The sequence below is a fragment of the Thunnus albacares genome, chromosome 22 (assembly GCF_914725855.1).
Source record: "Thunnus albacares chromosome 22, fThuAlb1.1, whole genome shotgun sequence".
NCBI classification, from domain to species: domain Eukaryota; kingdom Metazoa; phylum Chordata; class Actinopteri; order Scombriformes; family Scombridae; genus Thunnus; species Thunnus albacares.
Genome location: NC_058127.1, coordinates 2,225,166 through 2,286,441, shown reverse-complemented (window position 1 = coordinate 2,286,441; position 61,276 = coordinate 2,225,166). Strand labels below are relative to the sequence as shown.

Below are 61,276 nucleotides of genomic sequence, written 5' to 3'. Positions count from 1 at the left end.
CACTGTGGATTTTCGCCTCCATCACTTACATTGAAAGCACATTTGAAGGATCTTTTAATATCCAGTATGAACAGGAGGAATGATTACAGCGAGGAAAAACCTCTTTCAGTATTCATATGGACACCTGACTGCTGTTTTGACTCCTTTAAATCGCCTGTTTTTTTTTTTGCTGGTTGTATTGGTTTTAAAATCGGTCAAAGCAGATGGCGTCCACCTAGAGTCGGGTTCTGCTTGAGGTTTTTTCTTACTGCTGTCATCAAGTGCTGCTCATGGGAGGGATGTTTGGTCTCTGTGTATTAAAGAGTACAGTCTAGACCTGCTCTATGTGAAAAGTGCCCCGAAATGACTTTTGTTGTGATTTGGCGCTATATGAATAAAACTGAATTGAAAAATATTACTTAGTGTCCAATAAAATGCCAATAAAGCATGTTTTCCTGTTTGTATGGCTAATAAAATAATGATATTTGTTCATATAGCTTGAATATTACATAAGCTGCTAATCTGTTTCTACAGCTACCATGTTTTCATTAGGTAACAAAAAGACTTAATATAAAGTTATGTGTACATGTGCAAGATTCATTATGTCAAATATTTTTAATGTTTTTTTCAGGAGGACAAAAGAAAGGGTTTTGATGTATGAATACTTTAATATTTTGACATTTACTTGACAGATATCCATAGAAAGCAGAAAAAATTATGCAGGGGGATGCAGAAAGATTTTTTTTTTTCCACTGGGTCTTTGATGAAACAGAAACCAACATTTTTCAGAAACACTGCATACAAAAATTATATTTTATGTCACATAAAAAAAGAAAATTAGGTAAAATGTCAGTTGGCTCTTTGAGGCATCTGATCCACCGGCTGCTGCAGCTGAATGGCACTCCTCAACGTCCTGAGATTACTCTCCACCTGAACACACAAACACACAGAGTTATAATCATTATTATGATTTCTGCATTTTATTTACGTCAGATGCGAGTTTCAGATTATCTGTGAAAGTTTGATGAGCTTTGCTGCTTGTGACATGAGGACACACAAACACATGCACCTGTTTATAAAAGATTTCCACTGTAGAGCTAAAAACATCAGATCTGTGTGGAGTGATGATGATGAGGAGACTGTAACCTTCCTCAAATGAAACGTCATATTTCCATCATGTTTTCCATCGTTAGAGTTTTGACCGCCACTCTTTAAATAATGTCATCTCGTTTCCTCTTCTTCTGCAACGGTTTAATGACACTGACCGGAGAATTAGCGCCACCTGCTGTTTATCTGCTAATATTCACACAACAGCAGTGGATGGAAACAAACATTCATCTGCATTTTCTTTTTCTTTTCTTTTTCTACAAATTTCCCAGAAAAATAAGTAATTCGCAGATATTTAACAATTAAATTCTAGGATATTTGACAGAGCAGGTGGTGCAATTTTGGTAAAAAAAATAATAAGAAACAACTTTAAAAAGTGTTAAATTGGTTTATTTGGTAATTTTACTTTAAATGACAGAAAATACTTAGTTTTCAATGTACATATTAGCATATTGGGTTGTTTCTTAAAAATTCTATAAAGAGCACATTTCCTGTATAATACCAAAGTACAAAACGCTTTAAAAGAAATGTCGGAAGAATGAGCAGTTACACAGCAGCTGCTTTAAGGAAATTATTGAATACACCTAAAATGCTGATCTTGGGTTAAGCAAACAAAACTACACACTGAAAACTAAATATTACACAACACAGAATTGTCAAGAGTCTAATTTATTAAAACATTTTACAAAACATCTATGTATGAAACGTCAAATAGTCTATAATGACCAATCAAACCAACTTAATCCTTTTGTCGGTTTTTTCTTATAATTTATACCAAATTGCACCACTCTCTTTGTAAAACGTCCTAAAAATTAATCATTAAATATGTGCAAATTACTACAAATATTTCCAGGAAAATCAGCATAAAATTTGGGGACCTATTATTGAAATTCTGTTTGGATGGAAACAAACATTCATTTTTAATTTTTTCTTTTTAGAAACTCAGTTAGAATTTGCACTAAATCAATGATGTCATGGCTTGAACATCGCATCGCTACATCACAAAAATAGTAAGTCAAAAGCAACAGTATGTATTTTTGTTGTTGTTGTAAAAAGTCACATTATGTGCTATGTTTAAGAGGGGAGTTTGACATTTTGGGTAATATGATTATTCAGTTTCTTCTTTAGAGTCTGATGTTCAGATTGATTCCTCTCTCATGTCCATGTACACTTCATATTAAGCTAAAACCAGCAGCCAGTTAGCTTAGCTTAGCATAAAGACTGGAAACAGGGGGAAACAGCTAGCCTGGCTCTAACAAACAAACAAACAATAACCAACATCATTAAAGCTCACTAATGAACACGTTCTATCTCCTTAGTTGAATCTGTACAGAAACACAATGTAAAAGCATCAAACTTCTTACTCTTAAATTTTATTATAAAGACATTCATGCCCCTTTTCTTCTTCTGCCCTTTAAAGCACTTTGGTAACTTGCTTTTTTTGTACAATACTTAATAAACAAAAATATGTTTCCTATTTCATTTTTCTTTGATTCTACATCCTTAAACATACTTCAAGAACATAATATGTGCGTGTGTGTGTGTGTGTGTGTGTTAGGGATGTACCCAAATACAAATACGTTATTTGGCAAAGCACAAATAGTGGGGTTTTTACAATTATTTGTTTTCAGGAAAAAAAACAAAAACATGTTAAATACCAGCGCACAGGTCGGTTACATCGCTATCTCAGTGTCTCTCCTCTGCTCCGCTGTTACGTCTATCAGCAGGTCTCAATGAGGGGAGTCACATCCACCTGCTACATGACGCACATTTCCTAATTTGGACATCACTCCCGCAGTTGAGAGTGTTCCCCAGAGATAAAGCTGAACTACTGACACAAATGAAGCGCTCCCAAGGGAACACTTCATGAACACTTATTGTAACTTTAATTTTCTAGGATTTTTAAGCCTCTTTCCACTTTTATTCAAATACAAATACAAATAATTTTGCTGCCTCAACAAATACAGATACAAATACTGGGCTCTCTGCACATCCCTAGTTTGTGTGTGTGTGTGTGTGTGTGTTCATCACCTCTGCCAGCTCGTCTTTCAGCTGGTTGTATTTTTGAACATCAAATTTGTGATGAGATGCTTTCTGGTGGAAGAAGTTGAGGAACTGACGATCTCTCACATCTGGGCAGATGAAATCCTGAAAACACACGCACACACACACACATACACACACACACACACACAGCATCACAGTACAGAAAGACACATTTGTGTATCAGTACTTGTGAGGAATACTAACTGAAGACAGAAAAGTGTAAAATATGTTTGTTTTTTACCTGTTTGGTGAGGACGTAGTAGGCGAAGAAGAGCATGCTGGTGCTGTAGGTGATGAAGTAGGTGACGGGTTCCATCACATCCCAGGCAAACACATACCTGTTACACACACACACACACACACACACCAAAACATGTCATGTGACGGAGAGCTACCTGACTGATCCAGCTGTAGTAAATGTGTGTGTGAGTGTGTTCATCATCACCAGGTGAGGTAAGCCAGGAATCCTCCCTGCAGTGACAGGTAAGCGAGCCCCACCCACCCCAGTAATGATGCTCTAGACTCCGCCTCCTTCGCCATCTGGACTCTCACCTGTACACACACACACACACACACACACACACACACACACAGAGGTAGGTGTAGTAGTAGTAGTATATAGAGTGTAGTAGTCAGTGTGTATAACAGCAGTAATATTAGCAGTTTTTGTAGTAGTACTGCATGTTTAGTACCGTCTCCAGTGGCTGCAGCTGCTGTTTGAGTTCGTCCTGTCTGATCATCAGCTCGGTGTGTTTGAGGTGCTGCTGCTGAGGAAGAGTCAGAGCCGAGTGAAGCAGGTGGACCACGTACTTCATATCATCCAGACCCAACACGTGTTCATGAGACGAGCCTGACAGACACACAGACACAGCTGTAAAAATACTTCCTGGAACACATATCAGTAATCCTGGGAGAAGACCTGAAGGCATCAATGCATGTACAGCACATGTATGTCCTCATTTTACATACATTTAACTAACAGAACTGAGTTAATCTCCAACCATTAAATGTATAAACATAATTTTCTGTATTTATTTATCTCCATGAAAATGTCTAGAATGTTTTTGTGAAAGCAAACCAATGAAATATGAATTATAAATTGCTTCAAATTTGACATTTTCTGGTTCACACACTTTTTGTCCTCCAGTGCATCACATTTCAGGTTGTTTAACAAGCCAATTTATGGTCCTGTGAAGCACTTTGTGAATTTCATTTCCGTGAAAGTTGCTATACTAAATAAACTTATTATTATTATTATTATTATTATTATTATTATTATTATTATTATTATTATTATTATAGTAACAATTTGATGTGCCAAACCTACCCTAAACCTCTCCAAAATGGCTAAAATGTGCTTTCAATAATATTATTAATATCAATAAATAATGTTTTTACGTGCTACTACTGCTAATGGTCTTCTCCTACCACAAGCATAACACAGATACAGACACACAGGTTTTACCTGGTCCAGGTGAGCGAACGTTGTATGTGATGTCATTGATCATGAGCTGGAAATCTTTATTTAAAACAGTTTCCATACAGGTGCATGAAGAGATTCTCTGTCCATCTGAGGAGAAGAAAGGAAAAGGAAAAAAGTGACATTTTTAGAGAGTGGAGACTCTTTTTTTCCTCTTCTCACTTCCTCAAAGGCCTGTTTAAGGGTTAAAACTTGGCTTTAAGGTTAAAGTAAGAGTTACAAACTGAGGAATGTGGATGTAGTGGACGTGTGTTTGGTGTGTTTTGTACCTCCATTGAGCAGGGCGGTGGCATGCACCCCGGGGTCTTTGGCTGTGATGTCACGCAGCAGGTCGCCCACCGTGGTCAGCATCGGTGTCAGAATGAAGCGACACTCCCGACCTGCAGGGAGTCGCAGAGACAGGACGGGGCGACCGAAGCTGTAACGAACAGAGGCATCTGAGATAGAGAGAGAGAGATTTACATAGCAGTTAGTTCATTCATTAAACTACACAGATTAAACAAGTGAGATATCTTGTGTTAATTAGTGAGTTTTAGAGGAGCTGGTAGGTGTATTTTTGAACTTTAGACAGAACCAGGCTGGCTGTTTCCCCCCTGATTCCAGTGTTTATGCTAAGCTAAGCTAACCACCTCCTTATCTGTACTGAAAACACTGACATGAATTTTGAAAGATGAGATTTTACCTTTGGATGGAGACTGGCTGCTGAAACTGGAGACAACACAGGCAGACCAGACCGGACTGGACTGAGAGACAAACAGAAATCATTATATTCACGACTCTGACTTTTATTTACACAAGAGTCACATTGACATGATTATGATATGACTGGAGAGTATTGTTCTTGCAACTGCATTTATAGCCTTTTTTTGACTCAATAATAGCTTAACCATGTCATGTGACGCTACTTCAGTACACTTAATACATTTAATATCCAGGAATTCACATTACAGACATGACCGCTGACTATCCCCTCACACACTGATTATATACTGTAAGATTTAAAGAAAAAGTTTAAGGAGGAAAGAGAAACACAGAGAAGCAGCACAGGCATCAGGTGACAGAGAGACATGAACACATTTAAAGCAGGAGGCAGAAAAATGTGGTAAGATCAGACTCACTGCTGTAACTAGATGAATTACTGTTCTGTAAATATTTTAAAGGCACAATCTGTCGTTCAAATGTAAACTAAAGGACATCCTAAAAAACAAAAGTCAAAGCACAAGATTAAAACCTGCTATAAAAGGACTAACAGATCTTTAATACAGGCATTAACACTACACAACAACTCTATTAACATGATTATTTTTTCAGCTGTTTGAAAGTCATTGACCTCAGTAACTGTTGTAAACACAAAACTAAACTGACAGTTTCTGTTATGAAACAGAAAATGTTGATTTGTGAACTGTGTGTAATTTGTTTGTTCACAGTTCATTTGCACCTTTATCTTTATGCAAGTGTCATTAAGCATCATAAATAAAACTTAAGTCATGTGATTTGAGAAATGGTTTTGCACTTTTATCTTGATCTTCTAGTGTCATTTTATACTTATTTTATATCTATTCTTGTCCATAAATGTATAATTTATTCAAAACATTGAGTTTTAAAAAAGTCATTTTATTGGTTGATTATTTATAATTATAAGTTTTTCAGGTGTAAAAATAGTATTTGGTCTCATTTATATGCATATGGAATATGATGCAGATTTGGTGTGCATTCATGAATGCTTGAAATAGGTTAGGGGGGCCCCCAAACAAGATTTTGCAAAGGCCCCCCAAAAAGCTAGAAACGGCCCTGGTGAGCAGGAACATTGTGTTCAAACACAGAGCTGACTGAGGAGAGTCAGTCTGTCGGAAACGAGACGACACCAAAATGTCTTTCTATAGATACATTTTCACCAAAACACTAAAACTGGGTCAAAATCACTTTTTGTATAAAGTTTTTTTGTCATATTAATGAGTTTACAAAGTAAATTGGTATTTAATGGGTTATAGAAGCAGAGGAAAAACAAAAAAACAAAAACATGTTTGTTGCAGCTGCACATCATAACAGCTCAGACAAACGTGTCTCTGTCATGTCCTGTCCTGTTGTTGTGACTCAGTGCTTAGAGAATGTGCTGCACTAGTACCAGCAGCAAAACTGATGTAAAAGTTTTAGTGGTAAAAGTGCTGCTGCTAGTTGTAGGATACAGGAGTAATAGTGGTAACTGTTACAATACAAGTGGTAGTAACAGTAGAAGTTGTAGTACTAATAGTAAATATTATTAGTATAGAGTAAGCGGTAGTTGTGTATCTAACACAGTTGTAGAAATGCTCCATTATTTTTGTCAAGATTTCAATTTATAATCTCACATTTTAAGGAACATGTTTGAGAAATGTGGACATTTGTGTAAAATTCCCAGAATATTTCCATTTCATGCTAATTTATGCTTCTAATCCACTAAATTTTCAGGGGGAAATACTGTACTTTCTACTCATCAGAACTTTGTTTTTTCTTCTTTCCTCTCCCATTAATCATCTCATGACCCCTCAGATTTATCTGCTGACCCTTTGGAGGGGCCCGACCCCTAGGTTGGGAACCACTGGACTAAACTAGCTAACTGTATATAAAGTAGTTGAAACTAGCTCCGCCTCCAGCAGCTACAACAGTAACATGCTGCTCTAACCCTTCAGTATTAATCTACATCAAGCTCATAATACTTATGTACTTTTTTTTAAGTAGGATGTGAGTACTACTCTGCTTGGTTTTAATTCAATCAATAAACATGGATGCAAACTGTAATAAAAGCAGCTCTCTGTTGATCTTTACACACACACCTCCCCAGACTGTGAGTTCATACATTTAGGAAGTGCCTGATTCCTGTTACTTCTGTTTCTTTCTGATAGGTTTAACTCACCGTGTAGATCCGGAGTCTTGCAGGTCGAGAGCAGCTGAAACTAAATCTGCAGAGAAATCTGGACACAAACATGATCAATGTAGTAGTCCAGACAAAGAAATCCTGAAGATCTGAAGCCTCTCTTCAGTGTCGTAAACCAGCTGACACGCCAAGGCTGGGGGTTTGAAATATGTGTTGGGCAAGTGGAAACAGGTTTCATGACATTCTGAAAAGCAGGAAGAGGAACAGGGAAGTTAACCCTCTCCTGACTGGTCCAGTGAGATGTTTAAAGCTGCTGAGTTCAATTGCAGCTGAAACTGACAGATCCAAACAAATAGTGGTGGTAGAAGTACTCAGATCCTTTACTGAAGTAAAAGTACCAATACAGCAATGTAAAAATACTCCATTACAAATAAAAACCCCTCATGAAAAATTCTACTACAGTAAAAGTACATAAGTATTATGAGCTTGATGTAGTTAAAGTATTGCAGTAAAAGTACATAAGTATTATGAGCTTGATGTAGTTAAAGTATTGCAGTAAAAGTACATAAGTATTATGAGCTTGATGTAGTTAAAGTATTGCAGTAAAAGTGCATAAGTATTATGAGCTTGATGTAGTTAAAGTATTGCAGTAAAAGTACATAAGTATTATGAGCTTGATGTAGTTAAAGTATTGCAGTAAAAGTACATAAGTATTATGAGCTTGATGTAGTTAAAGTATTGCAGTAAAAGTACATAAGTATTATGAGCTTGATGTAGTTCAAGTATTGCAGTAAAAGTACATAATTATTATGAGCTTGATGTAGTTAAAGTATTGCAGTAAAAGTACATAAGTATTATGAGCTTGATGTAGTTAAAGTATTGCAGTAAAAGTAGTGGTTTGGTCCCTCTGACTGATATATTATTATATATGACATCATTAGATTATTAATAGTGAAGCATCAGTGTTAGAGCAGCATGTTACTGTTGTAGCTGCTGGAGGTGGAGCTAGTTTACACTACTTTATATACAGTTAGCTAGTTTAGTCCAGAGGTTCCCAACCTAGGGGTCGGGCCCCCCCAAAGGGTCAGCAGATAAATCTGAGGGGTCGTGAGATGATTAAAGGGAGAGGAAAGAAGAAAAAACAAAGTTCTGATACACAAATCTGTTTTCAGTTTTTGGACTTTTTCTCTAATCTTTGATTTTTGCTGAATTTGAACATTTATTGAAATGAAAGCATGTGAGAAGTTTAGAGGGAAAAATCACTATTTGGTGGAGCTGTTAACAACTCATAGACATGTGAAATGTGACCCCGACTACACACTGCTTTTTATAAGACGTCAAGAGCCAAAAAGGTTGGAAACCACTGGTTTCATCTTTAACAATGTGTTGTATTTTAAAAGCTTGTTATATTATCCATTGTGTCAAATCTTCATCTGAAAAGTAGCTAAAGCTGTCAAATAAATGTAGTGGAGTAGAAAGTACAATATTTCCCTCTGAAATGTAGTGGAGTGGAAGTATAAAGTAGCATCACATGGAAATACTAAAGTAGAAGTACCTCAAAACTGTACTTAAGTACAGTACTTGAGTAAACTTTCCACCACAGCAAACAAGTCAAATCTAGAACTGTCTTCTAAACATAATTATTTCCTACTTCATTCCCAGAAAAATCCCAGAAAATACTAGCAGAGAGAGAAGGAGCATTGATCACATTATTTATTGAATATTGACCAGATTCTGTAAAAAAAACAACTTTGAAATGGTACTAAAGTATGCTCGACCCAAATTCAAAATGTTCAGTGCAAATTACTTTATTACCCTTCAATTGAACATTACTTTAGACTCACCTGAAGATAGAAAACTAGGAGGAAAAATTAAAACAAAAATAGAAATAAAGTTACAATTCCTGTTTATTTGATGTCATTCTTCACACTCAACTCTTGTGTGCTGAATACTACATTAGTTAGTATTTTAAATTCATTATTGCAAGAGTGCACAAGTTAAACAAGAGAGGCAAAAGTCTTAAAGACATTCTTGTCGCTTCAGATTTGAGAGGCAGCCCTGCAGTCCATGATAACCTGAATTCTCCTGAACACAATGTGCACTAAAGAGTTCAGGCTTCCCCCCTCAGGACAAAATTCAAAATTCAGATTTCAGAACACAAAAGCACTATTAGGAGACAGGATCTAACTTCTCCTGCAGAAAAACATTTTCTACAATACAGACCACAATGTCTCACGCTGAAAGTGAACTGCAATAAGCGAGGTGGCTTCTGGATCTGTTGCTTTTAAAACATGAAGCGTTTTGGAAACATAAATTAAACACACTATCAATGAATGAAGAGCTGGACTTGAGGTGTTTCCTTATAGGCTCAGTTTAACTGTTATTATTTAGCTTTGATACAAGTTGTTGGAAATTATACTGGAATTTGATTTTTTTTTTGTTTGTTCTTTTCACTGGATTGATGTTTTTTATTTAACCATAAGATGGCGCAATAATGTGTAGAGCAAACAGGTAACAATACATGTGACACAGATGATGGCTTGATTACTGAGTCATGTAATTATACTACACAATGCCTTGTGTGATGTTTGAAAATGTATAAAAAGTGGTTTTCAAACAGCTATTCTTGTTTGTCCCCTGATGAAGGCGTGAGCTTTGATTCGAACATTGTTAAAGTGCAACAGTTTCTCTTTCTGAGTAACACGAAGAGACTAATGTAAACTTTAATATCCAGCATATTGGACAATTGTAATGTTCTTCTGTCTGATCAACACAAAAAAGTTAAATCAGTTCCAACTGATTCAAAACTCAGAGGGAGAGAAAATATTACTGTTTTAAAGCCTCCAGCTTTCATATTGATTCTTTTACTTGTTTTTCAAGCACTTCACAGTCTGCCAGCAGACTGATCTGCCTACCATGTGTGAACCAGGATGGCCCCTCAGGTCCTCTGGAGTCTTTTAGTTGTTTCAAAAACTTTCTGTGAGGCAGCTTTAAGTTTTAATGCTCTGAGCCATTTGAACAGTCTGACGCAGATCTGAGGGTTAGGGTGTGATTAGTGTTGACATTTTCAAACTTGAAACATACTCAGCCTTTCTTTCAATCATTTATGTTATTGTATTCATGTTTCATGTATTCATGTATGTTAATGCTGTGAAACAAAATATTAGAAACACTTTTGAATAAAATACACTAAAGTGCACCACCACCACCCACTACGACCTTAATAATGAACATAAAGTAGAATTATCACTTTTCTGACAATGTCAACAAAAACTGAAAACGTATAAAATAAAAATAAAAATAGAATTTATGGCAGAATTGTTGCATTAGATTGCACAGGTGTTCATAAAAGTTAGTGTACGTATGCTGGGAGTGTAAACTTCTAATCACTGCACTATGGATACAACTACAACCACTGGAGGTCAGTAAAACAGATATTATAGTTGCTCTGTAAGGTGAACATTTCACAGATGAGCCTGCAGAGTCTGTCATATGTCAGCTTGATAGTTGGGATCTGTCTCATTGCTCACATCTTGAAATTCCGGATTGTTTCACCCTGCAGGGAAGAGCACAACAAACATATAGTGTCATCATCACAAGCTTCTCATCTGTTGTCTTGTCACTCCTTGATAAAAACTATATTTTAATAGAACCAGCATGTTGATTTCTGCCCTAAATATAATATATGTATATATAACTATGTAATAATAATAATAATAATATACTTATACATATTTAATATATTTATCTGTAAAAAAGAGGACATCAGATTATTAAGTAACTCATAAATTGATAAACTAATTAGACAATGAAAAACAGGTTCAACAAAACTTCAACGTTAATGTTTTTTCACTCTGTAAAGCACTGAATTGCTTCTGTATGAGATTCTGTTGTACAAATAAACTTGACTTGACATTAATATATGAACACATAGGTGTAGTTATAACTGGATTTTTATCACTCATATTTATAGTTTAAGGAGCAAAATAACAATATCAAATATAAAAAAACAATTATAACACTGTTACACTAACCAAATAAAAAATAACAAAGAACAGAATTAAAAATGTATTTAAATTTTTTTAAATTGTGTTAAATTTTATATATTTACAATTTAAATTCAAACAAATTTACTGTTACTGTAAAATTAATTAGTAAAAATGATCAAGTTGACCCCACTTATCTGAACCACTTAATTAAAAGTGAAACATTTAGCAGTGAGATACATTATATCAACTGATAACTGAAATGTTCCTGTTTGTTTTGACTAATTCGGTTACACTGGACTAATTTAAAACCTGTGTGATCTCATGTGCTGTTACATGTCCAGCAATACCACCACTTCCCCAGATCACAGAAATAACACTATGGGTAAAACTTCATTATAATAAATAGAAATGATCACCCAAACTACAAATAGAAGACAGAGAATGTTTCTTTAACACAGAACTGAATACAATCTTTCTGACCTGAGAGTCTGTAGACCAGCAGACAGCAGCTTCATGCCTGATTTCTACAGTTTGTTGTCACTCTGGTCCAGCTCTCTCAAATGTGAGGGGTTGGACTTCAGAGCTGAGGCCAAAAAGTAGTAGCTGCTCTCTGACAGGCCGCAAAAACTCAGTCTGAGCGAGGAACAAAACATGAAGTTAAGAGGAGACAGTCATCACAGCTGCCGAGGTTTTAAATACAGAAATTTACATGTGCAAAAAGGAAACGAGAAACATAAGTAAAAGACATCACAAACAACACTCAGTCTCTTCAAACTCTGTGGAGGATCTGAGCAGCCTTCCAAAAATGTACAAAGCAATGAATGAACTATTTAACAGAACAATAAATAATGTTGGAGTTAAGAGACTTTATAACTGAATGACTTTATGAGGATCATGGAACATGTTTCAATAATCAACAATGGGGGTAAATACCAACATACACAGCTAACATCAAACGTGTGTGTTTATGTATGTATGAATATGAATTTGTATATGCAGACTAGAAATAAATTTGAATTCTAAAAATACAGATACAGCATTTTATCAGAAGCTAAATATGGTTTAACAATAACATTGATGCCAAAATGTTAGATGGGATATAATGAAAGCTTCTTTTAATCCTATTTTGGTTGTTTCACCCAATATTAAACATATTTTCAGAAATTGTAAAAAATCATTTTTTGTTTTGTTTTGTTATACACAGTATATTAATTGTTTTCTAATTTATTTAAAATTAATCCAGTTTTTATTTGTAAATAGCGTTGCATGTTATGGTATGTTTTTTTTAATGTTTGGTCTACATGATGTAGTGAGTGATATACATATAGTTTTTTCCCCCTTTCATATGTTAATATTTATGATTTCATAAACGGCCATCTTTAAACTTATATTATTATTGCCACAAAGATCACCTTTGTGTGTATGTTTTCTTCAAGATGACTGTTAAAAAGTACAAGTATAAAAATAATTTTTGGAAGTTGTCCTTCAATTGATCAAATTATAGCCCTTCTTCTCAAATCAATAAACAAAAATATTTTAAAATGGATGTTGAACTGGACAGCATTAATGTAGATTAATATTCTTCAGTACTGGATACATGGAAATCATTTACTTTAATACATTAATCTGTAAAAACAGAGGACATCAGATTATTAAGTACTTCATAAAGTAGACAATTAAAATGGTTTCAAATAGAACTTTACAGTTAATGTTGTATCACTATGTAAAACAAATTGAATTGCTTCTCTATGAGATTGTGCTTGATGAATAAACTTGACAGTAATATTTGACCCCATAGATTGAGTTTAAACTATTCTTATTCATTGTTTAAGGAGCCAAATAACATCATCAAATACTCAAAAGATAGTAGTTAACCAAATAAATAATAATTAAAAGATTAATTAAAAATTGGACTCTCCAGACCAGCAGACAGCAGCTTCACTCCTGAAACCTGCGGTCTGTTATAACTCAAACCAGCTCTCTCAGGGAGGGGGTGTACTTCAGAGCCGAGGCCAGAGAAGAGCAGTAGCTCTCCAACAAGCTGCAGTGCCTCAAACTAAATGAACAAAATGCATGTTACTGTGAAACTTCTGAGTGAGATACAGTTTGTCTTTGGTTAGAAGTGTACATAATATTTACAAACTGTCTGTTTTTTGCCTGGATCTAGATCAAGAACTAATTCCTGAATTTTAACATGTGAATGTAAATGTCTGTCACTGAATATTTTAATGCAGATCCAGATCCTATACAGGATTCATACATTCACCTCAGATACACATTGTAAATTCACACATCCAATCTTGCATACTTCCACTACATGCACACATTTATGCATGCATACATACTGATTCCTAGTTACATGCATGCATATCATATAGAAGAACATTACATTAATGATAAACTTACATTATTATTATTGGATGGTCAGTATTGCACATAATGGTGACCAAAATGATTGCTTAATCAAGACTACAAACTACGATTGTGAGAAAATTTCTTTGACACAGAACTGAATAAAAAGGTGTCTGACCTAAAGCCTAGTTCAGCCAGGAATGCAGATACTGCTTGCCGAAACAGAAAAGTTTCTGACTGTTCTTAAAGAATACTGGGTACTTTCTCCCTTCTGAAATTCAGTGGCACATAGGGCAACATTTTCAGGTTGCTGCCCTTTGCCCTAAAACAGGTTTTGTAACACAAAATATTTCACGGTATAAGTTCTGATTGCTCTGAATTTACCCCAAAAGGCAATAACCACATGTAAAGCAAATGTGGAAGTGTTCTGAGTTTAATTTCCTAAAATGGCAAACAAATGCTGCTTCCAAAAAAAATTATTGGTGTGAAATCATGCTCAGACTGGATTTGCTCTTAAAGATAAAAATAAAGAAGCCTTTTGGATGAGTGAAAGCAAGTCACTTTGATGTTAACACAGCACTTCTAGATACAGTATAAAATTACCTGGATGACTAAGAATGTTCAGTAAATATCTCTCAATCATTTATTGGTGTAGCTCAAGATAGCAGGCACATATGACATGTAAACATTACATATAATCAACACAAAACTAATTAAATAAAGCTGTGTGACTTGACAGTATGCTGATGAGTAAAATCTCACCAAACTGATAGAAAAACATGTGACGTGATGTAGCAGTGTTAATTTTGGCATCTAATTTTGATTTAGTTCTGTCATTTGATGAAAATGTTAGTTTTAGTGAACAAAAAATAAAGACATTCTTGTCTAGTTTTTCTCAGTGATTTCTGTCGTGCATTTTAAATTTTTACATCTTCTAAGCATTTTGAGGCTTCAGCTGTCACCATCTTTGTTGTGTACAGTTACCATGATTACATGCATCATTCTTGTCTATCTCGAAGTTAGTGTAAACGGGCGCTGTTTCTGATTAACATTAAAGCAGCAATATTTCTTTAGCAAACATCTAGAGGAAGATTTAGATGGCTGACTGCTAACATTAATCCTGCTGACTCATTCCTTCTGATAGTGACAAGAAAGATAGCTTAAGTAACATTAGCTTGATAATGCTATGTTAGCTTAGCTTTTTATAAATGTGTCTGTGCTGCCTGTATATTTTCACACAATGTTTTGTTGCTGTTTTTTATCTAATTCTCAGTGGACTGTAGATGAATTTAGTTCATAAAGCTGTTAGACATACTGACAGACAGAACGTTATTGAATGCAAAATGGTTCTTATTAATGGTACTGCAACATCTTAAACAGCTAAATCATCAACGTGTGATTTGCATTTACTTCATTCAGTCCATTTGTCCTTCATCTGTCTTTTATATAATCCTTTAGTTTTCATTTGTTAACAAAAAATGTTAAACATTTTGTCATTGTCCCAGTTTTCAAAGGTTACTTTTTATTTAGTTTTAGTCTCGTTTTTGTTGTGAAAAAAGGTCAACAATTATTTTGTTGTTTAATATGACTTTGCATTCAAAGCGCAATTAATGAATCTATCCATCTTTCAGGTTATCGTTTGATTTTTGTATCATGACGTAAAAAATTTTGCTTCAACTGCTTTTTTAAAATTTAGTTTTAGTCTTGTTCTCGTCATGAAAAGTTGTCAACAAATATTTTTTGCCATAGTTTAGATTTTGTTGACAAAATTAACACAGTGACTTACTTTTATTTGAGAATACAAGTCTAACATTTAGATAGAAGTACTTTTAGTCCTAGATCATCTTTCAACAAAAATCCTAAGAGTAAATATGGATCCTGGACTTACCGAGCCTGTCTGTAGTTCCTGACAGCTGGGATAAGTCTAAGTCGACCCTCCTCTGACGTCCTGTGTGCCTTCATGTCCAGTACATCCAGGACCTTCTCTGACATCTGCAGCATGTAGGCCAGAGCTGAGCAGTGGATCTCAGAGAGTTTTGTCTCTGATGTGTTCTCTGACTTCAGGTACTTTTGGATCTCCTGATGTACTGAGCCGTCATTTATTTCCATTAGACAGTGGAAGATGTTGATGCTTCTGTCAGGAGAGATGGTACAAGTGTTCATTTCCTTCAGGTTGTGGATGGCTCTCTGGATGTCTTCTGGATTCTTTTCTGTGTCATTCAGCAGGCCTCCTAAGAGTGTCTGATTTGACTCAAGTGAAAGGCCATGAAGGAAGCGGACAAATAAATCCAGGTGGCCATCTTTGCTCTGTAGTGATTCATCCATGGCTTTCCTCAGGAACATATCCAGGGATGGGTCACAGCTACGATACCTACCCCAGTCCTTTCCAAGGAATGTCTCCAGTGTCTCGCTATCCTTGTTTGCTTGACAATGAAAAATATACACTGCAGCAAGAAACTCCTGAATGCTCAGATGAACAAAGCAGTAGATGGATTTCTGGAAGTTCACACGCTCTCTTTTAAGGATCTCTGTACAAAATCCTGAGTACACCAAGGCCTCTGTGATATCAAGACTACACTGCTCCAGGTCTTCTTGGTGGAACATGATGTTTCCTTTCACCAGTTGTTCAAACGCCAGCCTCCCCAGCTTCAGAAGAACTTCCCTGTCAGCCTCCGTCAGCTCCTGTGGACTTGTCTCATGTCCCTCCTCATACTTGTGCTTCTTCCTCTTTGTCTGAACCAGCAGGAAGTGTGAGTACATGTCAGTCAGGGTCTTGGGCAGCTCTCCTCTCTGGTCTGTAATCAACATGGGCTCCAGAACTGAAGCAATGATCCAGCAGAAGACTGGGATGTGACACATAATGTGGAGGCTCCTGGACATCTTGATGTGTGAGATGATTCTGCTGGACAGCTCTTCATTACTGAATCTCCTCCTGAAGTACTCCTCCTTCTGGGCGTCAGTGAAGCCTCGTACTTCTGTTACCCTGTCAACACATGTAGGAGGGATCTGATTGGCTGCTGCAGGTCGGGAAGTTATCCAGACGAGAGCCGACGGAAGCAGATTCCCCTTGAAGAGGTTTGTCAACAGCACATTGACTGGTGACTTCTGTGTGACATCAGATACAACTGCATTGTTCTTGAAATCCAGTGAAAGTCTGCTTTCATCCAGGCCATCAAAGATGAACAAAACCTTACAGACAGCAAGCTTCTCTGCTGTGACCTTCTGTAATGTTGGATGGAAAACATGGATCAGCATGAGAAGACTGTACTGCTCATCTCTGATCAAGTTCAGCTCCCTGAACGAAAGCAGAATCACCAGACTGACATCTTGGTTTTCTAAGCCCTCTGCCCAGTCCAGAGTGAACTTCTGCACTGAGAATGTTTTTCCAACGCCAGCAACACCGTTCGTCAGAACAACTCTGACATGTTTCTGTTGGTCAGGTAAAACTTTAAAGATGTTGTGGCACTTAATTTGAATGTTTTCCTCCATCTTGGAGGCTGACTCAAGCTTCCAAACCTCATGTTGAGTATTAACCTCTTCACTCTGTCCCTCTGTGATGTAGAGCTCAGTGTAGATCCTGTTGAGGAAGGTTCTGCTTCCTGTTTCATCAGTTCCTTCAGTCACACATTCACATCTTCTCCTCAGACTGATCTTATATTCATCTAAAACCTTCATCAGTCCTTCGACCACTGTGGAGGAGAAAAAAAATAACTGTTAAGAATCAATAAGGTTTAACTGATATACTTTTGTCCTGTATCCTCAGGCATTTTCAAACCTGCGTTGTTAGGTCTGGTTGAATGGGACACTAGTTGGTGTTGGGCCTCAAACCACGAGGTCACACAGAGAAGCTTGGCCCTTGGGTTGCTCTGAAGATTGTGGCCAGCACCCCACTCTTCAGACCAAAGGGGGGATGTTTCCCCCGAGACAAAGGAATAGCGCCAAAATGCTGCTTACAGACAATGGGAGTCCATTGCAAACTCCATTTCCAAGGATGCTTTGCGATTTTCACACCTCAGCAGGGAACAGTCAACATACAGTCTCATTGGCGGAGACGCTCCTGCACAGTGGAGCGTCCTGATGATGCACCCATGACATCACCACCCCTTTAAAAACTGAGCACGCCCTGAAACACACGCCTTTCCCATGTCACTGAGCTAGGGGTAACCTCTGCTCCTCTGTGAGTCAGCTTGACTAAAGGGGGTACCCCACGCACCCTTCATCGAAGACTCCCCTCGCTGGACGAGACGAGACTTCGCCCGTGTTCACCCAAACACATTCCTGGATCCGAGAGAGACTGCTGCTGCAACCAGCGTCCTCAAATTCCCTCGAGAAGGAAGAAACACTCCGCTCTTCTTCACCGAGTCGACTCTGCTGTTCTCTCCGCCACGCTGCTGAGAGCCAGCTGCCATGATTTTCACCAACCGTGTGAGAACGACCACTGTCTGCATCTGAGCCAAGGATAAAGCCGGACAGAAAGACAGACTACACAAACAGCCTGCTCGCTTACTGAAGCAACCAAGTACGAGGCATAAGTCTGGGCAGAGGCAGTGTTAGTTGTGTGTTCTTTTCAGCATCAGTTGCTGTTGTTTAGCATTCAGCTTTTTAGCATTATTGCTATTGTTCTTGTTGTGTGAGTTGACAGACCGCCGAGTCCATTTTCTCTGCTTACTCTTAGGAGTATTTTAAGTTTGCTGCCTGTTTAGTTGTGTTCACCACACTAGACTGTTTTGTGTTTGTCCCGCTCGGGTGTGTTTGTGCCACCGTGAGTGAGAAAGTAAGTTGCTTTCTCAATCAGAAACCAGACAACGTGCATCACAGACTGCCGTCCGTATGCACACTGTCTGTGGACAAAGGAACCATTTCTCTTCCCCTCACGATCGCTTTCTTTCCTTCTTCTCCCTCTCTTGCGACTAACACACACACGCGCGTGCACACAGGTACACGCACCGACATCTTTTGCACATCTGATGGTCAGATAACGTCAGACAAAGCTTTGCTTTGTCTTTCCGTATCCGCCATCAGACACGTGTGTTTTTCACGGAATTGGGTGAGTGCAAGACGCCAACCACCAAGCGGCGCCACCTTGCTTCTGTCTAACCAAGACACCGCCATACTTCCGCCATCCAGTTCTCGCATGACGTGACTCCCTCCAATAGTCACGTCGCAGACCGACGACATCATCACGTCAGGCCCCATAGCCATCTTGTCGCGCGCGCACACGCACACTCATTTATTGAATGAAGCATTTGTTAACTTTGTTAATTTTGCTAAGTTTAATAAACACTGTTATATCTTTAAAGAGAAGTTCTTTTGTCAGTATTGTGTGTAACATATTGTGAAAAGTGGCTGATTGAAGGAGTCAGAGCTCAAATTCAACCCTTCTTTGTTCACCCTTGAATGTTGATATCTCTCAGATATTAACATTCTATGTGAACTCCCATTTATGAGACTACCTTGTTTGGTAATTGGTTCCGGTTTCCGGGTGGTGCTGACAGTGGTGATAACAGCACATAATGACACCTGTTGTCCTCCCAGGTCAAAATTGACCCGAGGGCAACAGGAGGGTTAAAGACTTTGGTTTTCATTTTTTGGTGCCAAACATAAAAATGATCAATAAGAGCAGGAAAAAAAATCAGAACAAGGCTTAGGACTCAGTCACTAGCACGTATAACTGAATATTTCTGTCGCATAATACTCAAATTATTTGAGAATCACAATACATGGATTTGGTCACAGCAGAGAAATATATTTCCATGTCAGGTTTGACATTGTCAACCAATAGCAAAGCTGCTATGAAATGTTTTAAATTTAAAACATAAGAAGACAGTTCAAACATGTTGATGTTTACCACGTATAATGTTAGCAAAGGTCAATATCTTAATTTAGCGAGTTACGATGCTAACAAACACTACCCACACTGCAAAAAGACTAATGATGAACCAGACTGGACCCCCCATGGCGTGATGTGATCTGTACCTGGGACACAGCAGGACAGCAGCTCCTCCTCAACACCACCACACTTCTCCCTCCCCCTGTGGAAAAAAGGCAGTTCTTTTTCAAAAAAAACTTTTAATTAAATATTTCACATACTGTCTAGATGTTAGGATTAATATTTCAATATAGAATCTGAATTCCAGATGAAGACCCCTTTACATTGAAGATCTTTCCTTAATACCTGCTCTAAAGGTCTCAGTATGCTTCAAACTAAGTGCTTGTCAGATCGTTTAACAGCATTTGAAAATTCTCTTTCTGATGTCGTAATTGCCAATCATGCCAAGTTTGTGCAGTGATTGGTCAGGTGTGTGGAGGTGTGAAAGTAGCCAGGGATTGCACTTCATTCTTCACACAACCCAGTGCACGTTGAATGCTTTTGAGGAAAGTCTTTAAAGGCCAACTCCTGTCTTCAGCTTTTATTTAAAGTATGTTTAGCTCATTGCAGAGATTGGTCACCCTGTCAGAGAAGACAACTTGTCATACAGACTAGTTCATTTTAAGTATTTTGAAACATTAAAGGGGACATATTGTGCTTTTTGTGATTTTCAGTCATATACTGTTATAGTGTCAGATTTCGAATGTTAAATATGGTAAGAGTTCCAAAGCGTGAGGTGGACGAATGTGCGCTCTGAAAGTCAAAAGTCACAGAGTTATCAAGCCCTTGACAAGCTTCATCTGCTTGATAACAAGTTTATTATTAGAATCAGGTGTGTTAAAGTGGGGAGATACCTAAAACCTGCAGGGCAGTAGCTCTCCAGAAGCAGGGTTGGTGACTACTGTATTATAGGAACTGGATACCGGACTCAAAGATGGCGCCTATTCAGTCAAATGAAAATTGACGGCCTGGCACAAGAGCCAAGAAAGTTTGTAGCTTCTGGGTTTGCTTACGTGTTGTGCACAGTTGTGTTTCTCCCATGCAGCCTGTAGACTTTACATTGGGATGATGTCACAGATTGCTTTTCTAGGTTCAAGGAAAGTTTTACAAATATAAAACCTTCATGGATTAAAAATTCAAAATACAAAGAGTAATTATTGGTCCTATTTACAGTTGTCGGTATCCTGTCAACAGTTTTATAGACATCTCTTTATAATGGTGGTCTATGAGGAAAATACCTTTTGGGCCACAGGGGATTTTTTTCACGGCAATACCACGAGTTGCAACTGGAAGTAACTGGCAGCAAGGTTAAAAGGTGGCGCCATATTCAGTTTTATTATACATCAATGTTCTGAACACTCTGGTTGCGAAGATACCTCTACTTTCTCTTCATGATGACAACAGATTATCGCACATGCCCACAAATAGCACTCCATTCTGCTACCTTTGCTGCTAAGGATGTTGCTAAAGTTGTTGTCCACTCTCACATTTCAGATCTGATTCAGCTACAATATGTACGGATGGATTTGAGAAGTTGACATTTGGAGTAAAGAAGGAGAAAAAGAAGTGAAATCCTGCTACTATAGTTTGTTTACATAGCCTCTGGAGCTGGAGGAAGCTTCCTGAAGCTGACCAATCAGAACAGAGTGGGCTCATCAGGAGGCGGGCCTTAAAGGGACAAGAGCTAAAACGGCCTGTTTCAGACAGAGGCTGAACTGAGGGGCTGCATAAAGGGCCAGTATAAGATAAATAAGGAGTTTTTATCTGGAAACCATATAGAGATATTCCAGTAGAGCCCCAGAATATAAATATAGACCAGGGAATGTGCAGAACATGTCTTCTTTAAGAGTTCTGTTAGTCATCTTACTTTGTAGGTGAAGGCTGACTTTCATCACTAGAGCCTAGAGGAAAATCATCAGAGCAGTCACTCGTCATCAACTGACATGTAGTCTCCACAGACTTTGCTCTCTTTCTCTGGTTGCAGTGTCTGTAAAAACAAACATCAAAAGGAATGCACAAGTTCTTGTTAAGACAAATAACACATTTAACTTTGTACGTGTCGCAGTTCTGTGTGACATTAAATTCCTCTTACAGTGAGTGTGAATGAGGTGCAGGTTCAGTATTGAAGTTTACAGGATATCCCTTAGAGTGGTTACTCTTCATCGACAGACAGCTGCATCCTGGAGACTTTGCTCTGTCCATCTCTTCCTCTGCACAATCACTCATCTTCTCGACTTCACAACATCTGAGCCGGACACCAGAAACACTGCAGACACACACACAAAATGAACATAGTCACGGTTAGAAGCATCCTCTTTTCCATCAAAATGCATTAAATCATGAAGATAACACAGTGATTATAAAGAACTCCCAATTATGTTCATGTTCATGCTCTCTTTCCCCTTTTTCCAGTTGCTCTGCACAGGGAACTATCAAATAAAGGAACAGGATTTCATAAGCCCTATATGCCATGGCGACAATCAATTTTAATGCTTCTTACATCATATTTCCTTTTTCCTGTTCTCTCCCTCTCATTTCAGAGCCTGATGTTTCTTCCCAGCCTTCCCAAGTCTATACAAGAAGTCACAGAAACACTCACATCCTGCTAGATCAGAAGCTGATCTGTTCAATCTGTTCAGCTTTTACTCCAATAGGCCTAATTGTTGTTTTAGAGTTTTAGAGATGTTCTTGTGTATGGCAGGGTACCTCTTGAATTTGACAAAAGAGATAAAGAAATCAATCAATAGTCAATATACACGGGGACAGGAAAGCAGAAATCCAAGACAGTTTTTTGTTCAGATATATTTTTGTCAGATATTTAGACTGTAAGATGTTTCTTTACTTGTTATGGAAAGTTTTGTGTCGCTTCATGATACTAACAAAAATTAACTAAGTTATATTGATATTGGAGGCTGTCTGTAATATTTGGAGGCTACTGACACACAACAATTATTCTGTTAACAAAACAAAACTTCTTAGTACAATATCAAACAGATAAAATATAAATCTTTACAGTTACAAAAAGAGTTTCCATAAGATGTTATGCTTCTGGTCAAAAATCTAAATCAATCAACTTTGAGGTCTCTCCTCGCTCCGAAAACTGTGGCCACATTTTCATCAAACAGAACACATTGTGCTGTGAACACCAGTGATCGATTTTGCACAGGCCCGACTCATCTCCAGTGAGATTATTGTTTTCTACCTTCAGTCATCACCTGACTCCCATAACCAGCCACTTTCCTCTCATTCTGCCTCAGCATTCAGCCTTCCTGTCATCTGTTTTTGCCTGCACATTTGACCCTTTAGTTCAGTTTTCCTGTTTGGACTGACCACCTGTTGACAAATCCTGTCCAGACTTATTTTAATTCAATCTCCCTGATTCTGGGTCATGCATCTGAGTCCAATGTGTCCAAAACTGAGCATTTAAACTGGTGAAGTGGTTTCTGTCCTACAGATTACAGATACCCCATGAGTGAAGTACATCATGAGTGAACTCAATAAATGCCCCTCGCTAGCAAATAAAATCTCAACAGCATGCCAATTTTTTTTTTTCCTAGGATGGTGACCTCCCATGGTTCCAATACCTTAGGGGCGTTAGTGCCAATCAAACTTTACCGTTTTACCTATATCTAGTTTAGTTTATTTTGTGTTCTGTGAGACTATATTTTACTGTGTTTTTAATGCACCAACCAGGAATGCGCTCCTAATTTCGTTGTATCTACAATACAATTACAATAAAAGCTTTCTATTCTTCTTCTTCTATGAGTTGTCTCTTACCTCGCTTATTATTTCAAATGTAATTCACAGGGGAAAAAAAACATACGTACTATAGGCTTACACATATACAACGTATACATATACAAGTTCTGCAACATAGAGATGATGGATAAAGTAGTGAAGATGTACTTACATATCTCCGCTCCTTTCAATGTCGTTCTTTTCAAATGACGTGTCATTTCACTGGAAATGGGTATTTCTCCTTCCTAAGAAAGGCACGCCCCACTCTGACCCTGATGTAACCCTATCTTCCGGCCTAACCTAACCTACCAAACTAACGAACGAAACGACGTACGTGCATATAATGTTTAATGATCTGATTCACCGGTGTTACAAATCAACTGGTTTTCCTCTTAACTTGTTACCTTTGTTTGTAAATGTCGGGCGTTTCTCACGGCGATAGCAGATGTTCCAATCACGGAGAGGAAACGTCACTGACCTTGCAAATGCACTCACAAAATCACTCATAATTCCGTAGACTAGGCTATCCATCTGATTAATTCAGCTTATTGATGGTTTATGGATCTACGAAAAATGTTTCACTTCGGAGGCGCAACAAACTGGGCTTGTGTGGCTGCTATCACTGCAGTAACAGTGGTCTCAAGTTAATCTAGCAGAGGTATTTTAAAACCCGAAGATAATATACGGTTGTTTTTGCCTCTAAATAAGCTGTGTGTTTGGGTATATAGGTAGTTCTCAAAGCCGCATCGCTCAGTGATGCAGCACAATGTACCGTCAGTTTTCCGTTAGATTTAACACCTGGTGTCGAAACCCAGGTGGAGAATTTTTATTTTGAAGAAAATACATCAAAATATGGTTAAGAATATTTCTAATCCCACAGTTTCATTGAACTCCATAAACCATGAGCTGAATTTATCAGATGGATAGTCTAGTCTATGAAATTATGAGTGATATAAAATCATCATCAGGCATTTGCAGGTCAACAACGTTTCCTCTCTGATTTAAACATGTGCTGTCACTGCCGAGAAACTCGACGTTTACAATTACAAGGAAAGAGAACCAGTTAACAAGAACTTGACTTGTAACTCCGGTTTCTCACCTCTAGCGCTCTCTCTCTTTATTCACTATCTGGCTCGCTCGACCGCAGCTGCGCTCTCGCTCTCTTTATTCACATATATCACACACATATCAAATGAAGAGAAACGTCCTCCCCTCCTCCGCATCCCCTGATAGACGTGAATGGTGCCGTGAAACCATAACTCGCCTCATATTCACGTCTATGCGGAGACGGGAGCACTGGTTCTGTCCCAACACCTCCACTAATATAGCTACCAGCACACACTACACTTACTCACTGGCAGTGATGGAAGAAGTATTCAGATTTTAACAGTTTGTTCCGTGTTGCTTGGTTGAAGTAGAAAATGAGTCATGGGATTTCCACAGTGTTCGTCACTTATTACTAATATTCACATCAACCTTACCAAGCCCGGTTGTACGTACAGCTACTATTTTATCATACGTGAACAAAACAGAAGCTACACGTAACCAAACATTACTCTTGAGTCCAGAGAAAAAACAGGAACCCAACACGAAGCAGCCATTCACAGCATGTGCGCCACTGGTTTGAACACGATACGCTGTCTGATGACGTTGCTTCTCTTGTATCTAGGCAACACAAAGGTACATCTCACAATTTCGACAGATCCTTTACTTCAGTAAAAGTTCCAATACATCAATGTAAAAATACACCATTACAAGTAAAAGTCCCGCATGAAAAATCCTGCTACAGTAAAAGTACATAAGTATTATGAGCTTGATGTAGTTAAAGTATTGCAGTAAAAGTACATAAGTATTATGAGTTTGATGTAGTTAAAGTATTGCAGTAAAAGTACATAAGTATTATGAGCTTGATGTAGTTAAAGTATTGCAGTAAAAGTACATAAGTATTATGAGCTTGATGTAGTTAAAGTATTGCAGTAAAAGTACATAAGTATTATGAGCTTGATGTAGTTAAAGTATTGCAGTAAAAGTAGTGGTTTGGTCCCTCTGACTGATATATTATTATATATGACATCATTAGATTATTAATAGTGAAGCATCAGTGTTAGAGCAGCATGTTACTGTTGTAGCTGCTGGAGGTGGAGCTAGTTTACACTACTTTATATACAGTTAGCTAGTTTAGTCCAGTGGTTCCCAACCTAGGGGTCGGGGCCCCTCCAAAGGGTCAGCAGATAAATCTGAGGGGTCATGAGATGATTAATGGGAGAGGAAAGAAGAAAAAACAAAGTTCTGATACACAAATCTGTTTTCAGTTTTTGGACTTTTTCTCTAATCTTTGATTTTTGCTGAAATATTGGATCATTTGAACATTTATTGAAATGAAAGCATGTGAGAAGTTTAGAGGGAAAAATCACTATTTGGTGGAGCTGTTAACAACTCATAGACATGTGAAATGTGACCCCGACTACACACTGCTTTTTGTAAGACGTCAAAAGACAAAAAGGTTGGAAACCACTGGTTTCATCTTTAACAATGTGTTGTATTTTAAAAGCTTGTTATATTATCCATTGTGTCAAATCTTCATCCGAAAAGTAACTAAAGCTGTCAAATAAATGTAGTGGAGTAGAAAGTACAATATTTCCCTCTGAAATGTAGAAAGTAGCATCACATGGAAATACTCAAGTTAAGTACAAGTACCTCAAAACTGTACTTAAGTTCAGTACTTGAGTAAATGTAATTAGTTTTGCTCTTAAAAGGTTACATTTACATTTCTGGAATCCCAGAAATTACTGCATCATGACCTCACCCCTCTGACTCAGTCTGGAGGAGGAAATTACCAGAAATGTACATATTTAAAATGTATTTCTGTTTCTGTTTGAGTGCCTCAAAGATGCTGCATTTCTACATATGTCCACAGGGTGGCAGTGTTGTCCACTTTAACTGGATCGTCTGTCTCTTACTGCTGCTGTAAGATAGAAACTCACTCAATCGCCACCATCTGTTTTCTGCAGATAAACACACACAGTCGTGTTTTTATAACTTCAGAGGACATTACATTAACTTAAACTCATTTTCTGGAGACTTACATTAAACTTAAACCAAGTCTTCACAATAAAACTTAATGATTCAAGTTACAGGGACTTGATTTTCATCCCCAAAAGGAAGGTAAGTCCCCACAACATGAGTAGTACAATGAACTCTCTCTGTTCTTTATCATGTCAGTATAATGAATGAAACAGCCAGCAGCCTCGATACTCAACTCATCCCTCTAAGTGTGTGTGTGTGTGTGTGTGTGTGTGTGTGTGTGTGTGTGTGTGTGTGTGTGCTTTGTATGAGACTCAGTTTTATTGTTTTCAGCTCTGTCTGTACTGTTTTACTGTATGAGGTTATGATATGTGTTTTCTTTTAATTATTCATTGATCTTTTTTCTTAAAAGATCATTCTGATATTTTTCTTCATGTTTGGATCCAAACCAACAATAAACTGATGTACTAACAAGTATTGTGTGTGTATCAAAGCCTGATATATCTTATTCCTCTGTTGTTGTCCAGAAACTATTAAAAACATGTCAGTGAGTCACACCGCTGCACTGGGTCACATGTTCCTTCATCATGAAGAGTTTGGTCATGTTAGTTTGTAAGACTAATAACAGCATCATGTTTTCAGTCTCTGGAGAGTAGTTCTGTGTAAGGCAGACGCCACTGAGCATGTGCAGGACCGCAGTTCTGTTTACAGCTTCACTAGCTGTTGTGCTACATATCACAACCTCTGGACTTTATACTGTTTTTGCTGTTGCAATTTAGCCGTATATGAACGTAATTTCTAGGAGGCAGGGTTGTGTTTAACATGGAGATCTGACATCACAACATGCATGATATGCCCCCTTTAACTTAAATTTTAAAGTAGCCATCTCGAACATCTCCATTTCGTTGTCTTTGGCGGCACCATATGGCGTTAAGTGGTAATTGCAGGTGTGGTTTTGGACCTCACAGTGTCTCTGATAGGGATGTGCAGAGAGCCCAATATTCATATTTTTATCCGTATTTCTTGAGGCAGCAAAATTATTTGTATTTGAATAAAAGTGGAAATAGGCGGACATTAAAGTGTTGAAATAAGTTTTCTTCAATAAACTCCTTTCCAAAGTAGGGTTCCCACAAGAGGTGTGCCCGAATACAAATACATTATTCAGCAAAGCACAAATAGTATGTTTTATATGAATATTTGTTTCATACAAATATTTTAAAAATTGTTTGTTTTTGGGAAGAAAAAAAAACCCATGTCAAATACCAGTTTACAGGTCAGTGACATCGTTATCTCAGTATCTCTCCTCTGCTCCGCTGTTACGTCTATCAGGGGTAAGTCCCAAGGGACTCTCCATAACCTGTTGTTCCTCTTCTCCTTTAGTTAGGTTGTAAAAAATAGGCAATAAATGAAAAATGCAAAGCAAGAATCACCTTTGAAGTTCTTCTACATGTTAAACGCTGTGCTGTCTCTGTGTTATGGGTGTATAAATAGGTAGAGGTCTGTCTGCAATGAGTCGATGAGTAAAGTTTTAACTCAGTAGTCAGCGCAGTCGTCTATGATATGGGAGACTCCAGTTTGAAACCTGGTGTGGGGACGTCCTTCATAAGGTAGTTTATTCATGAACACTTATTGTAACACTGTAATTTTCTAAAATTAAAAGCATAATAAAAACACAAACAGGATTTTTAAGCTTTCCACTTTTATTCAAATACAAATAATTTTGCTGCCTCAACAAATACAGATACAAGTACTGGACCGTCTGCACATCCCTAGTTCCCGCACCAGGTTTTGAACTCTGATCTCTCAGACCACAGCTGACTGCACTGACCACTCAGCCAAAGCTCAGCTCTGTGAAACACACACACCTGCAGCTATTTATACATCCATGATGCAGAGGAGAGAGACAGCGACAAGCGAATCAAAGAGCGAGTCTGTTGCGTTAGCCCCGCCCACCCTCTCTGGTGGATCAACCGCTGAATGATGGAAAACACGTCACTCACTGCGCCGCTTGTGATTTGAATGCATGGCAGGAAAGTCACCACAGACACTGTTTACAATAATCATATTACTGCAAATGCTTAACAGACGTTTATTTAAAATAAAATCTTCTAGATTATAACTTTAACCCGAACCATGATCCCTCCAGACCTTAATCATGGTCACATTGTTGTCATGTAATAAAACATGTTTATTCTTCTTTTCTTTTTTGTCAGACTATTTTTTTGTTTTGTTTTGTTTTGTTTTTGCTTTTATTTGACAGATTAAATATGAGTAGAGAGAGAAGGTCCACAGCCAGAATCAAACCAGCATTGTTCTTAACCAGGACGCCCCAAACATGTTTATTTTCCTACAGTGATTAAAACGGTTTTGGACATTTCTACGACATATTTTGTCCTTTGATTTGGACGACTTGTTGCAAATATAAATAACATTTGTAGGAGACGCAGTTATTTTTATTCTGTAAATCATTTTCATCCGGAAAGCACTTTGTTCTTATGCTTGAAAAGTACTGTATAAATAAAATTATTATTATTATTATTATTAAAGGTTCTGCTGCTTTACTTGAATTTGTTTAATTTCTTTTTAGTTTGGAGACTTTCTACTTTCAAGACTTATACTTATTTAGCACCTGGAGTTACTTTTCTCATGAAATATCAGCATTGAAATGAACCTTATTACTGTCTTTTCTGTGTGTTTGTAGATTTTTTAACATCTTCTTTCCCCTGTTTAATGTTCTCACGTACATGATGATCTTTAGTGATGCGATGAAGGGCTTTTTCCCCTTTCTTCCATTGAAGTTTAGAGCCTGAATATTTGGTTTCACTTTGGATAAACTGATATCACACACACACACACACACACACACACACAGCCGCAGGTGAGGAGGACATTATAGAAAATTAGTGTGTGTTAATATGATACTGGTGACATAATACAGTATATGTGTGTGCGTGTGTGTGTGTGTGGGTGTGTGTGTGTTGATCCAGCCCTGACTTCCTGTTCTATTCATTAACTTCTTTAATGTTGACATTTATCTGAAGGGAAATATGTGTCTATAAAGTGTATTTTGTATGAAATATTCTATATGATCCTATAATGACTGTTGTGTCTGTGTTTTTTTGTGTATTTCTGTTTGTGTGTGTGTGTGGGGGTGTGGGTGTGTGGGTGTGTGTGTGTGTGAGTGTGTGTGTGTTTATCTTATCTGTCATCGATGATTGTATCAGCTAAATTAAAACACACTAAACAGATGCGCAGGTGTCGTCATTTCATGTGTGTGGAAAGGTTAAATGTTACTGACAAAGGTTCTGTGTTTAATTGTCATCAAGATAGAGCGATATGTAAAAATGGTGTGTGTGTGTGTTTGTGTGTGTGTGTGTGTGTGTGTGTGTGTGTGTGTGTGTGTGTGTGTGTGTACTGATGTCATTTTCATGTGGAGTTAAGGAACAGAGTCCTCCAGAGAAACCCAAAGTCATTACATCACTTCCTGTCCAGCTTCTGTATCTGAACACAATCTCTCATTCAACATGAACTGTGTTCCTGGAGTTTACTTTCCATATTCTCAGACCGCTCGGCTCCACTAAAGCAGCCGCTGTCACACGTTTAAACCATTTCAACAGAGTTAAACAACATTTTTGTTGTGTGCACAGAAAAAAAACTACAACTCCCGTTAAAAGAACTACAAACATTGCAGCACGGGTAATTAATTCCATAAAACTCCCCGACGCTTTCCTCTAAAGTCGCTGTTGATGTTTGTAGCTGTGTTAAGACGTCCATCCGTCCTGCTGAGGTCTAGGTCTTATGGGAAATGGTGTTCGTTAAAGGCTGCTAAACACATAAATATTAAATAAACAACAGTATTAGATGTTTTTTTTCAGAAAACTCCCATCCTTATCTAAACATATGAAGCGAGCCACATGACATACTGTTGAGAAAGGTTCTGTTCAAGGCTTCTGGAACAGAACCATGAAGTTCTGGTTTGACTTCGGCTCTCTGTTGACAGGAGGGTTTTAATGTTGGTCCACCATTTTGGTCCAGAGTGAGATATCTTAACAACTATTCTACGGTCATTATTGTTGCTCAGAGGATGAATTTTAATGCATTTAGTCTTCCTCTGATTTTTCTGCTAGCGTCTCCTAAATGAGTTGATCTGTGGATTCACCAGCAGAAGGTAAATGAAATTTCGATTCAATCTTTTGGTGAATTTGCACTACTGACCAATCACAAACTGTCATGAAAGCCAGGAAGACACTGTACACATGAAGCCTGACTAACTTTACATTCAAGCAAAATTTCTGTCAGACTGGCTGCTGTTTAACATTCAGTTTGAGGTCACAACACCTGATTAACTGATCATTAATGTGGTTGTTTGGACGATCAGCTGGACAGAACTTTTGCTCGACTGTTACGTTTATATTCTACTAAACTGCAACCACAATACAGCTCAGAAGGAATCGTAATGTCACCTGAACATTTTCTGTCAACATAATGAAGAAATGTAGTTACGTAACATATCTGGCAAGTCGAGAAAATAATGATACTGAACATATCAGTAAAATGTTCAATGACAACATGTATGTTTCTTTTCTTTTCCATCTAAATATCTGATCTTGCAGCACAACATGCGCCTGTTGCTACAGCTACAGATTTAGTAATCTGTTTTATGGTTATGTTTAGATGTGTTTATTAACATTTAAAGGTGCAGTTTGTAGAATTTAGTGGCATCTAACGGAACTGACTTGGCAGAAATGGAATATAATATTCATAAGTATGTTTTAATTAGTGTTTAATCACCTGAATATAAGAATCGTCATGTTTTCGTTACCTTAGAATGAGCCCTTTATATCTACATGGGGAGCTTCCACAGACCCCACCATGTTGCATCATTTGGTTGCAATCTGCAACCTCACCATTAGATGGCACTAAAACCTACATGCTGGTCCTTTAAGTGAAACCACCACCTTCACCAAGGTGCTTTTGTTGTCTAAACCTGAGCGCACACACAGGACTCAGGATGTTAACTTCATTCTCTGCTGTCAACAACAGTTTCAGAGTATATAAACGTAATTCTTTCTAGGAGAAATGGTTTGAATATTACAGGCTGGCTGAACATAAACAAAGCGATGTCCCATCCAGATACTTCCAGCAGTTTGATTACATGCAGAGTTGTGATCAGTTTTATCTCAGTTTACTGGTTACTCAACCTGGATAAACTCCCATCCTCTCCTCCAACATATAATACTTAAAGTGGAGGTTTAAGGTTTTTCTGGCAGATCTGAGCTCTTCCTTTCTTCCTTTCTAGTTGACCTTAGCTTCAGGCCACTGTGGTGGAAAAGTCCTGCAATCAAGAAAACAGAACATAAAAGGAGAGGAAGTGGAAAGGTAGCTCGAGGTAAAATTAACAATCGGTAAACTGATCTGTGAATGAAGTGATTGTAATGTGTGTGTGTGTGTGTGTGCGTGCGTGTGTGTGTGTCAGACAGGCTATGTATTTTTCCGCTATGACTCTGAAGTACCATTGAAGTGCACTGAAACGTTGGATTGGTGGAATATTCCTTTAAAATATAGTTGTTTTTCTTTTGGTTGGAGTTTCACTCTAGTTTCACTTTATATGACTTTATCTTTGCATCCATTGGGATGGATTTGTGTCAAATAGTTCTACATTTTGGGAAATACTTGCTTTCTTTCTGAGACGTCTACATTTAGCCACATTAAAACACCAAAACAGGTGATTCTCCTCCTACTGGGCATGTGCAGAGGTAAACTAATGTTAACTATTTCCATTTCTGTGGCGGTTTCAGCAGAGAAAGGTGGTAGATAGCTACGTTTAACTCTAAGTAAGCTATCAAAGTAGAAAATAAAGAGAACAACACTTGCATGAAGTCATCCGCCATTGTTATTATTGTCGTTGTATTTCTTCTTCTTCCTCTACTAATGAAACACTGTGCTACTGCCACCATCTGTTTTGTCAGTGATATGACAACGTTTCTACAAAGCTCTGTTTTCACACAACAAACTTAAACACCAAGGCCGCATTTACACATTTACACACTCTGGAGGCCATTTTGGAAAAGCTCCATTTTCAGGGGAGAAAAACGTTGTTTTAATCTGTTTTAACCAAACGGTGAGAAAACGGTGCATTTACTGATTCAGCCAGTTTTATTGTGGACTTGGTCTGAGAGTGAGATGAGAAAATGTTGAATACAGAGCTGGAGTCATGATGTAGTTAGCTTAGCTTAGCATAAAGACTGGAAGTGGGGGGAAACAGCTAGCCTAGCCGTTTCCAAAGTTTAAGTTATGTGGTGGAACTATTTCTTTGGGTTTGGTGAGATACCATCGTATCTGAATATCTGCCAATTTGCGCTACTAGGTACTGGGCGGATGGATACACTGTTGTTCGCCAAGTAGTATTTCCAACACCTAACTCCAGTTAAAAAGTCACAACTTGTTGTTTTTACATTTGTGTTTGTGTACAAATGAGATACAAGGTGTTAATTTGTGAACCCGGAAGGTGTTTTTTTAACTTTGGATATAGTCAGGCTAGCTGTTTCCCCCTGCTTTCAGTCTTCATGCTAAGCTAGGCTAACCACATCCTGTCTCCAGATCCATAGTTAGGACGCGTTCAGACCAAATCCAGTAATGTGTGTGTGTGGGGGGGGGGGTGGGGGTAAAAATTTTACTGGGATAAAATTTTACCTAAATTTTACCCAGTCTGGGTTCATATAAAACTAACACACATTGGTTCTGTTATGTTGAGCCAGTGTTAAATACAACAATCTTTAGCTAAAAACTGTCACAAATGTCTTGTTTCTTGCACAAAACAATGCTCATATGACAAGTTATTAACAATCAATAACAAACTGTGAAATGTAAATTTAAAAACAAGTAGAGCAGATCATAACAAGCTTTAGTTTGGGTAAATAACCCAACGGTAAAATAAAAAATAAGACTAAAACTGGGTCAAAAACCTCAAATTTGGTTTAATAAAATGCAGCAGCAAACAGAAAAGTCTTCAGCTGTGATTTAAAAGAACTGAGAGTTGAAGCAGACCTGCAGTTTTCTGGGATTTTGTTCAGATATGTGGAGCATGAAAACTGAACACTGCTTCTCCATGTTTAGTTTTGACTCTGGGGACAGAAAGCAGACCAGTCCCAGACTGAGAGGTCTGAATGGTTCATAACGAAGCAGCAACTGTATTTTGGCCCTAAAACCAGTCAGTGCTTTATAAACCAACAACAGTATTTTAAAATCAATTCAGGATTAACCCACACAGATTAGAACACACACTGCTGAGGTAAAAAAAAACAAAAACACATGCAAAACACCATCTGCTAATACATACTGTACACAGCGGTCACAAGTCAATGTATAAGTGTGTACTTTCCATTTTACTTCATACTTCTACTCCATTACATTTATCTGACAGCAACAGTTACTGGTTAATTTACAGAACAGCATCTTACACAAAAAGCTCACAAAATATGATGTGCTTTGATAGAATAAACAAGTATGCAGTAGAAATGCATCTGTAAAACTAATCAAGTACAGAGTAGACCTACTTTATATATACTTTACTGTCAATACTTTTGAATGCAGGACTTTTACACTCACTTGCAAGTTTATTAGTTACACATTGACTAAACTAATGCAGCCTAATACAACAACTTATTTAATTTGTTTTGTATTGTGTTATACTGGGAGATGATGCTAATGTTTATAAGGTAGAATTTACTACAGAGATGTTGTATTATACTACAATAAATATATCCAGGTGTAACTAATAAACTAGCAAGTGTGATTTATACACTGTTGTACTACTTTTTTACTCAAATATGTGAATACTTATCCCAATCAATACATAGTGGAGATTCCAGTGTATAAAGAATAATAAAAAAACAAACTACACACATTGTTTAAGCTTGTTTTTATGGGATATTTGTATAGAGTTGTTCTGTTTAAATAAAGATTACTTTGACTTGGCTGTAAACTGAGCTGTTGCGGTTAAAAAACGAAGCAGCACCCCCCCACCTCTTTCTCTCTGTATCGATGGCTGCAGGTGAGGGGGCGCGCGGGTATCGATGTGTGCGCGGGAGGGGAGGGGGTTGGACCGGGTGCGCGCGTGGCAGTGGAAGCAGCCTATAAAGTGGATCAGGGTCCGCGTGCATCTCTCACCTGTCTTCATACCTGCAGCCGGACGGGCTCGTGCAGCATCTTCCTCTGCTCACCTGAGACTCGGCGATTCTTTCTCTTTTTTTTTTTGGCTTTTGACTGAGGTTTTGGACACGAAAGAGAAAAAGAAACCAGAAATTGGGACTTTAACTCAACAGCAGCGACACGCAGGGATTTATCTGTGAACGTTGGTCTCTATTTTTGCGCGATTTTAACACATTTCAGGGGGAAAACACCTAGTTCTGCAGGCAACAGGTAAGAAGTTTTTCTTTATATTTGTCTAGTTTTCAAGGACAATAGACTTAAAGACTTTAATTCTAAAGTCACAGAACGGCAGTGAGATTACGTTTTCACCTCCCAGAACGTGTCCATGAAGGTTTTTTTTTTTAATTATTTGACCTTAAAGTTAACAAAACATCAGCTTCAGAAAAAAATTCCACAAAAAATAAACAGTCTATTATACAAAGATGCGATTTATTCTCTCAGAGAATAACTAATTTCTAGTTTTCAGTAAATGTGACGTTAATTTAAGAATGTATTTCAGGAGAAAATGTTGATTTTTTTTGTCTCCACAACCACACGAGCGAAATAAAACAAGTTTCAGGTTATGAAAACGTGTTTTGTGGACTTCCGGGCGTGTTTTTTGAGTATATTTAACGTGTGTTTTTTCCCAGCAGCAGTGATGACCAGTCAGTTGATGCTGATGGTGTGTCTCGCGCTCCTTCTGTTCGTGTTTTCCCGCTGCGGGGAGGCGCGTGTCAGACTCAACTCCATCAGAACGGTGATCCTGCGGGAGGGTCACGCGCTGCCAGTGAACAGGAGCGCGTGGGAGCCGAGCGTGGACCTGACGGTGAGCGCGTGTTTCTGATTGTTTGTTTTCTCTCCATTCTGTTATTTCTGTCTGTAAAATAACCGTGTGTGTGTGTGTGTGTGTTTGTGTGTTTGCAGCTCTATCAGTGCATGAGCGACTTGGAGTGCAGCGAGGGGAGCTACTGCCACGCCCCCACCAAAGGCCCCGCCCACTCCCGCTGCCAAACCTGCCGCAGGAGAAAGAGGCGTTGTCATAGGGACGGCATGTGTTGTCCCGGCAACCGCTGTAGCAACAGTAAGATTATCCTTTACGTACGATAAAACATTTCTGAAAACTTTCACTAAAGTTCAAAATAAAAACAATAAAGTGCACTCGTTGCTAACCAAGAGCGGGAAAAAAAAGTTCGCAAGGGGAGTGTATGGAAGCCCATTGTTGCCAGGAAAAAAAAAAGATTAATTAAGGATGACAAAATTGAAAATACTCATTGGAAGTCAAGATATCCGAGATAAAAAAGTCAATATTTTGAAATCAAATTGTGAGAGAGAATGTTTATGTTAAAATTATGACTTAGTGTTGCTTAAAAAGTCAGAACTTTGATTCGCTATTTCATCATTTTAACTTGATTGTGACCATGACTTTTTTAAATTCAAATCATGAGTTACTGACTTAATGTTTCTCATAATAATCTCGTAGCTGAATTAAAACTCACGCGTAGTATCTCACAATTCTGACGTATCCGTTAATCTTTTCATAGTTTGATTTAGTGCTTTATAATCTTGACACAGTGACTCATATCTTAATGTAGTATTTCATAATCTTGGCATAATGTCTCCTAATCTTGGCATAATGTCTCCTAATCTTGATGTGATCATGCAGTTGTTAACACTTAAGAATAAAATAATGTCTCATTTAGTATTTTGTCTCAACTGTAAATTAATTCATTTATTCTTGCCTTTTTCCTTCAGATATCTGTGTTCCAGATGTGAATAGTTTTGTGTCTCAGAGGATCCCGGACACAGATGGAGAGACGAGTCCACTGTCGAAAAAAAAAGGATGGAGAAAGAGAGGGAAAATGGACATCAAAGGGCCTTCTGGCAAAGGTGGGTTTTCATCCTGGCCACAAACTTGATTTATGAGGGTTTTCTCTTGTCGTACTTGGTGCTCAGTGGAAAATGTTTGTTTTTTTCACTGGTTCTTAACATAAATGATGATTTTATGTAGATTTTTTTTGAAAACTTGTGAACATGACGCATCTCAGCTGTGGCAAAAATATGCACTGAATCCCCCAGAGTTGTTGACAGAAAATGGATATTAATTAGCTGTCATAGTCCATAATCATTTTTACACTCATCTAATCCTCCAATAGTATCTTCTTCACGTATTTATGACATGTCTTTGGCTTTTAGAGCCAGTTTTGTTGCTAAAAGAAATATTTGTAGTATAATTATGACTAGGAACCTAACAATAACCACAATAGCTTTTATTTAAAATGTTTACTTTGATTTAATTTGTTCCTCTTTATCTCAATGTCTTTTCATCGTGTTAACTGTTGTTGTGTCCGTCTCGGTGTTTCCAGGTCAGGTCGGGGATCCTTGTCTTCGCTCCTCCGACTGTTCGGACAGTTTGTGCTGCGCCCGTCACTTCTGGACTCGCATCTGTAAGCCCGTGTTGCGGGAGGGACAGGTTTGCACGCGACACCGCCGGAAGGGGAACCACGGCCTGGAGCTGTTCCAGCGCTGCCCCTGCGGTGACGGACTCAGCTGCCGCACGCTTCGGGAGCCCAATGCCCAGCCTTCATCACCATCATCATCATCATCATCATCATCATCATCGTCCTCTTCGTCATCATCGCTACTCGCAGCGGCGGCGAAGTCCAAGTTTGCGCCGTCGTCTCGCCACTCCTCCCCTCACACGTCACCGCTGTCTTCATCCTCCTCGCCTTCATCGTCATCAGCAAAGTCATCGTCAGACGTGGCAAAGACGAGACTTCACGTGTGTCAGAGAAACTGAGGACGGACGGAAAGAAAGAGACTGATGGAGAGAGGTTTGAAAGGAAGGAAAGACTCCCTCTCTTTGCCGATGACCGATCCCAGAGGGAATGAGAGGCAGCCTGAGAAAGAAGAGAAAGACAAATGGAGGGAGGGGTGAATAACCATACCTGTCTACACCTGTGAAGTCCTTGTAACCACTCCTCCTCCCTAAAACTGTCCCAGTATCTCAATGCTAATCAGCTTCCTGTCAAGCGGCATTCACACACAAACTCAGCGGGATGTGAAACTCTTTGTGGTTCAGATCTGGTTTCCTCCTCTGTGTCTAGACAGGCAGAAACCACTTTGAAATCTGGTTTGACGCCATTTTACATCGACAGGAAACGCTTCTAATATTGCAAACCTGATACAAGTCTGTTGTAATCGTCTACAGCGGGCTTTAACGATGTGCTGTTGTTTTTACTACAACACAGAAAATGTCTAACATACGTTTTTATTCTACAAACAAGGGGTGCAAGATAGTTTCACTAAGTTCTAAATCAAATATCAAAACAGTTTCTAATTTCCCTTTAAGTGGCGTTAATCTACTTTGTATTCAGTCCATTTAACATTAACTGTCCGTTTCACTTGCACTGAAATAAGTAGATTTATTTTGTCACTGTTACAAAGATATTTTACTCCATCAATCCATTCATGTACGACAAATAAAGAAAGCTCTGTAAAAAATAATTAGCACCTCAAGCCAAACAGTTATAGACAAGAAAAAAAATACAATCGCATTCCTGTTCCTTTGTAAGCTAGCCTCAGAATTTATATGACAAAGTTTTATGTTAGCTTAAAACTGGAAGTTGATTTTTAGAAATCAAAAAACAGAGCTTAACTTTGACTTGTAGCTCTGTCTATTTTGGAAATCGGGAAAGACAAAAGGAAGGTGAAAACAGCTCTGATGGATGTTAAAAATGGTTTTAGCTTCAGTTTCACTGCAATGGACAAAGGTGATATTTAGCTTAGCCGCTACAAAGATGCTAAGAGTAGAAAAACTCACATTAGCCAAACACAGAAACCTCAAGGAGTCATTTAAACGAAATAAAACACTTACTAGGTGTATAATGTTACATTAAACTCCTTAATTGACAACTGTGCAAAAAACAAACCCTGTATCTAAAACATTTGGCCATGTTTTTGTATTGCATTCAAACCAAAAAGTCGAAATTACAACTGGTGCATTTCCAGTCCAGAAAAAACATAATTTATTCAAAGTGTTTTCTTAATTTGATGAAAAAAAAAAAACAAAGAAAAACTGAGGATGAGAATCTTACCAAGTTGTGATTCTGACTTAAATTTCTCAAATTCTGACATGTCTGATACGCAGCATTAGAGGAAGATGATGGTGAGGAAGAGCAAACCGGGCTTCAATAGAAACTCATTAACATCCTTAAACTGTGAAATGTTGCCTCGTTTAAACCAAAACTGTCCCTTCTCTGAGGTTTGTCCGGATGTCTTGTTTGATTGCACTGTTGTTATTGTGATAGAGAGTTATTTTTCTATAAGTTGTTCCTGTATTTCGGATGAATGTTGGTATAATTATTTGCCTCTTTGTTATGGTTTATTTCCATCACTTTAAGAAGGAATCTTCTGTTTTTGTAATGTAAGACAGTCTGTCAACCAATCATCAATCTGTGTTTTTTATGATTAAAAGGATTTGTCATTTAAAAATGTGTGTGTGTCTGCTTTGTATCAAAAAGTAAGATATTTGCTCTGTTCTTTGAAAAACATGAGGAATGCTCATCATAAACTAGCTTACTCACATATTCTGCAAGCTAGTAGCATCTTAACTGATAAGCTAACTAGCTTATTTCCTGGTAAGCAGTGATTGTTGCTCTTTAGATTGCTGCTAAATCACATCTCAAGTACTTTTTTAGGACTATGACGATGAAAGATAAGGTTGTTCAGATTAAAAAGCTAACGGGATGAAAGTACGGAAGCCTGCAAATAGTTTTTCTCGGCTCGTTTTCTTGAGATAACAACTTGACATTTATGATTTTACATTTCTGTTTGTGTACAGATTGAACAAACAAGATAGTGATTAGTGAGCGTTAAAGGTATTGGTAGGTGTATTTTTAACTTTGGAAAGAGCCAGAGGAGCCAAGAAGCTGCTTCCCCTTGCTTCTAGTATTTATGCTAAGCTAGGCTAACCTTATCCTGGATCCAGCTTCACACTTAACGCACAGATATGAGATTATATAACAATCTTGTAATCTCACTCTTGGAAAGAAAGTTAAAAAGCACATTTCCAGAGCTGTTGAACTACTCATTTAACACAAATGCCCAAATTTAACATTTCATATCTGAGTCAGAGAGTCCTCCATCTGGTCGGACCACATGTAAACTAGGGGATGTTTTCCCAGTAGCTGGTGGTTGGTGATAAGATTAACATAGAGGAAAAGACGTCCCCACAGGCCTGTAACGACACGGGGAAATGATTCCATCTGTGAAGATAAAAGTTATTTATGACCACAGAGTTAAAGCTCACCCACAGATGTTTTAACTGTTTGATGATTTAAATATCTGTCAGAGGGATAACAGGTGATTTCATTCTTCATCCCATAGTGAAAACAGACAGCATAATGGAACAGAGGACAGGGTGTCTGTGGGACATTAAAAAGTAAATCTTGCAAACATCAGGCCTTAAAAATCATCGGATTGTCTTACATGTGAGTTTATGAGGTCTCAATTTCAACATTAACATTCAATCTGATTTAATTTCTTCTTTTGTTTAAATTAGTTGAATAACAACAGATGTTTTATAGCTTATAAAACTGATAAACCTCATACTTTCCTCTACACTGAAACCATTTTAACTTCATGCTTTTTTCTTCTATTGGGAAATGTTTGGATAAAATTACAATTTTCTGTAGGTTCACAGTTTTTTAAGTTTTTTATCTTAAAACAACAGTCAGGTGCCCACATGAACAGTATTTTCAAACAAACTATTTGAAAACACCAATTATAAATGAGAAATCTAACCTCAGTTTTGCTTGTCCATATGTTTTTGTCCACAGTAACCATGAAAACAGGGATTATTTTCCTTCACATCACAGTGAAAGAGGTTTTCCTCACTATAATCATTCCTCCTGTTCATACTTGATATTAAAAGATCCTTCAAATGTGCTTTCAATGGAAGTGATGGAGGCCAAAATCCACAGGCCAAGTCCACACAGTCATTTAAAAGTAGATGTGAAGCTTCTATTCAGCTTCAGCAGTCTGAGTTAGTCATATCAAGTGGATATCTGACACATTTACAGTCTTTTTAGCATCAAATTCCCTCTTTGTGTTTCCTCGGACAGTGTTTCCCTGTTGAGCTGCAGGTGGAAGTATAGTAACAAAAAGAGGAACTTTGGCACTAAAAAGACTGTAACGTTGAAAGATATCTACTTGATTTGACTCATTTAGACGCTGAAGCTTCATATTAGCTTCAGATAAACTTTTAAGTATATTTTGCACAGAAGGAGGACTGTGGATTTTGTCCTCCATCACTTCCACTGTAAGGTCATTATGAAGGGATCTAATGGTCAGTATGAACAGGAGGAATGATTACAGCAAGAAAAACATGTTTCACAGTTCATTTGGGCTCCTGACTGTTGGTTTAAGATATACTTGAAAAATTGTGAACCCGTTCTATGATATCTGCCTGTCACACCAGCCTGCAGTCAGAAACCAGCTGAAACCAGCATGGTCTTAATTTTTAAATATTTGGTCTACAAGGATTGAAAAGGGTTTTAAATTTAATTTCCTGGTATCTGCAGAAACCAACAAGTGCTCTAAACCACAAAATACCTTGTTTGTGCCTGCCTGCCAAAATGAACATTTTCTGATCCAGTGCCCGTATCGGCAGGAAAACATTGTTTGGTGCTGACCTTTTATCGCCTTTCCAAAACCAACAATGAGCAAAAGTGTAAGGAATGTATTAAAGTGTGTTTATCTGCTCTTGCATAAGCTCTAAATGTTAGCATGCTGGCTAACTATCGTACTACATTCAACGGTTTAGCAGTACTTCCAAATTTAAGGGGCTTACCATCAGCTAACAAACAGCTACATTGTTTGGTGGTGTTACAGGTCATGTTAGAAAAATGTCTGGATGATACTTCAAAGTTTAGGCTAACATTAGCAGTTCTGTCCTGCTCTTTATTGGATTTGGGAAACTTTAAACTCCAGCAACCACAGATCTGGAGGGATCTGGTGGCTCTGTTATGCTGTGGGGGGCATTTTGCTGGTATGGTTTGGGTCCACTTGTCCCCTTAGAGGGAAGGGTCACTGCTAATCAATACAAAGTTGTTCTGAGTGATCACCTTTATCCTGTGATGAAACATTTCTGATGGGAGCGGTCTCTTCCAGGATGACAATGCCCCAATTCACAGGACACGAGGGGTCACTGAATGGTTTAATGAGTATGAAAATGATGTGAATCATATGGTTTGACCTTCTCAGTCACCAGATCTCAACCCACTTTAACACCTATGGGAGATTTAGGACTGATGTGTTAGACAGCGCTCTCCACCACCATCATCACAACACCAAATGAGGGAGTATCTTTTTGAAGAATGGCTTGTAGCTACAGGTGGAAAAAAGCCCCACCCTCCTCAAACCAGACCGGCTGGAAACCATTGTGACCCTGACCTGATTGCACGTACTGTCCCTGAACTCTCCCTGCTACCTCCCTTCCCGGCACTACCTCGTGCCCTGTGAAATGGGGCGTTGTCATCCTGGAAGAGATCACTCCCATCAGGATAGAAAAGTTTCATCATAGGATAAAGGTGATGACTCACAACCACTTTGTATTGATTTGCAGTGACCCTTCCCTCTAAGTTGACCCAAACCATACCAGCACTGTAGGGGTCAAGCATTCAGACCATATAGTAACCATGAAAACCCTGCAGACCCTGCAATACAAGAATAATGCTGCTAATTTATGTGCATTTCTTCTACAAGAGACAACTGGTGAGGATGCCTGGGATCTGTTAGCTTTAGCCTCAGTCTCTTACCATGATAACATGTATGTAGCCATCAAGTACGACACTTTTACTGGTTTCTCTTTTTAAGAAAAGATATCCAGAGACAGAGTTTCTAACCAACTCATGGAGCTAACATCAATTTGCTAGCTAGCTAGAGTTGATGATGATGCCGATTTTTGTTTTCTTCTGTCTGAAGTTAAGGAACCATTGTTTACTATTTACTATGAACTTAGATTGAAAATGGGTGTAGGAGCTATTTATTTGTTTGGTTGTTGTTTTGCTAATAGTAATTAGTATTGTTTGATTGTTTGATTATTATAGATATTTGCTTTATTTAGATTCATGTTTGATAGCATTTTCTTTTGCTAGTTACTTGTTTAGTTTAATTATTTGTTTGTTAAGCGTATTCAGTTTTAGTTACCTAATATTTTGTTGTGTGAATTGGGCATCTGTGGGCACCTGATGTTATACAGGTAGGCAGGCAGGTATAAGACCAGCAGGAACCATAATCTCTTTGTTCTTCTGTATGCTTGTTTGCTTTTGAGGAATAAACCTTAAGAAACACAAAAACTTTGCATGAACACTGGACTTCTTTCGCCTGCATACGTCACATGTCCGTGTTGCGTCAGTGGTACTTTTATTTAAGTTTGATTTTGATTCCACTACAATAGGTATTTATCCATATTTTATTTTTGATATATGGTATTTTTTTGTTTCCCAAAACCTTCTGAGAATCAATTTCAATCTTTCTGGAGGCTCTGACAGTGCGAGAGAGAGTGAGTGTGTTTTCCCTCTTTGTGGTTGATAGCTGTTGGGCATCACTGTGCTTAGTTTGGGTATGGTTGTTATAAAAATAACACACACACACACACTCTGTCTTTTCCATGCTTGTGTCACTCCTCCATCCGTGTCCCCCATCTGTGTTTCCTTGTTGCTGCGTGTTTAGTATTGTATTACGCACACAGACCTACTTATATCTGCATTATCGTCACTTTGCCATCAGTGTTTCCTCCTTTCCTTGATGTCAGCATATGTCAGAGTTTTGTTTAACACACTCAGTTTTCCTTGAGGCTGTGATGGTAATATGATTAAATCAGTAAAGTAAAACAATTCTCAGTTTCTGCTCTTAGTCAATGTAAAAATAATGTCGAGTGAAAATCTCTTTGCTCCATAATGTTTGCTTGTTTGTGTGAAGTGTTCTCCTGTCATATTAGATGTGTTTCTATACATGACTTCACAACCAAAACATCCACTGGGAATTCATTTCATGCTGGTCACAAGCTTAATTATAGATTATATCTTGGTTTAATTTATAGATGATAGATTCTGTGGTCTTAAAAGTAGAAAAACATATTTTTGCATTTTGTTGGTCAGACGTGTTTTGAAGCAGAAAAAGTAACTTCATGCTGCTTTTACATTATTATTAAGTTAAGGTCTAGAGAATGTATTATGTCAGTGAAGGTCCTCTCAAATATAGTACAAATGTTTGTTTGTGTTCAAAAAGTCGAGGTCGTCACATACTTACACGACAGAAAACACATCCACATGCTGCTGATCTGATGATAATGTGCATGCAGTCTGTTAATGATAATAAAAGCTTCAGATTATCTTATCTCTGTGGTTTCAGACTCCGTCAGGATAAACTGTGAGCAGATGATGTTTCTCTGCAGCAGCCTGAGGCAAGGACAGCTTTGACTCAAGCTTTATTTACACAGGGAACGCTGACAGAGTGCCAGCTCCGACATGTGTTATCCTGGTGATACTGAAAACATCCCGGCAGGTTCAGGTGAACTGATGAAACATTAACAGCACTTGACAACAGTTCATGTGTTGAACATTATTATCTCAAAATTATCTTAGAATTCTAAGATAACAGCATCTGATTATTATTATTATTATCATAAATATGAGATTAATATGAGAATATAATTATGAGAATATTTCTGGCATTAAATAGTAATTCTGTTTTTCACCATAGTGAGATCTTAAATGAGAAGCTTAAATTATGAGATAGTATGAGAAATATTCTTATAAGTATGAGATACTTGATTATGAAAAACTTTTCTTTCTCGTAATTATAAGTTTACACTTAGTAAACATAACTTCCCATATGACTCATGATAGTATCTCAGTATTATGAGAATTGTGAGATCATAATGTAAGTTATGTACTGTACTGTACATCATATAATATGAGACCATAGTCCATAATTATTCATAACTGAGATAATATGTTTATGAATTAGTCTCATAACTATGAGAGAGATCATTAAAAAATCTAATTTTGTGAATGTTGTGTTGAGTACCTGTCATAAGATTTCATAATTAGATAGTATCTCCAAATTATGAAAACTTAAATCATATTTGATTAATAATTATATTATACTTAATTATAAGAAATGTTTTTGAACTTCGTAATTATGAGAATGTTGTGTTTCTTATAATTATGAGATCTCTTAATTTTGAATTAATATCAGTATTATGAGATGTGTGTATGAATCAGCAGATAAGAGTTGAAAATGCATGAAAAAATAGCTGAAGCAGTGTGAATACTTGGAAAAGTGGGAAAGGGATAAAGGATGCAAAATAAAGACTAAGCAATGATTAAAGTTCAAATGGGAGTTTTAGAGCAAGAACTTAAATCAGCTTAAGTGCACTGAGATGAATTTCAGGTTTCCTTTAATTGTCTTTGTTGGAATAAAGATAAAACATCAGCTGAGGTCTAAACCCTGACAAGAGTAGAACCATAAGCACTTTCATTTTGAAAAATTAGGCCCATCCCTACTTTCTTGTTAATATTCATTGACCATTGGGGGCTTTTATTTTGAAAAGCCTGGCTCATCCTGACTCCCCTGTTATGATAAAGTTACCATCTTGGGCATTTATTTTGAAAATCGGAAATGATACTGTGTGTGTGTGTGTGTGTGTGTGTGTGTGTGTGTGTCACAAGTTGCTATGGTGACAGAACCCAGTTTCAGCCAAGAAGCCAAAATTTGCCATCAAACAATTTCTTATAACTAAAAAACTAAAAGTCACATTGGAAAAAAAAAAATTCAGATTGAGCGACCAGAGACTTTACTGTTGACTCTGATGTATAAGTGTCCGTATGATTTGAAATAAAGGAGCTGTGGCAGGTTATGAGGCACCATCATCTCCGTTTTTGACAAGGAGCTTCAGAGCTCAGATAACATGGGAGTCAATGGGACTGTTAGACAGAACTTTCCGTGCTATGAGGCGATTTATTTTAAAAACCGTGAATCCTATTTCAACAGAAGTAACATCAGATGAGAGAGGACAAATTTGTCTACATTTTGATGTGTAAATTGTGCTTGTAGAGTGGAAGCTGTGAGAGTAAGATGATAATGTGTTGAAGATTTTTGATAACATTTGAAGTCATAACTACAAGAAGTTTTAGTCACTAGATTAATTCATTAACAACATTCGGAAAAGTTTTTTAGATCTTGTAATAATGACTTATTACTTCATAATAACAAGTAAGTATCTCATAATTATGAGAATGTTGATACTAAGTCGTAAGTCGTAATTATTAAATCTAAAAAAAACCTGGTGGTTGGTGGTGGATCTTTTTGTGGTGCTAATGGGCTTCCATACCCGCCACTTATCTTTTAAGTTGTCCCTTTAACTCTAAACAGCAGGGATGTTTGTCAGTTTTACAGCATAATAAAACCACAGAGCGAGAGACAGATGGATATGACTGGTTATTATTTAACCAGTAACCACCCCTTCATTTGCACACACACACATAGACACGCACACACACATACACACACATATACACACACCTCCTATATCAATAAGTCCTGGAAACGTGTCTGTGTTTGCCTCTTGTGTTACGGTAAAGCAGGTAAGAGTTCACTTTTGTAAATTCTGTTAATCTTACAGTGTTCTGATGGGTCGTACTTGATCAAGTTGATATTATTATATTTTCTATCTATAGATTTTCACAATGACTCACCTATAAAGTCAGGTTTTAGATTAGTTTTGGGTCAAATCCAAAGTGAGTGACTGCATTGTCTATGAGCAACCACTGTCGACTGTTTGACTGATGAATTTAACATTATTTCCATTTCCATTGGTGGAGAGTTTGTATAAAGAATAGATTTTAAAACATACCTAAAGAAATTGTTTGGTTTTAGGGGATTTTTTATTATTTATCCTACTAAACCAGAGTAACACCAAGTTTTTTATTTTGCCCAGAGAATACATGGAATTCAATTTATATATTTTTTTACCCTAAATTAGTAGGTTATATAAAATGTAATACTATTTAATACACTGTTTAAATTTCAGGAAAAAATATAAAAAAATTTCATAAATAAAATGAATAACATTATAAAAAAGGAAGTGTTCAGGATGCAAAGTCATTAATTGCCAACCACTAAATGCTTCGAATCATCAATCTGCAAAACTTATTTTGAAAATTCGTTCCATTGTATCCTGAGATGGATCCAAGCACAGAACAGAGTTACCACGGAAACAACCCCTTCAGCATCATCAGCGATGGCGAGCGGGAGGCGCTGACACTGAACGTGCTGTTGCTAGGCGACAGGCAGAGTGGGAGGAGCTCTGTGGGGAATGCTCTGATTGGTTAGTAGTTCTACGGATTCTTCAAGTCTCACCGCTGAAATGTCACTTTAGGCATCTTTACATTTTACCTGCAAACTCATCATCATCTTCTCCTTTTCTGCATTTGTGTCGTGAGTCATAAAAGTGGTACATTTTGAACTTTTGTTCCACCTTTGGAAACCCATTTCCACCAAGAAAACAAAAGACATGAGACGCCATGCATGACCAAAAAAGAAATACTTGTGGTGACTCAGAATTTTGACCCAGTACTTTCTCATTAAAATTGTTAGATATTAAGTCAGAGTTTTACTGACACCAGCATTTAAAACAGCAAATATCTCTTTCCAGTAGAATCACTGTAAGCAGTGGATTTGCAGTAAATCTGCACAAAATTCTGACAAAAACTAACAAGCAATCTGTTGACTTACAGCAAAGTGCTGATCTTCCATCAAACAGACAACCAGAGAGTCCAAAATAGGGGAAACTATTGTAGCTTAATAGTTGTAGGCTATGTTAGCATGAGACAGGAGTCCATGCTACAAACACCTCTTCTGAATTAACTGCATGAACTTTTTGTCAGTGGTGAAAGAAGTACTAAGATCCTTTACTAAAGTAAAAGTATCAATACCACAAGTAAAAATAATTAACTTAAAGTCCTGCATTTCAAATCATACTTAAATAAAAGTATAGATTTATTATCAGCTAAATTTATGCATCATTTTGCAGTGTGTCTGATGCATTTAAGGACCAGTGTGTAGGATTTTGTGCCATCTAGTGGTGAAGGTGCAGATTGCAACCAACTGTATACCCCTCCCTTCATTTGGAAGGAAGGGGTATTCAGTTGGTTGAGAGAACCTACAGTGGCCACAAAACATGAAAGTCCCTCTCTAGAGCCAGTGTTTGGTTTGTCCATTCTGGGCTACTGTAGAAACATGGCAGAGCAACATGGCGGCCTCTGTGTCCTGATAGTGACTAAGCTAACTAGCTTTCTAATTGAGAGTTTGCAAGTTGACTGACAGTTTAAAAGCTAGCTAACTTCTTAACTTACTAACTTCTAACTTCTTATTAATAAAGCTTCTTCTTTATTAATTTAAATGATGTACATTCCTGAGAAGGAAACAGCCAGAGGGAGTAAACAGCAGAGAAAAGAGGAAGAAGCTCTGACAGATATTGTGACTGACAGCATTAACATGTTCCCAGCTTTCTCGCCAGCTACAGTTCATCAAGTAGACTTCCAAGTAGTCATTAAATCAACTAGTAGAGTATAGTAGAGTATTTATATTTTTATCATACATAACTTTTTGTTAATGTTTTTCTTTATTTTTATTTTCCATTTCATCAAACCGTAGATACTATAAGCAATGCAGTCCACACATTTCATCATTCTCCCGTCAACAGGCCACAAACAAACAGAAACAAAAAGCAAAAACAGTGCTTCAGTCATATATGATGAGCCAAAATTATGTCTTTACAATATCAAAACATTGACTCTTTCTGGCATTTAGTATTTTTCCAAATATGAGATAAAAGGTGACCAAAAAAATCAAAAATTTGTCCACAATTTTTGTTTTTCGACAGCTTCTCTGGGGGAACAAAATGAGATATTTGATCAAGAAATCAATTAAAAGTTGGAGCAGTCTTGTCTTTCCAACACAACTATTTTTTTTTTTTTTGGTAAAATAGGTATTGGTGATAAGTTTTCTTATTTTTAATCTGTCTAGATTCTGATTTGGCATGAAATTTCTTTCCTGGCAGAAATGGGCTTCCATAGCTTTCAGCTATTTAACAAAAAATAGTGAATCAACAAATAAAATTATGAAAATTTTACTGATAAAATTTGTATTTATAAAAACGTGTATTTGTCAGGCGGACAGGGATTCCAAACAGGCACCTGCAGTTCTGGCATTTCCACGACGACGGAGTGCCAGCTCCTCAGGCGAAATTTCCCGAGGTATTTCAGAAGGCAGGGGGCGGAGTCTGACCTCACGCTGAGAGTGATTGACACGCCCCCTCTGCTGCCCAGACCACAGAGCGTGCATGAGCTCTGTCCTGAGGGCGTGCACGTGGTGGTGCTTGTATTGAGAGCTGATCTGCCGTACCTGAACGCACACCTGGAGCAACACGTGGAGGTAAACAAAAAAAATCTTCACACTGTGCTGTATGTATGTTTTTGTGATTTATGTATTTTATGTGTTATCAGACTCTCTTCAGTCCAGAATGGCATCACCACACCTTACTCGTCCTCACACATGCTGACCACTTGAAAGAGGCGGAGCTTCAACCGTCAGTCTACTTAACCCAGACAACTGATTCGCTGAGAGCTCTGGCTAAGAAGGTAGCGGGTGGGGTCTCATTCTTGGACAACAACTGCGATTGGCTGTCGATCAGAGGACGACCGCTGAGAGACCGACTGCTCCGCCTCTCAGCCAGGAACCATCACACAGCTCTGACCGTCAGGACAGAGGTCTCACTCAGACCCTGAACTCTGGTGCAAGTTTACCTTCAAACATGCAGTGATGTGTCAAAAGATGTCAGAAAGCCACACAAATGAAAACAACTACCTGTCAGAATCTACCTGAACGTGCAAGTAATTTTGTCATGTAACAATAAAAAAATAGTAAGTGGTGGAAAAAAAAAAGTTTAACTCTTTCTCTCAGGGTGATAATTGATTATTTAGTTTCCTGTAAAGCTGTGATCACACAGCAGGGCGGCCCGTGGCATATGCCACATAGGCGGTCGCCAAGGGCACCAAATGAAGGAGGGGGTGCCAAACAAATGGGAAGTGGGTTTTTTGGAAATATGTATTCTACAAGTTCTCCCTTCTTAATGCTTTCCCTGCCTTCACCCTCACTTGCCTTTTTGAGTCTGGAGGACTGGGAGGACTTTGTCTGGGCTGGAGGTACCATTGTGGCAATTGATTTTAGTGCAAATTCGTATCTTCTTGGACTGGAGGTTGCACTTTTTTGGGGCTCCGATCTAAATATTTTGGGGCTTCAATTTAAAATCTCACCTAGAGCACCAACAAGCCCTGTCACACAGGACATGAGTTTAGCAGCTATTTCTATTTGCTTTAGTGATGTTTGGTGAGTATTGAGGATTGTTTGCTGTAGAGTCGGATGGATCGATGACTCAGTTATCAATACTTTCATATATTGGTGCCATGAGTGATGTTTTTTTACATAAAATACTTTGTTTTATACTCCAGAAGTGTCCCTTTTGTTTCTGGAGAAGTGACCTTAGTACCTGAAGTTACCAAATACTCAAGTCTGAGCAGAAATATGTCATCACGGCTTATTATCTCTTGTCCAATCAGATGAAAGAAGAGGCAGGCCTTCTAGTCTTATGTAAACACAAACACCAGAGGAATCAGATGATTGTTTTTAATCAATAAACAACAATTCTGAAACATCTGAAATGAAATGAAACATGTTTTTTCTTCTTAAGTTAGCTAACAGCACTAGCTAATAACATTAGCTACATTAGCTAAGCGATTTACATCAGCTGATTCTGTGGTTGTTAAGCTACAGCAGACAGGCGGTGTCTATCTGATGATGCAGTTGGTGAGGGAGGGGGCCCTGCACAGCCCCTTCCCCTTCACCTCGAACCCGCAGCCTTTGTAGTTGGCCACGCCCTTGCAGTCCACCTGCAGGTCGGGCTTAAGAAGCTCCCAAACCCTCTGCTTGGACTGCAGCTCTCTGTCCGGCTCACCTGATCACACACAAAGAGAGAGAGAGAGAGAGAGAGAGGTTCATGATTACCTGGAAAGAAACATTAGAAAATTCCAAAAGTCACTTTCACTGCTTTGTAGACAACTGACCTGATGGACCAACCAAACCAGCATTTATTGTTATTATTCTCAATGGAACTGATGCCATCAGTGGATTCTTTTACTTAGACAAATTAAATCTGAGCTTAAGAGTTAAACTTTTATGAACTTTGACACCCAAATTTGCGCTATTGACCAACTGCAAGTCGTCTTGACAGTGTTGAAGTCTGAGGGAATGAAGACCTGGAGAGTCCGAATCAAAGGATGCTACCATATTAGCTGTGTCACAACATTTAATTTTATATAGGCTAACTAAGCAGCAGCTAACACATCTCGAGACTGATGTTCCTTAAATTGCCACCGATGGCCGCTAGATGCCCCAATAGACACCCATTCAAAAAGCCTCAACTTCTCTCTAGAAATACTGAGTCAATCATTGTTTTCAGTGAGTCATTCTGGTCTCAGTCTCTAAATTCAGGCCCTCTAATAAGTGTGCTGGTGGTCATTTTGGAAATTATTGCTACGTTAATAAGATTCAAAGACTTATAGTAGCTTTGATGTCTGCCATATGGGCGTTGATTGACAGCTGTGATTGACAGTTGGCTCCAGGACTCACACTGAGTTGGACTATTGTCGCAATATTTCACTAAGTTTAATGTGACTTGATTACAATATCTGCTGTGTTAGCACTGTTTAGCTAAAGTAAGTAACATTAGTCCAAGTGTGCAGCGCTCGGTGTTCCCAGTAAGCTAGCTTCAGTCAGAGGTAAAAGGGCGTGTTTCAAGGGCGTGAAAGGCAACACCCAACGGTGCTTATTTTGAATCATCACCCACTTCTCAATTTTTTTGTCAACGCCTCAAATAGGTCTGGTGTTTTTCTCACTGATGGTTGTTTTTCCAACCACAACTGAGTTAACTGGAGCTTTGTTGGTGAGTTTAAGAGGGACATCATCTCCCTGTGACAGAAAAATGGTGGAAACTGTGGATGAGATGGACGCAGCTGTAAAGGTTGTTGTAAGTCGACATAACAGAAGTTAACTGCTCCTCACAATCTGTACCGCAGACACTTCACTTGCTCCTGATTGGTTAGGATTAGTTAGCAAGCCAGCTAGCTTGTTGTGGCTAACTATTGCTAGCATGTTGTTAGCAGTTAGCTCGCCAGCCATAGTAGCTCACCAACTAGCTGTGTAAATTGTTACTAAATCACCATGCAAGTCTCCAACACCAGCTAGTTTGAATTCAAAGACAGAACAAGTGAAATTAGCTATTAGCTGTTAGCTGGGACACAAACTTCTGATTTAAAATTAATTTCTTGAAAGAAGTTTGTATTTTTACAGAGAAATTTACTGTTTACTTAAGTATAGACTGATGTTTTGGGGCTTTTTTTGTTTGTTTGGATTTTGGAGACAACCTCTCACTTAGAGTAGAGGATCTGCTCCCTCAACATTATTTAATTTTGTGATTAATTTAGTATTTATTGTATTCTGAACTTATATTAATTGCATTAGTAGTATTAGTGTTTATGTCTACCTGGCCAGAAACTGCATATGGAAATGATAAATCTCTTTGTATGAGATCAAGGTTTTTGTTCATGACCCTTGGCAAATAAATGTAGCAAACTAAACTGAACTAATTAATCCAGAAGTTTATCAGCGTAACCGTGGTTACCGGGGTAGTTGAGGAAAGTGACTCTGTCTCCTGGTGCGGATCCAGTGGGCGGGGCCAGCAGCTCGATGAGGTCATCAGAGTCAGAGCAACACATGAGGCGAGCCTGAGAGACCACGCCCCTCAGTTTACAGGCCTTGACGTTGCATAGCAACACGGCGAGACCACCCTGGAGCTGCGGAGAGAGAGACATGAAATACTTTTTATAAAATTAATGTTATTTGTTAAACCTGTGCTTTTCCTACTATGACTACTTAAATCGTCTGCTGTGACAGAGGACTACGATGTAGGGAAGTGAGTATTAACAGATTCGTGGATAAAAGAGAGGGAAAGGGATGGGTTAAAGAGGAAAAGTAGGGAAGACAGAAGCAAGAGTGATGTGTAAAAATGATTTAAAGAAGGAGAAGAGGAAGACATAAAAGTGAAAGAGATACCTCCTCCAGGTCTGTTTTCCCTTGCAGCTTACTGACCACCGTGCGGGGGGCGTTCTCTCCAACATCCACCTCCTGGACGGAGAGCATCTCAGCCAGCGGGTGACGCCGGACGCTGAGGATCCGCCCGACTCTCAGGTCCAGGCGTGACACGTCGACCTGAGGCTCCGCCCCCAGGCAGAGAGAGTCGGGGCGAGCTGAGAGAGAGAGAGAGATGTAACATCAGATTTTTTTCAGTCTTTTATTTTACTTCCTTTCCTCGTTTTTCTCTCCCTTCCCCACTCACCCTTCCTCTCTCCTCTCCTCCTCCTGCTCTGTCTCTCTCTGCGGTCATGTGATGAAGAGGAGGAAGGAGAAGCAGCTGTCGCACCAGCAGGGGAAGGAGCTTGATTGGAAGGTGCGTTGGGGGCGGGGCTGCGAGTCGAAGGAGGCGGAGCCGGCGAGAACAAGGCTTTGGCTGGAAAGAAAAAAAGAAGGATGTGATTGTTTTTTAACTGATATTAAGAATTTAATTTGATGTATCTGGATTTTTTTTTATCTTCGAACAAAACTTAATTAAGTTCTTATTAAATAAGAGAAAGATTTCCTTCTGTAAGTAATCCACTGTGGTTTATTGTTATTTAAATGTAACCACAACCAACACTGAACCAGCTCAGAGGGAAAGAAAATCATCTGCAGTTGTGTGTATTTGTGTTTATGTCTTTATGTCTTTATGGGGACCAGTGTGACTCTTAGACCTTGTGGGGACATTTAGGAATGTGAGGACATTTTTTTTTTAAAAGCGCAGATATTAAAAGATCTGAAACTGGAAACAAAAAGCATTAATGATAAGTAAGGGCATTTTTGAATAGTAAGAACTGTCAAAGTGAGAACTTTTTATTTGAAAGGTCAGGATCATTTTGCTAACTAGAGATATTTTTTTAAGTTACGGAAATTTTTGGAAATTGGGGACATTTTTGGGAAACTCAGGACATATTCTAAAAAATGTAGGAAATTAGAAAGGCTAGAAACTAGAACTGGAAATTAACAATTTTAATGGGAAGTGTGGGCCTTTTTGCAAGTGAGAATCATTTAAAAAAGACATTTTTGCCAACTTTGGATAGTTTGAGACATTTTTAGAAAGTGAAGACAGTTTTGAGAAGTGAGGACCTTCTACAAACATGATATTTGAATTTTTAAACTAGAAACTTGAACTAGGAACTAATGACATCAATGCGAACTGGGGGCATATCTGGAAAATTGGGATATTTTGGGAAAAAAAACCCATCAAAAGTGAGGACCTTTTGCAGAGGTGAAGAAATTTTAGGAAGTGAGGACACTCAAAAAGTTGGACATTTTATGAAAACGGACATTTCTGGAGAGTGGGGACATTCTGTCTTTCTCATTAATTTGGTTCTTGAAGGAGCTTTTTGAGGATTAAGACTTTGTCTCAGGGTTAATGTTAGAATTAGCTTTAGGGTTAGTATAAAGTCTGTTTGGTGTACCGGTGCGTCTCCTCTGTTTCTCCTGAAGCTGAACTCTCAGCTGCTCGATGTCTTTCTTCAGTTTGGCGTTTTCCACCAGCAGCTTTTTCTGCTCTCGAACTGACGACTGCAGAACTGAAACAAACACAAAAACCGAACATAGTTTTCATCTTGTCAACAAAAAGGGGCGCGTTACCAGCAGTCCCCTACTTGAATGCTTGTTGGGTTTTTTACCACACATTATATTTCAGTTACACACACATTAGCCATGCCTAAAAGTCAGAGAGAAATACATTCATTAAACATTAGTTGACTGATAATGATCTTTTTAAGGATCAGCTGTAACAGCCCCAGGGCCTCTGCCAGGACTTGTGTGTGTTGTGTTGCTGGTTCCTGGTTAGTTGGAGCTGGAGGTCATCAAGGAATTGGAGGCAGCTGGCCACTGTCTCCAAGTTGCATAAAACCCGTCCCATCCTGGTAGTCTGGCGGCTGCCTGTTGCCTGGCACCACGTCTTGTTATGATGTAGTTATTTTGATTTTCTGTATAGTTTATTTGGTATTATTTTAGTTAAACTGGTAGCATGTTTTCCTTTATTTGTTCCCTATAACACAGCATGAATCAGAGATCAGTTATTGTGCGTCTTACGTGCTTTCTCTCTCGTCAGGAGGGCGTGAGTTTTAAAATACTCCATGATCTTCTCGCCATCCTCTGGATCAAGCTTCATCAGAGCTGCTGCCAGGCTGAGAAACAGACAGATAGGAGCTGTTAGCCACAGAGAGTCGAAGTGAAACCAGAACTTCCTGGTTCTGTTCCAAAAGTAAACCTCATTCAAAGTCCCATTGACATTTTTAGAAATGTATAAAAAACTAGTTTGCTCAACATGATGTTGTGTGATTTACCCCACATGTTCAATTAAGGATGGTAAATGAAAATAATCTGTATGTAATTATACCGTTTATTTAATTTTTGTGTTTCCCACAAGCCCAAATACATGAATACCACATTTCAAAGACAATATTTATACAAATAGTCCGGACTTTCTCTACACCGAAATATAGTAATTTAAATTATGTTGAAACATCAGTTGCATCTAATGCATGACATTTTCTCAAAATTGAGGACATTTTTTAGAAAATAAAAAAGTGAGGACATTTCCGGAAAGTTTGTAAAATTTTTTGAAAGGTGTCAAATGACCTCGAGATTCAATCAGGAGTGCAAATATATCACACATATCTCAGTTATCTGTTTATTGACATCTCTCATGCAAACACGATGAGTTCAAACTTAAAATAAAGGGTTATAATATCTTAGTAATCTGATCTGTTTACAGTGTGACTGCAGTGGGCGGGGCTACAGCACAGCGACATGACTGAAAGTATACAAATCAGACAGGCAGTGATGTCATCAACTCACTGATCATATGTTTATATAGATGATATCTTAGAGGAAAGGATGTGAATGTTTTTGTCATGGCCAGAGGGCAGCAGACACATTCAAACACACACACACACACACACACACATTGTAAAATGTCAGAATTAATTCTGTAGCAAAACAGAAATGAAATGAATCCCGTTGTCTACCTCCACTTCAAAGCACTTCCTGTTTGACACCTGATTGACAGGTGGATTAGAGCGCACACCTGTCTGGATGTTTAAAGAAGCAACTGTTCACTAACAAGTTAAACATATTGACTTAAAAGGTGATATGTTGTGTGTGTCACTTAGTTGTTTCTGATTAAAACTAGTTGACAAAAAGTTTTAATTTAATGGTTTCACAGCTTTAAGTGTTAGAAGAGATGCTGCAACTCGTGGAATATGTTGTTATTAGTCTGCATCATTCATGATGCTGTTTGTAAATGTGGTATTTTGTTAACTTGCCATATGGAGCCATCAAATTCAAGTTTGCATAAGCAGAAAACGCCACTTTGTGTGCCAAATTGAAGTAAAGTCCTTTCAGTGCAGAAGGCTAATAATTACATATCTGCAGCTCACGTGTCAGTGTCTTATTTAACTATTTTTATTCTTGTTGTTTATTTCTTCTAATGACTTTCAATGAATAACTTTCAAGTCCAATCAAGTCTTTGTGACTCAAATCTGAGTCAAAACTCAAAAAAGTAATATGTTCAGTAACAATAAGCACAGTGTTCACAAGTCAGTTATATTACCAGTGCAGGGAGGAGTATTTAGATCCTTTACTACAGTAAAAGTACATAAGTATTATGAGCTTGATGTAGTTAAAGTATTGCAGTAAAAGTACATAAGTATTATGATCTTGATGTAGTTAAAGTATTGCAGTAAAAGTACATAAGTATTATGAGCTTGATGTAGTTAAAGTATTGCAGTAAAAGTACATAAGTATTATGAGCTTGATGTAGTTAAAGTATTGCAGTAAAAGTACATAAGTATTATGAGCTTGATGTAGTTAAAGTATTGCAGTAAAAGTACATAAGTATTATGAGCTTGATGTAGTTAAAGTATTGCAGTAAAAGTACATAAGTATTATGAGCTTGATGTAGTTAAAGTATTGCAGTAAAAGTAGTGGTTTGGTCCCTCTGACTGATATATTATTATATATGACATCATTAGATTATTAATAGTGAAGCATCAGTGTTAGAGCAGCATGTTACTGTTGTAGCTGCTGGAGGTGGAGCTAGTTTACACTACTTTATATACAGTTAGCTAGTTTAGTCCTGTGGTTCCCAACCTAGGGGTCGGGCCCCTCCAAAGGGTCAGCAGATAAATCTGAGGGGTGGTGAGATGATTAATGGGAGAGGAAAGAAGAAAAAACAAAGTTCTGATACACAAATCTGTTTTCAGTTTTTTGGACTTTTTCTCTAATCTTTGATTTTTGCTGAAATATTGGATCATTTGAACATTTATTGAAATGAAAGCATGTGAGAAGTTTAGAGGGAAAAATCACTATTTGGTGGAGCTGTTAACAACTCATAGACATGTGAAATGTGACCCCGACTACACACTGCTTTTTGTAAGACGTCAAAAGACAAAAAGGTTGGAAACCACTGGTTTCATCTTTAACAATGTGTTGTATTTTAAAAGCTTGTTATATTATCCATTGTGTCAAATCTTCATCTGAAAAGTAACTAAAGCTGTCAAATAAATGTAGTGGAGTAGAAAGTACAATATTTCCCTCTGAAATGTAGAAAGTAGCATCACATGGAAATACTCAAGTAAAGTACAAGTACCTCAAAACTGTACTCAAGTACAATACTTGAGTAAATTTACTCAGTTACTTTCTACCACTGTATATTACAGACTAAGCATTGAATAAGTTCATAATAATCACATAGAGTAGTTCATATTTGAGTTTTTGAGTTTTTGTATTTGATATGTTTTTAATTGTACAAAGAAAGACTGAACATGTCGGTGAAATGAACTGAGACATGAAAGCATAGAAAGAGCTGTCAGTGAAGTTTAGATAGATGTTATCTGTGATGAAGGAAGGTAGTAATACCATCAAAGGACACACACACACACACACAAACACACACACAGGCTATATGAAACCAGCCTATTTGCATAACGATAAACAGAAACGTACTGACGCACCCGTCCGCTGTGAACCTGGTGAACATTTTCATACACAAACACACTAGAATGTCACTAACACACGTGTCTGTATGAGCTCATTATTAGAATGAAAATCCCCCAGAAACACTGTCACTGTTTAAAAAGCAACAACCAATAACATAAGAAGCAAATGTTTTCCAAATTTTAGTTTTTCGTCACGTTACACAGGCATATTCTCTTCTAGTTCTTAGTTACTTAAACACAAGAAGCAGCAGATTTCATTTCAATAACTCTTTATTGAATTAAATGATGCATAATTCTGAGAACAAACTGCCAAGAAGGAGTAAACAGCTCACTACATAGAAAATAGAAAGAAACTCTGGCTAGACTCGCTAGTGTTAGCATATTCCCAGCTGGTTAGCATGTTGGCTAGCATGTTTCCAGGCCTTTACGGAACAAGTCTAAGCATAAATCTTCAGCCATACTAGCATACTGTTCATTAATAAACACTTTAAATGTCCTTATACCTGCTTTTAACTACGTCATTGTGTGTTCCCATTTATTAACTGTTTATGCTGATTATAATTGTTACATATGGAAGACGAAAGTTCAAATCTATCAACATAACTAAGTCTACAGCCATGCTAACAGGTCTGTGAGGCTGTACTTGAGCTAAATGCTAACATCAGCATGCTAACATGCTTACAGTGACGATGCTAACATGCTGATCTTTAGCAGGTTTAATGTTTACCATGTTCACCATCTTAGACTAAGGCTGCATTAGGCCGGCTGAATCCTAAAACACTGTTTTTGAGCTGAACGGCATGCATCCACAGCAGGAGTTTCAGCTCATTTCTGCAAATACCTCCATCCACATTAAAACACCAGATAATTCTCCCCCTACTGGGCATGTGCAGAGGACAGACCAGAGAACCAGCAAAGAAGAAATGGTATACTGTTTCCGTTATTTCCAACTGTCACCATCTGTTTTGTCAGCGTTATGACAGCATCTCTACAAAGCTCCGTTTTCCCGGTACACTATGGCGTTTTCACATTTATACACTTTGGAGGCAGTTTTGGAAAATCTCAGTTTTCAGGGGAGAAAAACCCTGTTTTAGACTAGATGAAGGGCCAAAACAGATGCGTTTACCAATTAAGCCGGCTTAGTGTGGACATGTAGCCTTGCATCGACAGACCAGTTCCCAAATGTGAATTAATCTGGAACCTTTCAGTTCATTTTTGATTTCCAAGGGGCGTTATCAACGGGCGCAGACCAAAATGCCAAAATGACACAATTAGATAGTCCTACAACCCACCAGAGCAAGAAAACATGTGATGTACAGCTGAGCGACAGCCCTCTGTGGCCCTCTGTACAGTCATCGTATCAAATCTGCCCCATATCAGATAAACAGTTGTGATTGGCTCAACCCGGGGCCAGGTCTGAACAGGAGGGGGGCCAGACGCATCTGCCAAAGCAAATAAAACATGAGCTCACAGATTCATCTCATTCCCAGACTAGTAGACATGGTCTTAGTTTAGTATGTTAGCATGTTAACATTTTCTAATTAGCACTTAATACAAAGTACAGCTGAAGCTGACGGGGATGTCTTTAGTTTTGCAGGTATTTGGTCATAAACCAAAGTATTGGACAAATTAAAAGTTTGACCAGATGATGGCTCTGATGCCCCAGATTTCTTAACAGTTTATCCAATACTTGTTGGCAAGAATTCATCCTCTGGGGAACATGAATGTTTGTACAAAATTTCATGATAATCCATCCAATAGTTGTTGAGATATTTCAGTCTGGACCAAAGTGGTAGACCAACATTACCATCCAATCACATGAAGATGCTAAACTTGTGTTTGTCACATAAGAGGACATTACATTGACTTATATTGATCCACTGGACACTAAAGCTCAAATTACATTATAAATTATGGTCTTTGTCTTTGTAGCTGCAAGAGTCCATGTGACATAAATGTTGTCACCTGCCCAAGTCTGCATACAGCCCAAAATTTATTACCATGTACATACATGTGAACACAAATTTCCACGTATGCAACCACCCAATGTAGTATAAACAGGTGTACCCACTATACGAGTCTTGGAATATATTTTGGGCCTTTACCAAATATTCCAAAGTTAAGGCAGCATGTTAACCAAACACCCAGTCTTAACTCTATAATGTAATGGTTTACCTTTTGGGGACCAGTTTTTTGTCCCCAAATGGGTGTAGAGTCCTCAGAACGTGAGTGTGTGAACAATTTATATGTCCTCACAATGTGATTAATATACACACGTGCAGCAGCTGCTAAACCACTGACATGTAGAGAGCAATGCAACAGCTGCAGTCAGGCCTGCTGCTATAAATAACACAAGCTGGTACGACACAACACACACATACAAAACACTGCTCTTTAATACTGACACCAAACTAAATTATTAAGAAGAAAATGAATCAGAGAGAAACAAAACAAATGACGTCATTTCAAGTTTTAAAAAAAAGAGCACCTTAAATAAACAAAATATTAATCCAAGCTTCTGTGTATTTTCCTAAAGCAAAAATAAAAACATGTGCACTCAAACATTCTCCATTAAATAAGAGGACTAGGCTACAAGAATGGAAAAAACAAAGAAGAAGAATTTATCTTCGGGCAAAGAAATGTCTGCAGCTGTGGAGGCTAAAAATGAACACAATTCACTGGAATTAAATCTCATGTACATCAATGTAAATGACAAATTCTTTTAGACAACTTGTGTAGCTTGTAAAAAACTCTCCAAGCAGACTGAATGTCTGATTTAACCTTGAAATGATCCTGTTATTATCTTTATTTAAAACTTTGTCACACCCTTTAAACTTGTCAATACAAAGAGGAGAAGGTGAGTTTGTAGTAAAATCAATAAAAGACGACAACAAACACACACAGAGACACATTTGGAGGTTGTACCTGGGATGAAACAGGTTGTCGGCGTTGTCCATGTTGGAAGATGTTGTCGGTCGGCCGGTCAGACACAGATAGCTCCGAGTCGGACTTCAACTGAGACGCACACTCTGTCAGCTGTCCGCTTCCATCTCTAGCTGGAGACACCATTTGTGGCTTGAGGTCAAAGGTCAACCCCCCCCCCCCCCCTTAAAAACCCAGAACAAGGTGATGTGATTTAGTTGTGAATAGAAACTTAGTTAATAACAAGTGGAAACTCACCGATTGGTTACAAGTAAAGGAAAGTTTCACAATTTTTCAAGTGTGTCTATAAACAACAGTCAGGAGCCCAAATGAACAGTGAAACCTGTTTTTCTTGCTGTAATTATTCCTCCTGTTCATACTGACCATTAGAAGATCCCTTCATAATACACTGACAATGGAAGTGATGGGGGACAAAATCCACAGTCCTCCTTCTGTACAAAACTGTATTTAAAA

At 38.0% G+C, this 61,276-nt stretch overlaps 5 protein-coding genes across 8 annotated transcripts; 2 read left to right on the top strand and 3 right to left on the bottom strand.

Annotated features, from left to right (window-relative positions):
• Positions 1–627: 627 nt before the first annotated feature.
• LOC122974178 (calcium uniporter protein, mitochondrial-like) lies at positions 628–10,734 on the bottom strand. Of its 2 annotated transcripts, none has more exons than XM_044342141.1 (9): positions 10,382–10,734; positions 5,295–5,355; positions 4,882–5,049; positions 4,598–4,702; positions 3,825–3,982; positions 3,578–3,684; positions 3,374–3,470; positions 3,118–3,234; positions 628–909 (listed from the first exon to the last, which is right to left on the bottom strand). In XM_044342141.1, exons 1-9 carry the CDS (start codon positions 10,382–10,384, stop codon positions 829–831), a joined length of 897 nt encoding a protein of 298 aa, XP_044198076.1. In that variant the 5' UTR covers positions 10,385–10,734; the 3' UTR covers positions 628–828. The 2 variants fall into 2 exon arrangements, with proteins under 2 accessions (XP_044198076.1, XP_044198075.1); XM_044342140.1 differs by lacking the exon at positions 10,382–10,734 and adding an exon at positions 7,506–7,751.
• Positions 10,735–10,750: 16 nt separating this feature from the next.
• LOC122974090 (protein NLRC3-like) lies at positions 10,751–23,799 on the bottom strand. Of its 3 annotated transcripts, XM_044341967.1 has the most exons (7): positions 23,587–23,799; positions 21,769–21,942; positions 21,544–21,663; positions 19,784–19,839; positions 15,696–17,496; positions 11,936–12,088; positions 10,751–11,022 (listed from the first exon to the last, which is right to left on the bottom strand). In XM_044341967.1, the coding sequence occupies exons 2-6, from the start codon at positions 21,900–21,902 to the stop codon at positions 11,980–11,982; spliced, it is 2,220 nt and encodes a 739-aa protein (XP_044197902.1). In that variant the 5' UTR covers positions 21,903–21,942; positions 23,587–23,799; the 3' UTR covers positions 10,751–11,022; positions 11,936–11,979. The 3 variants fall into 3 exon arrangements, with proteins under 3 accessions (XP_044197902.1, XP_044197903.1, XP_044197904.1); XM_044341968.1 differs by lacking the exon at positions 11,936–12,088; XM_044341969.1 differs by lacking the exons at positions 19,784–19,839; positions 21,544–21,663; positions 21,769–21,942; positions 23,587–23,799 and adding an exon at positions 17,583–17,779.
• Positions 23,800–33,574: 9,775 nt separating this feature from the next.
• Positions 33,575–37,860, top strand: LOC122974195 (dickkopf-related protein 2-like). Its single transcript, XM_044342166.1, has 5 exons — positions 33,575–34,859; positions 35,282–35,454; positions 35,553–35,709; positions 36,381–36,515; positions 36,992–37,860. Exons 2-5 carry the CDS (start codon positions 35,287–35,289, stop codon positions 37,423–37,425), a joined length of 894 nt encoding a protein of 297 aa, XP_044198101.1. The 5' UTR covers positions 33,575–34,859; positions 35,282–35,286; the 3' UTR covers positions 37,426–37,860.
• Positions 37,861–46,826: 8,966 nt separating this feature from the next.
• Positions 46,827–50,313, top strand: LOC122974284 (GTPase IMAP family member GIMD1-like). Its single transcript, XM_044342307.1, has 3 exons — positions 46,827–47,022; positions 48,868–49,130; positions 49,202–50,313. Exons 1-3 carry the CDS (start codon positions 46,878–46,880, stop codon positions 49,481–49,483), a joined length of 690 nt encoding a protein of 229 aa, XP_044198242.1. The 5' UTR covers positions 46,827–46,877; the 3' UTR covers positions 49,484–50,313.
• A 132-nt stretch (positions 50,314–50,445) lies between these two features.
• Positions 50,446–60,915, bottom strand: aimp1b (aminoacyl tRNA synthetase complex interacting multifunctional protein 1b). The gene is made up of 7 exons (XM_044342146.1): positions 60,806–60,915; positions 54,972–55,066; positions 54,347–54,460; positions 53,149–53,319; positions 52,866–53,059; positions 52,435–52,606; positions 50,446–50,709 (listed from the first exon to the last, which is right to left on the bottom strand). The coding sequence occupies exons 1-7, from the start codon at positions 60,835–60,837 to the stop codon at positions 50,543–50,545; spliced, it is 945 nt and encodes a 314-aa protein (XP_044198081.1). The 5' UTR covers positions 60,838–60,915; the 3' UTR covers positions 50,446–50,542.
• Between the last annotated feature and the right edge of the window lie 361 nt (positions 60,916–61,276).

Coding starts and splice junctions, on each gene's coding strand:
- aimp1b (XM_044342146.1), bottom strand. CDS start 60,837: ATGGACAACGCCGACAACCTGTTTCATCCCAG. Junction 52,607..52,865: donor GGAAAACAGACCTGGAGGAG/GTATCTCTTTCA, acceptor CTCTCTCCGCAG/CTCCAGGGTGGTCTCGCCGT. Junction 50,710..52,434: donor CACTTTCCTCAACTACCCCG/GTAACCACGGTT, acceptor GTGTGTGATCAG/GTGAGCCGGACAGAGAGCTG.
- LOC122974284 (XM_044342307.1), top strand. CDS start 46,878: ATGGATCCAAGCACAGAACAGAGTTACCACGGAAACAACCCCTTCAGC. Junction 47,023..48,867: donor TGTGGGGAATGCTCTGATTG/GTTAGTAGTTCT, acceptor TGTATTTGTCAG/GCGGACAGGGATTCCAAACA. Junction 49,131..49,201: donor ACCTGGAGCAACACGTGGAG/GTAAACAAAAAA, acceptor ATGTGTTATCAG/ACTCTCTTCAGTCCAGAATG.
- LOC122974090 (XM_044341967.1), bottom strand. CDS start 21,902: ATGAGTGATTGTGCAGAGGAAGAGATGGACAGAGCAAAGTCTCCAGGA. Junction 21,664..21,768: donor GCACCTCATTCACACTCACT/GTAAGAGGAATT, acceptor TTGTTTTTACAG/ACACTGCAACCAGAGAAAGA. Junction 17,497..19,783: donor GCTGTCCTGCTGTGTCCCAG/GTACAGATCACA, acceptor TCTCCTCCACAG/TGGTCGAAGGACTGATGAAG.
- LOC122974195 (XM_044342166.1), top strand. CDS start 35,287: ATGACCAGTCAGTTGATGCTGATGGTGTGTCTCGCGCTCCTTCTGTTC. Junction 35,455..35,552: donor AGCCGAGCGTGGACCTGACG/GTGAGCGCGTGT, acceptor GTGTGTTTGCAG/CTCTATCAGTGCATGAGCGA. Junction 35,710..36,380: donor CGGCAACCGCTGTAGCAACA/GTAAGATTATCC, acceptor TTTTTCCTTCAG/ATATCTGTGTTCCAGATGTG.
- LOC122974178 (XM_044342140.1), bottom strand. CDS start 7,577: ATGTTTGTGTCCAGATTTCTCTGCAGATTTAGTTTCAGCTGCTCTCGA. Junction 5,050..5,294: donor CAGCCAGTCTCCATCCAAAG/GTAAAATCTCAT, acceptor TCTCTATCTCAG/ATGCCTCTGTTCGTTACAGC. Junction 3,471..3,577: donor TTCCTGGCTTACCTCACCTG/GTGATGATGAAC, acceptor TGTGTGTAACAG/GTATGTGTTTGCCTGGGATG.